The sequence below is a fragment of the Sorghum bicolor genome, chromosome 5 (genome assembly GCF_000003195.3).
Source record: "Sorghum bicolor cultivar BTx623 chromosome 5, Sorghum_bicolor_NCBIv3, whole genome shotgun sequence".
Classification (NCBI taxonomy): domain Eukaryota; kingdom Viridiplantae; phylum Streptophyta; class Magnoliopsida; order Poales; family Poaceae; genus Sorghum; species Sorghum bicolor.
In genome coordinates this window covers 33,172,583-33,244,671 of record NC_012874.2, presented here as the reverse complement: position 1 = coordinate 33,244,671, position 72,089 = coordinate 33,172,583, and the positions used below count along the sequence as shown (strand labels likewise).

The window sequence follows — 72,089 nt, the reverse complement described above, 5'->3', positions numbered from 1 at the left end:
ATAAACGAGTAGGGATAACAAGGAGTACATATGCAGCAACGGTATCAGGCAACTCCTACCACTTAAATGCAGTAGTAGAACAAGTATAGTGCATCACATAAGTTAGCGAGAATAGGGAGACTTAGAATGCTCCGGGGCTTGCCTTTCTCAAACGTGCTGGGTCGGTGATCCGGACACTCCTGCAGTTCCTCTCCGGGTTCCTTTGCTTCCGGAGGTTCCTGCTCCTGAAGCTCCTCGGGTTCCTCGGTTCCCACCTCGTTCTCCTGCGAGCCTGTATGATGCATATATGCTCATGAGTGGAGTGCGAGATGCCCGAGTGGATGCTTATATGAGAGAGTACCAAAGGAGTCATGTTATGATGCATAGGTAATGCACTTGGTCATGCTTATTACAAGGTAGTCAACATCATCCAAGAATAAACAATTGAATCAAACATCTATTACATTCTCTTCTATAATTATTTTTCAAATGCAACCAGAAACCTCCATGATGCTTCAAAGATACACCAAACCCAACTTATTCCATTCAACCTATATATACAACCATTCATAGTTTTCTTTATTCATTTCTAAGCCCATTAAAAATGACATGCAATTCTGTTCATCAATAAATTCCACAAAAATTACAGGAGACTTCCAGCTAAGCATAAAGTTTACTGAAAATTTTTCATAATTTTTGGTTACTTATTTTGAGCCACAAAAATCACAAGATTAAGTAATAAAGTAAGTATAATCACCCTACTGTGATATAAGTGTCAAACAACAGATTTCATATTTTTACAATTTGTCTAATATCATAAGAAACACCCACAAAATTTTCCAGATTTATTGCATGACCCAATTAATTATTAAAAATCATAAAGTACTGCCATGCAAGCATTTAAATTACCAAAAATTCATTTATACACCAAATAATATGTAACAATATTTTCTCAGTGATTAAACACACATGCAGAGCCAGCAAAACAAATTTTACATTTTTCAGAGCCCTATTTCGTTTACTATGCATTTTCCAAGTTTGACAAAAACATGGATTAAATATACTTACACAGAAAAGTTACTTAGTCACGACATGCAAACATACTAGGCTATAGATCTGGAAATAAGGAATACACCAAAATTTATTTCACAATTTTTGGAGCTGTATTCATCAAGATATGGATTTTTGAACATTTAAATCATTTCCTGGAAATTATTTTTCTGAAAACAAATCAAATCCACCCCGAGACCTGCTAGGTGCACCCGGTGCAGTGCACCCGCGGCCGCTGACGAGCGGACCCGCCTGCCAGCCAGGCCCGCTGGCCAGGACACCGAGAGGGGAGAGGATCCCCGACGACGGCTCGCCGCCGGTGATGCCTCTCGGCCGGAACCAACGGCACCAACATGTTCGCCTCCCTCTTGCGACTCGATCCCACCCCTTTACTCGCCCTGAAACCCCGCACAGCGAGTTGGCCACCGGCAATGGCGGACCGGCGGCGCTGCCGCAGCGGTGCCGGCCACCACGCTCCGGTAGAGCGCTCGAGTGCGGCTTCTCGCGACTCAGGGAGCCACGACGACCATAATGCGCGCGCTAGCGAGGCAAGAGAGGTTCGGGAGGGGGAAAACCAGCGATGCCGACGCCGCGGAGAGCTCCGGCGAGGCCGCGGACTCTCCGGCGAGCGATTCGGCTCGCTAGAACCGCTTACCTGCGCGAAGAAACTACGTCCGAGCACGCGGAGACGAATGCGGAGCTCAGAGAGGTGGAAGGAGGCGCTGAGAGGCGACGGAGTGCCGGGAACACGGCGAGCGGAGCTCGGGGAGCTCCAATGGCGAGCGGCGGCACGGTGCGCGCGGAGAGGAGGCAGGAGAGCGCGCGAGAGAGCGAGGGGGCGCGCACCGGGTGGAGGAGAGAATGGCGAGGGAGGTGGCGCTGTCCGCAGCGGAGGGGGGGGTCGTGGCGCCGGCGAGCAGCGCATGCCGTCCACGCGGCGCCGTCGGCCTGACGCGGTCGGGCGCGCGCGGCGCGGCCGTGTCCGAGCGCGCGCGGGGAGGGGGTGGACGCGGCGCGGTCGGCCTGGGCTGGGTTCGCTGGCTGGGCCGGTTGGTTGGCGCCGGCCCGCTAGTGAACAGCTCCCCCTTTCTTTTTTTTTGAAATTCTTTTTTTTCCAAATTCCTTTCTAAAATTATTTGGACCAGCCAAAAAGCATTTTCACCTCTTGCTCCCAAAAACAAAATTGTTCCAAAATAAAAACTCTACAACTTTGCTTTAATAAGCCAAATCAAATTCCCAATAGAATTTGAATTGCAAAACAAAACTAGTTCTAGGTTTTCAAATAAATTCTTTTTGGATATTTTTTTATAAATTCCATTTCTCAATTTCCCTGGCTCCAAAAATTGCACAAAAATGTTCTCAATTCTTCTTACACATAAACCAACCTAGTTTGAATATTTCCCAATTTTTAAAGCAAGCATCACATTTTTAACATGTTTAAAACTCATGAAATGATGCACATAAAATCATACTTGAAGAGAATGACATGCTCGTGATGCTTATGATTGATGAGGATGCTTATGCATGTTGTGAGGGGACTAAATGCATGCTTAACACCTAGGGTGTTACAGATTTCCTCTTGCATCAAGTGCTCCAGTCTTTGCAACGCTATAGTAGTAATTAATAGATTAGACGTGATGTTTAGTCTTGCAATTACATGGAATAACACCCAATCCTGCGGATTGTTGTGGTAGCCCTAGGGTAGTGAAAGCCCTAACGGTCGACGTATTCCACCTCGTTCGGATCGGTGTTTGTAGGACCGTAGTCAGAGCTTCGTAGCCCCCTTCTCATCTCTTTCTGTGGTTAGTGTTTTGATGTCCCGAAATAAATAATCTATGAAGTAATTCTTGATTCTTAGATAAACCAGGGAACTCTCAGAAAACTTCCTCTCTTCCCACCAAAAAATAATTATATAGTTATCCTTGGGCGATCTTGAATCTTAATTAGTACACTCACGTTCCCTGTGGAAAATCAATACTCTGGAATACTGCCGAGTGAAAGCTACATCGGTATCCGTGCGCTTGCGGATTTCTCTATTTGCGTTTAAAATACCCAACAAGCTTTCTGGCGCCGTTGCCGGGAAACGGTAGTTGTGATAGTTTCGAACCAAGTCGTCCGTGTATCCTTTATCTTTTCCTTTTTTACCATACCACATGGATTTCACTCATATCTATAAATTATTTGCTCCAAAGGGTGAGTTATTAGAGCCACCACCATCATCACATCCAATTCTTACAGATGGCTATGACATCGGCCCTGATCTAATAGCCATGATTCACGAGCAACCCTTCTCTGGGTAAGTAGATGAAGATCCATACACCCACCTTAGAGAATTCGAGCAGTTGTGCTCTTGCCGATCTATTTCCGGCATGACACAAGAAACCCTTAAATGGAAATTATTTCTGTTCTCCCTTTTGGGAAGAGCAAAAAAGTGGTATGCTCATTCTGTAGGAGGCGTTAATGGAAATTGGGATGAACTTTGGGACAACTTCTGTCTCGCTTTCTTCCCACTTTTTTGAATTGTTGACCATAGAATCGAAATTCTTACATTCAAACAAATAGAGAAGGAAACTTTAGGAGCAGCTTGGGCTAGGTTCACAAGCCTTGCCAATTCCGGTCCAAACCTTTCCCTGCCTGACCATGTACTGTACTACCACTTTTATCGTGGTCTAAACAAGGAAGCTGCTCTTCACCTCGACATTGCTTCAGGAGGCTCATTCGCACACAAACTCATAGATGAGGGGAGAGCTATCCTAGAGAGAATCCTTGAAAATACCCCTTACACAAGCATTTATGATGAGTTTCCTGAAGAAGAAAAACAAGTCGAGGCTGATCCTAAACCAAAAGATGAGGAACTTGCAACTGAGTTAGAAATTCCACCTGACCCATCTATTAATTTGGTTGTAGAGAAACCTCCTGATAAGGGAATGCAAAACCAACTAAGGGATGATGAACCACCACCTTTAGAGCATCCCTTTGAATTTGAGGACAATCTTTTTGAAGATTATGGAAACACCTCGAATTTTCCTATCCAAACACGACCTCTAGTAGGGGTCACTCAATCCGTTCTAAGAGTAGAATCTGCTGACATAGAACACATCAAAAGCCTTTTCGGCTATCCTGAGTTATGAATGGCTAACAGAAGCAGAGCGCTCTCCTGAGGTAGCTCGGATCATCACTCCTTCAACCATTCTTCTGTGCCAAATTAGAGGGTCTGCTAGGAAGGTCCACTACAATCCATTTGTTGGGATAAATGTTATTTCCAAGGAGTTAGCTGACACTCTTTATCCCAACGAGTCCATAACCCCATCTCAAAAACTTTTACAAAGTCCATGTGGATTAATTCTAGAAAGCCATGGGGTATTAAGGGTAGTTGCTGTTAGAATCAAGGACTCTAGAATATGTCTAGATTTTCACATTTTTGACATACCGGAGATTCCTCTCTTGATTGGCAGATCAATCATGAAACTTCTACAAGAACAACCACAACGAGGTCATTTAGACTTCAAGGTTGGGAATTCCACTATTGTTGTTCCTCTTGCTAGATCAATTAACACGATAGTGGAACCCAAACTTGAATCAGATCCTATTGAGGAGATCTTAATGCTAACTCAAGAGGAGATGGCCCAACCATTCTTTAATCATGAACACTTTGTTCAAGAAGAAGAAGAGTTGGTAGAACCCGTTGAGCTAGACAAAAATGAACAACCTTCACCTCCTTCGATAGAGTTAAAACCTCTTCCTTCTGGCCTTAGATATGTCTTTTTGCACAACAACCCAAAAACTCCAGTAATTATTTGTGACAAGCTTTCCGACTATGAAACACAACAACTTGTCACTGTTTTACAAAGGCATAGATCAGCATTTGGCTACTCTCTCGAAGATCTCACGGGCATTAGTCCCATTCTCTGCACTCATCGTATCCCTATTGATCCCAATTTTACAGCTTCAAGGGAACCACAACGGAGACTTAACAATGCTATGCAAGAGGTTGTTAAGAAAGAGGTCCTCAAACTCTATCATGCTAGGATTATTTATCCTGGGCCACATAGTGAGTGGTTAGCCCTATCCAAGTAGTGCCAAAGAAAGGAGGAATGACGATCGTTAGGAATGAGAAGAATGAACTCATCCCTCAACGAATTGTCACTAGGTGGCGTATGTGTATTGACTATCGAAAACTCAACAAGGGTACAAAGAAAGATCACTTTCCATTACCCTTCATTGATGAAATGTTGGAACGGCTTGCAAACCACTCTTTCTTCTGTTTCCATGATGGTTATTCTGGATATCACCAAATCCTAATCCACCCAGATGAACAAGAAAGGACTACCTTTACATGCCCATATGGAACTTATGCATACCGACGAATGTCGTTCGGATTGTGCAATGCTCCAGCTTCTTTCCAACGGTGCATGATGTCTATTTTCTCGGAAATGATTGAGAAGATCATGGAGGTTTTCATGGATGATTTTACCGTCTATGGCAAAACCTTCGATCATTATTTGGAGAATTTAGATAGAGTCTTGCAGCGATGTGAAGAAAAGCACTTAATCCTGAACTGGGAGAAATGCCATTTTATGGTTCAGGAAGGAATAGTGCTAGGACATAAAGTGTCCGAACATGGTATAGAGGTGGACAAAGCAAAGATTGAAGTTATTGAAAAACTTCCACCTCCCATAAATGTGAAAGGAATCCGTAGCTTTTTGGGACATGCAGGGTTCTATAGACGCTTTATCAAGAACTTCTCTCAAATTGCTAAACCCCTAACTAGTCTCCTAGATAAGGATGCACCTTTCATCTTTAGTGATGAGTGTCATGAATCTTTTCAAACTCTTAAGAAAGCACTCATCTCAGCCCCGATTATCCAGCCACCTGATTGGAATCTTCCTTTTGAGATCATGTGTGATGCTAGCAATTTTGCGGTTGGTGCCATTTTAGGACAAACCAAGGATAAAAAGCATTATGCCATATCCTACGCTAGCAAAACCTTGTCTGGACTACACCTCAATTACACTACAACTGAAAAAGAGATTTTGGCTGTTGTCTTTGCTATAGAAAAGTTTAGATCTTACTTAGTGGGGGCTGTTGACGGTCCTTAAGTACTAAATTTAACCATCAACTAAACATGGAAAAGGATCAATATGCACCAAACACCTAGAATTAGGCTTTTATCTGACAGAATTCCATGAGCTTTGGTATTTGTCTATTTCTGCAGGGGGTTATCAGAAAATATGGAGAGAAGGCCCACATGTCAGGTTTACAACGAGATAATTACGTGCCACACAATTTTCCTCAATCAAGAAGAGTCCAGAAGCCACGGGAACGAACTGGAGGCCGATCGGGCTCGGGGGCAGGGCGCCCGCCGTCCCCCTTGGGCGCCCGCCCTGCCCTGGTGGCCAATCAGGGCAGGTCTCGCGGATCGTGCTCCACCGCCTCTAATCTTCAACAATAACCGTGCGATTAAGGTCAGTTTGATCCGACGGCCCACATTCATTTGAGGGGGCTATATAAGCAAGGCCTTTCCACCCTAAGTGAAGAGGAGAAATCATTATCAGAGGAAGCCATCAAGTTAGGGTTTAGGAATTTCTCTCCCACAGAGAATTAGAACTAGCTACTCCCAATTCCTTCAAGTTCTATGGGATTGATTAGATAGAATTAGAGAAGTAGAGCCTAGCGCTCTTGATCTCGGATCTTCATCAATAAAGATTGGTATTATTTCATATCTTTCTCTACTACTTTATTCTAATTGCATTATGTCTCTATTTATTATGTTCTTAGTTTGCTCTAGTTCTATATTTGATATAGTTATGATTGATAATGAGTTTATGTATAAGTTTGCAAAGCGCTTAGCTCTTGATTCGAGGGAGTTAAGTGTAGATCATATGTGGGTGTGGTGCTTAGATATTATTTACCTGCAAATGTATTCTATTGGTTGGGTCGTGTGGTAGTCCGCGATGGAGACAGCTGTTGGCCATTCTTAACATCATTACCAAAAGTAGACTTAGTTTTCTAGTTCTGATAACGGCGCCAAAAATGCCGAACCTGTCTCTCATGCCACTTAAGCCAATTTGTCATCCCCAGCATGACATGAGAGACGCTGTATTGAAATATGCAATTGCTCTTCTGAATGAATAATAAATGAGATCTGCAAGCGCACAGATTAATACCGATGTAGCATTTTAACCAGGAAGTATTCCAGGTATCGTTATTTATATTTTTACCACTGGGAAGGGATCTCTAATCATCAATGTTGATTATGGAATGGAATATAGAATTGAGTATCTATCATTGCATGTATATAATAGAGAGCATTATCTATCTCTTTCATACAGGGATAAATGTCACATAAAATATATATAAAGTATGAATGGTTACAAATTAATCTGATCAGCATAACTAGCCACATATAATAATGATAAGCACCTCAACAGATATTCTAGCAAGTCATTAGCATGGAATTAGGATGAACTACAAGAATATTTCCTAAGTTATTCTTAACTATAAAGTCTAGCATATCATAGTTAGTGCAATTATACTTGGCAATCATTGCAAGACAGGACTACGCCCATGCATAGTGATATTATCAAGAAAGATGAGAAACATAGCAATCACTCCCCGGTAATAATGTTGTTCTGTATGCCCTATACACGAGAGGGGGACTATATAAGAATCAATGGAGCTGTCACCACCACGAACTACCCTGCGATCCGGCATATACGGTACAATCGCAGATAAATACGGTATAGGCACCACGCCTACACAATACTTATCATTTACCCACTGTACACTTGGATAAACGCTATACGATCCTAAACATGTATATAATTCCAATCTAACTAAGCCAAGCATATAACTATGATAAACTAAGAACAATATAATTGCAAATATAAGCAAGTAGAGCAAAGTCATAATCAATATATTGAAGTAGAACAAAGTCATATTCATAATATTGAAGAACAATGATGAACAATTAAAGAACAGTAGAGGAATTACCAAGAATCCTCTTGACAGATCCAAAAACCAATCGAAGATTGACTCCTTCTAGTTCTATTCCTATGTATCTATGCTAAACAAGAGATCTATTGATGTGGTGGCTCTAGGGCTTGATCAGAGGCTTCTTCTCCCGATATGAATAAATGAATTAGGGCATCAGAGGTCCTCTCCTCCAGGGGCCAGGGGGTCTGCTTATATAGTCCCTCCAAATGAATGTGGGCCGTCTCATCAAACCGACATTAATCGCACGATTTTTCTTAATCCTTTAGGTCGGTGGAGCATGATTCGCGAAGTAGAATGTGATTGGCTCTTAGGCCAGAGCGAGCGCCCAAGTGGGGAGGGCGGGCGCCCTACCCCCAGGCCCGATCGGCCTCCCGCTCGTTCCCGTGGCTTCTAGGATCTTCTAGATGTTGGATAATTGTGGTGCACGTTAATATCTCTATGTAAACCCGACATGTGGGCCTTTCCTCCATAATTCTTGATAACCCCCTACAGAAATAGAAAACACCAAAACTCGTGGAATTCTGTAAGATAAAATCCTAAGTCTGGGTGTCAGTTGCATTTGGGTCCTTTTCTCTATTTATTTGATGATTAAATTTGATACTTAAGGACCGTCAATAATAGCTTCGTTGATTCTTATATAGTCCACCCTCCGTTGATAGGACAAGTAGAATTTGTATTGCGGAGTAAGTCTTGCTATGTTCTGATTTACTTTAGCAATGTTCCTTATACATGAATAAAGAGTCTTTTGTGCTATATATGATCTTGTAGATAACTAGAGTAGATTGTGACTTAGTAGGTAGTAGATATTCAGAATCCATTCTCTAGCTAATCCAACGTCACCTTACATTTATGTGGAGTAGTCTATTTCTAATCGCTGTGTTATTTACCCATGAGCTTATATTTCATTATATTTATTATTATGGCTTACCCCTGCTAAGGCAAGTGACTGTGTGACGAGTTCCTCATTAGTAATCATGTTATTTCAAGTTTATCTCTAGTCTAAGCCTTGATAGATTTTACCCCCGTTTTCACTTTCGTCGTTCTCTTAAGTAAAATATACATAACGGTACCCGAAATACTTTTCCTGGAGAAATGCTACAATGAGGTATTTTACCTGTGCGCTTGCAGATAGAATAGATTATTTTCTAGAGAGTCTTCATATTCATAAATACCTTATTACATTCTAGTGCCATGCTGGGGATGACAACCTAGTATTCAAGTGGTGTTAGCAAGTGTCAACAAGCATTTCTGGCGCCGTTGCTAGGGACCGGTAAGGAAAGTCAGGAAGTCGGTCAAGGTTATTCACATAAAAATATTAGACTAGACTATGGAGAAATAATTGCATAAACAACTACTAAATGAGAAATCATAACAAGGCACCTCTTCTATGGTAGGTTCATCCTGTTGTTTTTCTATGTGTCGGCGTCTAGACTCGTGTTCTAGACAAAAACGAGTATAAGTATGCGTGACTACCTAAGCCCAGATGGTGATGCAAGTGGAACACAGAGAATTTATACTGGTTCGGGCCAAGGATGCCCTACGTCCAGTGAGATCGGGGGTCTGTATTGCCTTGCACCCAAAGGTGGTTGTAGTATGGGGGTACAAGCAGGTTGCGAGAGAGGGCTCAGTCCCAAGTCTCGGCTTTGTGGTGGACAGAGTGCTGGTTGCTACTCTGTGAGTGAGCTAGCTGTGAAGTGTGGTGATCGTGTGTTGTGTGTATGGATGAACCTGTCTTGGTTGTGAGCCCTGGCTCCCCTTTTATAGCCTCAAGGGGAGGCAGGTATTTACATGAGTTATTGGGGATTTCCTCTATCGAATGGTGAAGCCACAGTCCCGACCCTGTAGAAGCTTGCTCGTCTTGTCCTTGAGGCATGGCTGACAGCATGGCTGCTCCTGTGGAGGGTTACCGAGCCCTGTTGGAGTCGTGGGGGTCGGATCGGCGATACTGCTGCTTGTTCTGTTAACAGTGGGAGAAGACAGCAAACAGTGACGCTGATTAATCTCCCCCATTCCTCTTTCACTGTGAGGCAGTACACCACAATAAAAGAGGTAAGGTTGCATAGTGAAAGAGGTAAGGCTACAGTGACCAGGGTGGTTGGAATAGTCGCCACCATGCCCTACTGCGATATGGGAGTCACTGTGCCTGTCACGTCGCGAGTACGTGCGCCGTGCGTCGAAAGCCTTGTACTGTGATGGGGATCGGGCGAAACGGCGTCGGCGCCCGAGGCCTAGAAGGGTCGGGCGAGGCGGAGCTTGCGTCCGAGGTCCAGGGGGTCGGGCGAGACGGAGCTTGCGTCCGAGGCCAAGGGGGTCGGGCGAGGCGGATCTTGCGTCCTAGGCCAAGGGGGTCCGGCGAGCCGTGGTTTGGACCTAAGGCCAAGGAGTCAGATGAGCTGGGGGCCGCGCCCTGGTGAATGTGGATGATTTGCTTTGTCCTTTGCGTCTTTTATTGCTCTGATTTGGGTATCCCTTTTCATGGTACCCAACAGTAGCCCCCGAGCCTTTGAATGGGTGAGGTCACCTCTTCAAAGGTTCTCTTCTATGGGACCATTGTTGACCGGGAACTTTTTTACTTTTCTCCGGAGGGTGCGCACGAGCGCACCCGCCGGGTGTAGCCCCCGAGCCTTTTGGAGGAATGGTGTTATTCCTTCAAAGGCTTTTACCCCTGAGTGATACAGTCGGGAGTATTTGAGGGATAGGTTGCGTGTTCTTTACACGTAGTGCCTGTTCCCATGGTGTGAGGAAGCCCCCGAGCCCTTTCCCCACAAGGGTCGATCAGGTTCCTTCTCGTCTTAGTAATTACGTCCCTCATTCATCCTTTCGCTCGGAGGAGGGGTAGGTCGCGCCGTACTACCCTCGATGGGCGAGTATCGGCGTTCCTCGGGAGCTGCAAGCGGGTAAATCCAAGTGGATGTCCGAGGCCTATTCGATAAGGGTCGGCTAGTGGCCTTATGGGCACATCTCAAAATACCCAAGGGCAGTCACGGTGGATGTCGGAACCGTTCGCTAGGTCCCGAGGGCTCGGTGCCTCCCTCGATGGGATCCCACTCGCGTGACACCCGCATGGGTCTCGGATATGGCTGGTAAAGATGCGCCGACCCCCTATGGGGCTCGGTCCTTGGCCTCTATTGTGCACATCTTCCATCATCCCTCGCTTAGTAATCCTGAGGCGACTGTTCGAACCTGTTTTGTAGGTCAGTCTCGCAACCTCTGGAACGTAGGTGGCCATGGCCTGGGGATTTTTGGCCTTGAAAGGTTTTTCCGACTTGTTTGTAGTATCGGGGTCGGGCGAGACGGAATCTGCGCCCGACGAGAACCGCCTTGCGATTTTCGCTCGGGGTTAGCAGGGGGTCGAGCGAGACGGAATCTGTGCCCGACGGAGACCGCCCTGCGACCTTGGTCAGCGGGGGGTCGAGCGCCGCTTGCCCTAGAAGGAACCGCCCTGACATAACTTTTCAGAGCGCTCCTTTTGTGGCGCGGCGCGTGGGGAGTCGAAACGGCCGTGCCGTTGACGGGACGTTTCACGTGCTAAATTAATGCGCGCGTGCGGCGGGCGTGAGAATCGGAGGGAGTTGGCGCTTCGAATTTTTCACCTAGTGGGAAGTGGGCGATGGTTGCTCTTTTTTCCCCCTTGGTCTTTTGTGCGGGCGGTGTGGCCGTGGTGCGCTCCCTCTATAAAAGCAGCCGCGGGGGACTTGGTTTCTTTCCTACTGCTCCTGCGCAAAAAAGTTCCTGCCCCCTGCCTTTTCTCCTGCCGCCATCTTCTCCACTTCTGCCACGCAGACGCCCTACTTCACCAAAAGCCATGGCTGGCGACGATGTGTGGTCGCCCACCAATGTGACCAGGTCTGCGCTGGATGCCCACGTGAAGGCCGGGATTCTTCGTCCCCTCACGGACATCGAGCTGCCGGAGTGGATCGTCCCCTCGGTGAACGACAGGGAGCCAAACCCGCCCCCGGGCTATGTGGTTTGCTTCCTGTTATTCTTAGACCGGGGGTTCGGAACTCCGGCCGGCTGCCTGATCCGGGCGATCCTCCATTACTACGAGGTGGAGACGCACAACCTCAACACCAATTTGGTGATGCAGGCAGCCGTTTTCGCCACGGTATGCGAGGGGTTCCTAGGGGTCCCTCCCCATTGGAACCTCTAGCTCCACCTCTTCAAGGCGGATATGGCCGCACGCTATGAGGGAGGGGAGAAATTTCCTTTGCGGGTCAGCGGCTGCACGCTACAGCTCCTCCAGCAGCGATCTTCCCAGTACATCTGGAGCGCGATGCCCACGTCGAATCGGGGGTGGCAGAGCGGATGGTTCTACCTCCCGAATGACTGCGGGCTGCTCTCGACGTACACCGAGAAGATGGTGACAGAGTGCCCCCTGAAATGGGTGTGGGGCGCTCCTACGGAGGAGCAGAAGAGGCTCGCCCCACTTCTTGCGGGGCTCGGGAAGCTGCGTGACACCTAGGTCACTGCGGCCACGGTGGCAACGGCGTTCCACAAGAAGAGCTTGCTCCCGCTGGCGCAGTGGCGAGCATTCATGTTCGAGATGACCCGAGACGTCCCCTGGGTCAGGACGAGGATGTTGGCTGAGCCAGTATCGGCATCAGATATAGCTGCCCGGGTCGCGAAGACGACGCACCCGGACTTGAAGAATTCCCGGGTGGTGCCGATGCACCCTGACAAGGGCTATATTTCACTGGTAGTGTGTTGTCTTCTGCGCTTGTTTCCTTTTTCTCCCTGCCTTTTTCTTGACCGCTACTTGTTTGCAGAGGATGGGGATCGTTAGGGATTCCCTGCCTCCTGTCCCAGAGGACAAGGAGATCCGGGCCAAGAATCAGGCCCGGAACGAAGAGCAGAAGAAGGCCAAGGAGGGCAAGAAGGCGAAGGCTGCGAGGAAGGCGTAGCGGCGAGAGATCTCCGCCAAGAACCACCACAAGGCCGAGAAGGCAGGGGTTGCCCCACCCGACTCTCCTGAGACTTTGGTCTCGGAGATTGAGGGCGGGGGAAGCAACGCGGACTGGCTTGATGAGCTGGTGGAGGAGGACGACGTAATCCCCCCTGCCGGCGGGGGCATTGAGATCCCAAAGGGGTCGAAGGCCCGAGGGGGGTCGGAGGCCCTTGAGGGGTCCCAAGCATCGGGGGGCGGCCAATCCGTCCCCCACATTATTGTAGATGATGAGGACGGCGCCTCTCGAGAGGGCTCAGTCCCCGTGGGTCCCCAGGAGGGGGAGAAGGCATCAGGGGGTGGATCCAAAGTGCCCCCACAACCGGTAGCGCCAGAGGGCCTAGCCGAGCTCCACCCAGCGTCCGGTGCGGAGGCGGGTGACTCGGTGGAGGTGCCGCGGGGCGAGACCACCGTTGAGGCCCCCGCGCCATCCGTGGGCGAGATGGTGGTCCGGCCGACAGCCCCTGGCGTTTCAGGAGGCCCCCAAGGAGCTCCAAGCTCCTAGAAGAGAGCTGCCCCCCGAGCGAGGTGCGTATAGGATTCTTAATCTTTCAGTTGATTTTTTGTTTTTCTCTTTCTTCTGACTTGTGCTATTTTTTCAGCCGAAAGCAGAAGGCGGTGCTAGTGGTGCTGGCCCCCCTGAAGGCCGTGAAGAGGGGGTGCAGTCGACCCCTGGGTCGGCGAGGCCCAAATCGCCGCCCCCCTGAACCGGGAGGAGGGGGAGCTCCCCCACGATGAGGAGGTGAAGACGCTGGCGCCCTAGGAGACGGAGGGGACGGTCGTGGCCCCCGAGGTTATTCCCCCTGCGGGGGACGTCAGCCAAGGGGGTCATGACCATCAGGTCGAGGGGGGCATGACCGAGGGGACACTCAGTATGGTGGCCGCAGAGAGGCCTCACGGGAAGGCGCCGGCCCGGCCTGAGGCTCCAGCCAGGGAGGGAGGAGGGAGAATGGTCTGGGGCCAAGATCCCGTGATCTAGCCCAACCCTAACGACCCAGAGGTGAGGGCCAGGTTTGTGCTGGATGACCCGTCAGAGTCTTACCTCTGGCGGGGTCTTGAAGAATGTGGCCGCGCGAGCATCGAGGCGCTCAACTGAGCGTCTGAGCTCGTTATCCATGATATGTTTAAGTTCGCCCAGGTACAGTCTCTATCGCTTTGTTTGTAGGGTGCTTGCGTTTTTGGACTATCCCTTTGGTTGATGCTTGATTCTTGAACCTGCAGGCGCTCCAAGCCGCTTCCTTGGAGAAATTGACGTTCCTCCGAGGGGAGCGGGAGACCTGGGCGGCCTGCGATGACGAGAAGGCTGCGCGAGAGGCGACCGAGGGGGAACTCGCGAAGGAGTGCGAGATCTCTGCCGAGCTTCGGCAGAAATGCACGGCCCTCACGACTGAAGCTCGGGAGGCCCGGGAAAAAGTCGCTCCTCTGGAAAAGAGGATTAGCGACCTGACCCAGGAGTCCCAAGAGCAGAGGGCGGCGGCCGAGAGGTACATGGGCGAGGTTACTCGGCTTGGGGCTTTGCTCACCGAAAAAGGCCTTGCCCTGAACCAAACTCAGGCTGACCTTGCTACTGCTCAGAGTCAGGTGGTCCGCTGGCATCGTAGCTCGACGGAGAACGAGAAGCGAGCCGAGGGTAAAGAACTACGTCTTTTGCCTTGGCCCTCTTCGTACTTTGGGTTAACTTCCCTGACTTTTTTGGTTCTGTTTTTCAACAGAGTCGGAAAGGAAGATGGCTGAGGCGACCTCTACTACTGAGGCGTCGCAAAGGTCCCTTGACGCCGAGGTCACAAACCGCTCGACTATGGAAGCCGTGGTTACCTCGATGTGTGATGTCACAGAACCGACCAAATTATAAGAGTTCAAGTGCAGAAACGATCGTCAAACAATCAAGTTTCTAAACTTGAGCCCATATAATCCCGGTAGTCAATCGAAATCACGAAGGACTTCAAACCAACTCGCAACAAACCAAGATCGTAATAGTTCAACATAAATACAACGGATGTTACATAGTCATTCATTGCCGTCGAAGCGGCACCACATCGGAGTATTAAGTTATTACAACACTTGTTCGAAGTAGCGGAAGCAAAATAAGTACACACACTTGTTCAAAGTTCAGTTCACAAGTTTGTTACTGCCAGAGTCTAGGTCATCCTCTCAAAAGCATCATAGACGAGAAGATTAGAGAACCGGGCCCAACGGTTAGTCCTCATCCCCAGCGGGATGGAGACAGGTCTTGCAGAAACCGTCATAGAAGATATCATCTGCAACAGGTGGGAATAAACCCTGAGTACGAGGATGTACTCAGCTAGACTTACCCGTCTAGTAAAACATAAAAGACACCAAGGATCATGCAAGGCTGAATTTTAAGTGGAGCTGGTTGACTCACCTCTTTGCCAAAAGCTTAACTTACCACTAAGTCATTTTAAGAGCATCAGATTTATTTATCATCAGCCTACCACTAGATTAGCACCTGTACTACAACACATCACTTGATTATTCCAAACAATAATAACCATATCAATTTCATCATATGTTCTTCTTGCTATCATCATTATCATGAACCAAGTTTATTAGTGAATGCTACGTTTGCCGCTGCTCTGTCAAGTTCTCACTAACCGGGAGAGACGGCGATTCGAATCGAATTCCTATCCAGCTGGAGGTTTATTCCTAGCACTCACCCAAGCATCCCCTGCCGGAGAGCCAACGGGTCACCTTTGGTACAACTCAGGAATCGCGGCTCCGATCAGCGCCGCACTCCCAGGGCTACCACTCTGCCAGGGAGGTCAGGAATTTTAACTCACCTGCCTTTGGACTTACGCCAATGGTCCCCCGCACACCGCACTTCCTCCGGTAGTGCGCACTTTATACTTGCCGGTCTTCCGGCCTGAGTCATACTACTCGGCTTCGCGGTCGGAACGAGTTATCCGGCCAACTAAGTGTCAGGCATGCGTTCAACATGACAAGAGGACGTACAACGATCGGTCCTTAGCTGCCACAGACGGAGTCACTACAAACTTGCAAAACTCCGCCCGGCTTAAATCAATTTAATCAGGTTCCATCCATGATAGCACATATAGACCATCGCGACCCGACACAACCCTATATCGCGCGGATGACAGAATATCACCCGACTTCTACCGGTTAAAGCATAACTAAGCTGCTACTCGGACCTAACTCTACAACCGGAGAGGGTAAGTTATCTGGACAAGGATAGGGTAGAATGCAGCAACATTTTCATCACAACTCCTATACGTAATGCATCAATAGATATAACGTATTAAGTAAACTTTCGAAAATAGAGAAGGCTTAGAATGCTCCGGGGCTTGCCTTTCACGAACGATGCCGGCTCGTGATTCGGGCACTCAACTTCTTCTTCGGGCTCCTCGAGTCCGGCTTGCTGGACCTCCACCTCCTGGCTGCCTTCCTGGCCTCTGGGGTTCGCTTGGAGCTCGAAGGAAACTGTCACGTCCGGTGCACCTATTGCATGCTCGATGAATGAGAAGGTGCACATCCTACAGATGAATGCTTAATAACACAAGCAACTCATTGGGCACTCATTTACGGAGTAAGAGTTATACTAACTCACATGAATAAACAAGTTAACATAACCCAAAACCTATCATGGCACTAAAGCAGCAAACAACATAAAACAAGTATGCTCAGTAAATAAATCATAATTATAAATAGACAGGTCCAACAAACATGAGTAAGGACATTCTGGAAAGCTTAGGAAATTGTCTACAATTCATCTTTAAACATGACAGCAAGATTCAAACATTACACTAGTCATTTTAACAAAGTTCCAGGTTCTGTCCCAGAAAGACAGAGAGCCCCTATTTCTGGAACCCAACTTGGAACAGCTATAACTTTTAAACTACTTGGCCAAATGACCTCAAATTTAAACCACAGTTAGTTCAATAAGTTTAGAACAACTTTGTTTTATACAAGTTTCACAGAAAGTCAAGTTATCATTAAGCAAAGTTAAATTACTCACTTGCTGTCCAGAACAGCATTTAACCCTATAGTTAATTATTTAATGACATGATCAAAACACAAACTATGCCAACCATATGAATCATGAGCACAAACATAATACAAGGTCACCAGATCATCAGTTGAAAACCCCAAAACAATTACTTAACAAGGCATTTATTAATTAATTTTAGGTAAGGCATATTTACAAGATATTAGTTAAAGTGCTCAGAAAAATCTACAAAAATTACAGAGGCACAAGGATAACATCAGATCACCACCATAAAAATTTCAGGACCAATGCACCTGCCAAATTAAAGATATGCATTTAACATGTATCAAGGCATTTATTTCATAAATTCATAGACATGACTTATATAGTGTCAAACAACAGATTTCAGATTATTTATATCTTAGGAATACCATAAACAAGTTTACCACCAAAATAGAGCACCAGCCTAAGCACCAATTATTTTATGTGATTTAATTAAAGAAACAAGCCATATTTCAAACACAAATTACATATCACAACTGCAGTGCTCCAAAAATCATGAAATAATTATCAGAGCATTCTAATGCCATGCAAAGACCACCATAAAAATTTCAGAGCAAACTAATTAGTAAAACCAGAGATATGCATTTATCCATAAATAACAAGATTAAATCCTTAATAAATAATTTCTCAGAAAACATGATTCATTTTATATTTTTATTAAATACTAGCCATCTCAAGAAACAACACAAAATTTGTTTCACAATTTTTGGATCACTAGAACTAGAGATATGATTTTTACAAAATCAGCTCAAACTCTGATTTAAACAAAGGAGAAAGAGAGACTGACAGAGGGGACCCGCGCGTCAACGGACCCCACCTGCCAGTGACCCAGAAGCAGAGGCGCGGCTTGACCGCCGGAGATCTCGCCGACGGCGAGGTCTCGGCGCTGGCCAAGGGCACCATCGTGCTCCCCACTGCATTCCGCATCTAGCGGTACCCACAACCCTAACTCTACCGAGCTCTAGGTACCTCGCCCTCGCGAATGGCGGCACGGCGGTGGTGCGCGGCCGACTGCCGGCGTCTCTGGCCAGAGACAGGGCAGAAGAGAACGAGGACGAGCAATAGCAAGACCTAGCGAAGCTTTTGGGACAAGAATGAGAAGGAATGGTGGACTACAGAGCCCTGGCCACGACGCCGGTGGCCATGGCGGAACTCCGGCGAGGTAAGCTCGCGTCGGAGCAGGCAATGCGGGCTCACCGAGGCTCGGCAGTCGCAACCAGCTCGATGACGATGGAGAGGAGAGGCTTGCGGAGCGCTGGACCAAGCTGCTTGGCCGGAGACACGGAGATGCGCGCGCGCGAGCTCGCCGAAGCAACGGCGGCGACGCGGAAACGACGACGCGCGAGAGAGAGAGGACACTGGGAGCGGAAATGGCTCTGTCCACGCGACCGGGGCGCCGGGGCGAGATGAAGGACGCACGGAGGACTGACGGGCGGGGCCAACGGCGACGTACGGACGCCACGAGTCCAACACGCGGCACACCGGCGAGCTTCCCCTGACTGACGACGACGCGATTCAGTTTCCCCCGAGCCGACTGAAACTCGATTTTGCCCGACGATTTACTCCCTAATCACTCGATGATTTTGCTGGCTAATTGCTCCATGCTGGAGAGCTACACGAGTACTCCAACATTACTTACAAGATCAAGGCTTGATTCGCTCTAGAATTCAAACGGGAAGGTGAAGAACACCCCCTCGAGCAAACTGCAAAGCCCCCAGGACTTAGAAAATTTTCTAAGTGTGGAAAACAGCCCCAAATCTGCCTTGTGGGCCACTTTTGAGCTATTTGTGATCATTTTCATGAGATGGCCATAAAACAACTTTTGTTCCTTATAAAATTTGCTACAACTTTGCTGTAGGAAGTTTTGACATGCAAACATTTTATGAAACACTTTTTAAAAGCCTAAGCAAAAGAGGTTTCTAGGGTCTATTTGAATAAGTATGACTTAAGTGATTATTTTGGAGAAGTGATCAACATGAACATTGTTCCCAAGATTGAGTTAAGCATAGATAAGCTATTTACCAAGGCATTAAGCACAAACACAAGCATTGTTCACTCAAACATAAGCATAGGAAGCCTATTTAAGCCATTTAAAACACATTTTTGCAAAGGATGACATGTCTCAAGATAGATGATGATCATGGATGCTTTGAATAAAAGATGATGCTCATGCTATGCACATGTTTGATGCAACCATAACACTGGGGTGTTACATGTGAGGGGCTCGGGGTGCCGGCGTCGGGGTCGTCGCTGCGGAGCCAAGTTGAAGCTCTTTACTCCTGGGCCGGGGAGAGGATGAGGGAGGCGCTCCACGCTGGGGTGAAGAAAGCCCTGGCGGTGGTGAGCTCTCACTACGTCGGCGTTGATCTGCCGGCGGTCTGTGAGGGCTACGTCCTCCCTGACGATGAAGTGGAGGCCCAGGTGGAGCTGCAGAGACTTGAAGTCGCCGCGACCGCCCCGAGAGATGCCTTGGCCGCCTTCTTTGATGCCGAGGTGGAGCTTCCCCCTCGGCGCGAATGGGCCTACACAGGTAGGGCAACAAGGCCCTTTAAGTTATATTTCTTTTTCTTTTTGTAAATGTTAAGGCCAGTGGGCCTTGTATTGTGTATATACAACATTAATGCTAAGTATGAATGCTTATATGATTGTTCCTTTTAAGCTTTTTCTTAATTATCTTGTTTTCTTTTCCCTTATGCCGAACCGACCTCGGCAGCGCGGGGTCGGGTGATCTACTTAGGGTCTGCACTTAGTTAGAGTTCCCGAGCCTAAGTCCTTTTCCTTAGTAGTTTTCAGAAGTCTGGATCCGTCCCCCGATCCTAGGGGGTGAGTAGAGGTCGTCCTTGCCTGTGGGCACGGATGTTTCCTCGGGCTCATGCCTTAAGGTTTTAGGGGATGGATCTGCAGTTTCTTAAATCCTTTTTAGGAAAGGGAAGAAAGACCCTGGGTCGGGGTTCTCTTAACTTGTGCGAAAAAAGTAAAGATTCGGAGTTGCCACAGGGGGTTCCCCCATGTAGCCCCCGAGGAAGGCTCGGACTCTGCAAGGCAGGTCCGAGGCTTACTCAAAAGAAACGGTCATATAATTTAAACTTTCATTTATTCTTTCAAGGTGATGAACAAATGGAAATTTTTACAAAATTCTAAGGGTAAAAGCGACGTAGCTGTTCTATGTTCCACGCGTTTTTGAAGACCTCCCCTGCTTCATTGGCGAGCTTGTAGGTGCCGGGTCGGAGGATTTCGGTGACGACGAAACGTCCTTCCCAGGGGGGTGTGAACTTGTGACGACCCTTGTTGCTCTGCCTGAGCCTCAGCACCAAGTCGCCGACTTGAAAGGCTCGGCCTCGGACTCGTCGTGCATGGTATCGGTGGAGGGCCTGCTGGTACTTGGCAGAGTGTAGGAGGGCTACGTCACTGGCCTCATCCAGCTGATCCAACGCGTCTTCTTGGAACGTCTTACAGCTATTTCGTCGTAGGCTTGTACCCTTGGAGACCCATACTCAAGATCCATGGGGAGGACGGCTTCCGACCCATAGACCATGAAGAACGGGGTGAAGCCTGTGGCTCGGCTTCGGGAAGTCCTTAGACTCTAGACCACGGCCGGTAGCTCTTTGAGCCACCTTTTTCTGAACTTGTTCAACCGGTTGAAAATCCTGGGCTTCAGACCCTAGAGGATCATGCCATTGGCACGCTCCACCTGACCGTTGGTCTTTGGGTGAGCCACTGCTGCCCAGTCCACATGTATGTGGTGTCTGTCGCAGAACTCCAGGAACTTTTGCCTGGTGAACTGTGTGTCGTTATCGGTGATTATGGAGTTTGGCACTCCAAATCGGTGGATGATATCTATGAAGAACAACACCGCTTGTTCGGCCTTGATCCTTGTGATGGGTCGGACCTCAATCCACTTGGAGAACTTGTCGATTGCGATAAGCAAGTGGGTGAAGCCCCCGGGCGCCTTTTGTAGAGGCCCGACGAGGTCCAGACCCCAGACAGCAAAAGGCTAGGTGATGGGGATCGTCTGCAGAGCCTTAGCGGGGAGATCAATCTGCCGAGCGTAAAACTAACATCCCTCACAGGTCTGTACGATCTCCGTGGCGTCAGCCACGGCGGTGGGCCAGTAGAAGCCTTGCCAGAAGGCATTTCCTACCAGCATTCGAGGCGGGGCGTGGTGGCCACAAGCCTCTGAGTGTATGTCCTACAGGAGCTTGATTCCCTCCCGACATGGGATGCAACGCATAAGAATGCCCGAGGGGCTGCGCTTATACATTTCTCTGTCGAGGAGGACAAAGGTCTTAGCGCGACGAGCCACACGCCTGGCCTCAGCCTGGTCTGAGGGTAGAGTGCCATCGACGAGGCATTGCAGCAAGGGGTATCTCCAGTCTGGTGAGTCGTCAGGTGCAGTGGGCTCGGGCTCGATGTCCATGGCCTCCTGCTCCTGAGTAGTGGAGTCCTTGGGGTCGGGGCCTGGTTCGCTTGGCGGTTTATCCGACCCCTCGTCGTCCTTGTAGTCGACAGAAGGCTTGTAGAGGTCACTGACCTTGCTACTATCCGGGGGAACCGTGGCCCGCTCGGATGCCATCTTGCCGAGCGCATTGGCAGCCTCATTGTATTTCCTTAACACGTGGTTAAGCTCGAGGCCGTCGAACTTTTCCTCTAGACGCCACATTGCCTTGCAGTATGCATCCATCTTGGGATCATGACAGCTAGACTCTTTCATGACTTGGTCGATGATGAGTCTAGAGTCACCTCGGACGTCAAGCCATTTGATCCCAAGTTCGATCACGATGTGGAGACCATTGACGAGGGCCTCGTACTCCGCCGCGTTATTTGAAGCGGGGAAGTGGAGTTGGATCGCGTATCGCATCCTTACCCCGAGGGGTGAGATGAAGACGAGGCCAGCGCCGGCCCCGGTTTTCATTAAAGACCCGTCGAAGTACAAGGTCCAGCACTCGTGCTGGATCTATGGTGGGGGGAGCTGAGTCCCAGTCCACTCCGCCACAAAATCCGCTAGGACTTGGGATTTTATGGCTTTCCGAGGCTCATAGGTGATCCCATCACCCATAAGCTCTATAGCCCACTTAGCAATTCTACCATTAGCTTCTCGGTTGTGTATCACTTCCCCCAGGGGGAGAGACGATACTACTGAGACAGGATGGGACTCAAAGTAATGGCCGAGTTTGTGTCGGGCCAAGACTACTGCGTAGAGTAGTTTTTGGATTTGGGGGTATCAGGTCTTTGTGTCGGACAGTACTTCACTGATGAAGTACACCGGTCTTTGGACCGGCAGGGCGTGCCCTTCTTCCTTCCTTTCGACCACGATAGCTGCGTTGGCCACCTGATCAGTGGCTGCGACATAGAGAAGCAAGTGGTTCCTCCTCGGCGGGGGGCACCAAAATGGGAGGGTTGGTGAGCAGAGCCTGGAGCTTGTCAAGGGATTCCTGGGCCTCGGGGGTCTTGGAAAAATGCTCAGATTTCCTAAGTAACATATACAGAGGTAGTCCTTTCTCCCCAAGATGAGAGATGAAACGGCTTAGGGAGGCTAGACATCCCATGACTCTCTGTACTCCCTGTTGATATTTGGTAACGCAATTAGAAAATGATCCGCAAGCGCAAGGATATCGGTGAGCATTTCACCCGGGAGGTTTTCCAGAGTATCGTATTTATATTTTTACCACTGGGAGAAAGGGTGCATCTGACTAACCAAATCTATTGCTACTATCCCTTTAGGCTACAAAGAATGTTTCTCGATGTGAGTGATGTATAGAGAAGACTGCAACCGTAGTCTCGTTCTAACCTTGGTAAGGATGATCTACTATTCTATTGGGGAGGCTCACGGAATCTAGACAACACAAAGGATGTTCGACCCACACCTATAAACCTACCCGTCCTGCTAACGAGATGTGATCTGCAAAGGTAACTCGGAATTGTCACGTTCCTCGCTACTACCACGGTCCAGCTAGTCAGGGGATATCTATGAGTACCCTAGCCTAAACACCACGTTTACGCTAACAAGTGATTACTCTAATACTCAACCAGAAGAGGATTAAAGTAAACTCATAAACCAAAGAACAATAAAACAAGAACTTACTAGAATTAGAAGTCGAATTACTGAAGAATCTTAGAAGCAAGCCTCGGGTTAGGAGACTTGATCCCGTAGGTACAACTCGGAGTAGACACCGACAGGCCGGCCTTCCTCCGATCTACACCTCCACTCTATCTCTCTCAATCTAGTAGAAACTAGAAGATCTATTTCTACTTTACATTGGTTGCTAAGCCTAAAAAGAAATACTATTTAGAGAAGAGGTTTTCCTTCGAGGGAACCCCTCAATCTCTATGATAATTTCTTCATGTCTTCTCTAGGGGCCAGGGGGGCCTTGCTTATATAGTCCTCCCCTTCTATGCATTTTTGGGTCGATAGGCGAGGTGGTACTATGTTATTCTGGATCCAATAGGTCGGTGGAACATCGTGTGCGAAGAGAGTCCGGAACGGGGTCCAGAGGTGGGCGGGCGCCCAGGTCCTCAGGGCGGGCGCCCTGGGCCTGGCCCCTTTCGGGCTCCGCTTTTGTGTTCTTTCTCTTCCCACTCTTTAATAGGTAAACAAGGGTCGATCTATGTTGTGGAGAAGAACCAAGCTAAGGAATCTTCAACAACATCCTCTCCTACATCTAGGAAAGTGGGGTAACACTCAGATCTGAAATCTAAGCTCATTACACTCTGATTTCGTAGCTGTTTTAGGGAGTCGGTAGTACTAGCAGTTTGTGTCGGTAGTACTGGCTGTCTTACACCAGTAGTACCGGCCCAAACTGTCAGTGGTACCGACAGGCATTTAACTTCCACAACTTGAGTTTTGAGTTTTAGGTTTTTAGATACGCCTATTCACCCCCCTCTAGGCCAATTAGATCCTTTCACTTGTCTATAGCAAACACTACAGCTAAAAGCTCCTTTTCTGTTGTTGCATAGTTTAGCTGTGGACCTGTTAGTGTTTTGCTAGCATAAGAGATAGTGTGATGCTTTTTATCTATGGTCTGTCCTAAGACAGCACCTATAGTATAATCACTAGCATCACACATTATCTCAAAAGGAAACGACCAATCAGGGGCCGGGGTTGTATGATTGGCGCAGAGATAAGTGCTTTCTTGAGGTAGTAAAAAGCATCTAAGCACTCAACGTCAAAGTTAAAGGGTGCATCTTTAGCTAACACGTTTGTTAAAGGTCTACCGATTTGTGAAAAATCTTGTATAAACCTCCTATAAAAACCTGCGTGACCAAGAAAACTGCGTACACCTCTAACGTTCGTGGGAGGTGGGAGCTGTTCTATGACCTCTATTTTAGCTCTATCCACCTCTATCCCACGCTCGGACACTCTATGTCCTAGCACTATCCCCTCCCGAACCATGAAATGACAGTTCTCCCATTTTAGGATCAAGTGCTTCTCTTGGCATCTTTGTAAGACGTGGTCTAGGTTCTCCAGACAGTCGTCAAAAGTCTTCCCATAGACAGAAAAGTTGTCCATGAAGACTTCCATGATTTCTTCAATCATGTCTAAGAAGATGGACATCATGCACCTTTGGAAGGAAGTGGGAGCATTGCATAGGCCAAAAGACATGCGCCTATATGCATATGTCCCGTATGGGCATGTGAATGTCGTCTTACTCTGATCATCGGGATGGATCGGGATTTGATGATAACCCGAATAACCATCAAGGAAACAAAAGAAGGAATGCTTTGCTAACCGTTCTAGCATCTCATCGATGAAGGGTAATGGGAAGTGATCTTTCTTTGTAGCCTTGTTGAGTTTTCGGTAATTTATGCACATCCTCCATCTTGTGACGGTTCGTTGTGGGATAAGCTCGTTGTTATCGTTTTTAACTACCGTCATTCCTCCCTTCTTAGGTACTACTTGTATTGGCCTGACCCACTCACTGTTTGGAACAGGGTAGATTATGCCCGCGTGCAAGAGCTTCAAGACCTCTTTCTTCACTACTTCCCTCATCGCATTATTTAGCCTTCTTTGAGGCTCTCTAGAAGGTGTAGCATCGGGTTCTATGGGTATGCGATGAGTGCAGAGAGCGGGACTAATTCCCTTAAGGTCTTGGAGGGAGTATCCTAAGACAAAGCGGTGTTTCTCTAATACGGTGATAAGTTTAGCGGCCTCTTCCTCAGAGAGCTGATCGCTAATGATGACAAGGCTATCCCTATCGCCATTAAGGAAGACATACTTAAGCCAGTGGCTTAAGTTCTATGGAGGGCTTAGGTGGTGGCTCGGATTCACCTAGCTCTAGTGGTTCATCTATTTTTGTTTCTAGCCCTTTGATGTAATCCTTAGCTTCCTCCTCTAGATTAGGCTGTGATGCCTCTAGGTGAGTGGCTGCCATCACCTCCTCTATTGGATCAGTTTCGGTGTTCAACTCAATTTTGGCATTAATCGAGCTGACATAGGGGATGGACAGGTTTAGGTTCTTCCCTATCTGACCCTTGAGGTGCCCACTATGAAATCCATCAATGAATCTCATAAGCAGGTACCCAATTAATAGTTTGATGTCCTCTACATCAAAGATGTAGAAATTCAAGAGGACATGGACATTGTTAATGACAACAGACACGTTCTGTGCAAGGCCGTAGCTCTCGACCAATTCTCCAGATGGTAACTTAAGAAACTTTTTGGTTGGAACTAACAGTTCCTCACCTAGGAGTGCTAATGCTAAATTCTTAGACATTACAGATGCTCCTACGGCGGGGTCATAAAGAGAATCCACAGGAGTCCTGCTTATGAGACAACGAATAGTTGTGAAACAGGAGAGAAGTCTGATAACATCAGATGACGCTTATAACTCCTTTAGCCATTCGCTGCTCATAACGGTCATGAGCTCCTGAGCAGTTGCTTTGAGGTAACAAGCCTCTAAGTGAGAAGATACTTGCTCTTTTAGAGCGTTGTGGTTTCTCCTTTGCACAGGTTGTTTCGAGACGTTGCCATAATTGGCGAAAAGATCCGTCTCGATGTTAAGAGGATACTCCAAGGGATGAATCACTTATTCCCTTGGAGGTGTTTGGGATTGTGGTTCAGGCTCAACAGCTTGTGATGTGGCTACTATAGCGTCGGCTGATGAGGTTTCATGCCTAGGAGCTTGGTCTTCCTCAAGGGCATCACTATGGTCATCAGTGTAGGGGGTGTTGTCTAGTATGGTTGCTAGAACCACCCTACCTTCACTAATGGGTAAATGAAGGAATGCTCCCTTTGAGGCTAGATCCAGGAATTGTGCGAAACTTTGCCTAAGACCGAGATAGAAATGTTGCATTAGCGTTGGCTCAGTTATGGCTAAGTCTAGGCCTGAGGATGCTAAGTCTGTAATTCACGCCAAAGCCGCACCTAGAGATTCCTTCTCTTCTTGCTTGAAGTTTAGGATCTCTCTACGTAGACGAGCCACACGGGAAATGGGGAAGTAGGTATGGCAAAACTTGGCTTGCAGCTTCTCCCATTCTCCGTCTACACTACCTACATAGCGAGAGTACTGTTGACGGTCCTTAAGTATCAAATTTAATTATCAAATAAACAAAGAAAAGGATCCAAATGAAATCAACATCTAGACTTAGGGTTTTATCTGACAGAATTCCACGAGTTTTGGTGTTTGTCTATTTCTGCAGGGGGTTATCAGGAAATATGGAAGAAAGGCCCACATGTCGGGATTACGTAAAGATATTAACGTGCTGCGCAATTATCTTACATCTAGAAGACTCCAGAAGCCACGAGACCGAAGCGGAGGCGAAACGGGGCCAGAGACAGGGCGCCCGCCCTGTCCTACTGGGCGCCCGCCCACCTCCTGTAGCCAATCACGCTCAATCTCGCGGATTATGCTCCACCGACCTAAAGGATCAAGAATAACCGTTCAATCAATGTCGGTTTGATCCGACGGCCCAGGTTCACTTGAGGGGACTATAAAACTAGACCCCCTGGCCCCTGGAGGAGGCAACCCCCTTGATCATTATTCATTATTCATAGACAGAGCAAAAGCTAGGGTTTAGTGATGAGAGCTCTCCTCTCTTCTCTAAACTAGAGTAGATCTAGATAGTAGCGAGATGGAGAGCGAAGGAGGATTAGAGGAGAGGCCGGCCTGTCGGTTCTTCCTCCGGTTGTACTTCGCCATGATCAAGCTCTAATCAAGCTTGCTCATGGGATGACTCTGGTAATCTACTTCTAATTTATTATGCAATTACTAATCATGTATGTTCTGGTTCACAACTCTTTTGAGTACTTCTAATCTATAGGACCCTATAGGTTAGAGTTGTAGTATAGGTGTAAGCGTGGTGCTTAGACCTAGATTACTTGTGGATATCCCCTGACTAGCTGGATCGTGTGGTAGGCCGCGTAGGTGACAGTTACGTTGGTCCCCTGTAGTCCACCTCTCGTTAGCAGGACGGGTAGGGTTTATCGGCCTAAGGATAAGCATCCTTTGTGGTGTACTCTTATCACGTGGTTCGTCCCAGACATAGACATACCCCTTTGAAGTAGAGAAACCATAGTTATCCTCTCTATTCTGCTACCATCGCCCATATACTAGAATTGCTCTATTCTCTATTCCCATATTATCACTCATTGTTATCTTACCTTTAATATTGTTCTTATTCGATTCTATCATCTTTTCTATTTACACCTATCTATCTATCTTGGTTAAGTTAGAGCGTAGTTGGTTCTCCCGTTTCCCTGTGGATACGATAAAACCTTTAACCGGGTAAAAGCTTCAACGGTATCCGTGCGCTTGCGGATTATCTGTGTGCGTATAAATACCATAGTACACTCTAGTGCCATGCTGGGGATGACAACCTAGTATTCAAGTGGTGTTAGCAAGTGTCAACAAGTACCACCGTCTGGCTTTTCCCGTCAAAGAGAACGGGAAGAGCTTCCACTTAAGGGTAACTCGCCTCATCCCTTGGATGTGAATGCATGAGCAAAGCTACTCGAAATCACATAGGTGGGTATAGGGATTTTCATCTCCTTCTCCTAAAAAGGGATTCTCCTAAACCATCGCTATGAGACTTGGGCGAAGCTCATAACGAACGGCCAAAATAGCCTGAGAAGAACTAGGCGGCTCCAGCTCAGCGCCCGATGGAGCAGTGTAGTCAAAGAGGGTTGTTTAATCCATGGGATAGGTAAAGGTTCTAATCAAACAAGGATAACTTGATGACTTTGAGACTAGTTGACCAGCTATCGTTCCCCGACAACAGCGCCAGAAATGCTTGTTGACTCTTCTTAGCGTCACTACCTAGGATTGTCAGTTCTTGGCACAGCACTAGAAATGCTTGTGTGACACCAGAAGTGGCAAACGGTTTTACCGCAAGCGGACGGTGGTCAATGTAGCACTTCACCAAGAGTATTCTAGGTATCGTATTTTCCACGAGGAACAAGAAGTGGAATAACTAGACCAATTGAGTCGTCGGATGATGATCAAAGGGCTTAGGATTGGGTAGAGAGGTATTTCTAGTATTTGACTTCTGGCTAAGCTATTCTAAGTATAGTTGAGAGTTAACTCCCTTCCTACTGTGGCCGATCGGTGAAAACGGTGTGGCAAAACACTTCCCTAGGTAGCTACCATGCAGGCCAACTATTATTTGCATCTTGCCTAACAACACACTGAAGAGAACTCCTAATGTCCAGCAGAGGCCTGTCACGCTTCGCTGCTGACGTTCTTCAGGTGTGACAAGATGTCCACAAGGGCAGACTTAGTCTAGACACCACATCTACACCAATGCTACTACTCCAGACCCAGCTAAGGTTTCGAGTGTTGATATTTGGGAACGCAATAAGGAATTGATCCGCAAGCGCATGGATATCGGTGAGCACTTCACCCGGGAGGTTATCCAGAGTATCGTATTTTTTTACCACTAGGAGAAAGAGTGCATCTGACTAACCCAATCTATTACTACTAACCTTTAGGCTACAAAGAATGTTTCTCGATGTGAGTGATAAATAGAGAAGACTACAACCGTAATCTCATTCTAACCTTGGTAAGGATGATCTACTGTTCTATTGGAGAGGCTAACGGAATCTAGACACCACAAAGGATGTTCAACCCGCACCTATAAACTCTATCCTTCCTGCTAACGAGATATGGTTTGCAAAGGTAAGTCGGAAATGTCACGTTCCTCACTACAACCACGGTCTAGCTAGTCAGGGAATATCTATGAGTATCCTAGCCCAAACACCACATCTACGCTAGAGATGATTACTCTAAACTCTACGCGAAGAGATTAAAGTAAACTCATAAACCAAAGAACAATAAAACAAGAACTTACTAGAATTTAGAAGTCGAAATACTAAAGAATCCTAGGAGCAAGCTTCGGGTTAGGAGAACTTGATCCTGCAGGTACAACCACGGAGTAGACACCGACAGGCCGGGCTTCCTCCGATCTACACCTCCACTCTATCTCTCTCAATCTAGTAGAAACTAGAAGATCTATTTCTACTCACATTGGATGCTAATCCTAAAAGAAATTTTATTTAGAGGAGAGGTATTCCTTCGAGGGCTCCTCTCAACTCTATGATGAACTTGTCTCCTCCAGGGGCCAGGGGGTCTGGTTTTATAGTCCCCTCAAGTGAACGTGAGTCATTGGATCAAACCAACATTGATTGGACGGTTATCCTTGATCCTTTAGGTCGGTGGAGCATCGTCCGCGAAAAGAGTTCCGATTGGAATCCAGGAGGGGGCGACCGCCCTGGTCCCAGGCCCATTTCGGCCTCCGCTTTGTTCCCGTGGCTTCTCGAGTCTTCTAGATGGTAGAAAATTGCGCAGTGCGTTGATATCTCTATGTAATCCCGACATGTGAGCCTTTCTTCCTTATTTCCTGATAACCCCGTGCAGAAATAGATAAACAACAAAACTCATGGAATTCTGTCAGATCAAACCCTAATTCTAGGTGTTGTTTGCATATTGGTCCTTTCTCTTGTTTATTTGATAATTAAAATTGATACTTAAGAACCGTCAACAAATACCCCCATACTTAGGCTTTTACTCGTCCTCGAGAAAAAGAATGGTTAAGAATAATATCTGGGGTAAAACATTTTAAAACATTCTCTTCATATTTGCAGGGTATTAAAATCCATTGTGTACTATAGTCAGGGAAGTATATGGTTAAGAGTAGAGATCCTTTCTTCCTTTCAATCCTGTCACTTGGAGTTTTTGTGTATTTTTCGGAAAGAAAGTTAACATACCTTTTATCCTCATAGGTTCTCTCAGATCACTCATTATCTTTTTTTATATATCTCACTGAGGTTGTTTTAATTTGCAAAAATTCTCAAGCATACTTACTTTGCATTTATTGCCTGATCAAAACGGGATCTGAGGAGAAGAATGTCATACTCTTAGATCAAAGACTTTGGAAATTAAAATCTTTGTCAACTCTTGCTGGCATATTGCTTATTAGAGGGACCATGGGCTATCATTTTCTTTCTTTTTCTCTTTTTTTAAGTGGATACCGAGGTACCCCTAATTCTACTGCCGGACACTTGTCCATTTTTTCTGCGAGGTTATCGAGCACTTGCTCCTTTTTATTTCCTCATAATATCCTTATTTTTGCATAGCCCATGCCTCTAATGCAATAATACTTCAGAAGAGTGAATCTTTCTGAATAGATGTCTTGATCTTAGGAGCATGATAAATCTCTCAACAAGGGTCTAACTCATTTTGAACAAACTCAATACAGAGTAGATAGCTTTTATAATCATAATTAATATTTTCAGTTTTATCAGGCATATAAAACACTAAGGATGGTAGCTAGAATTTTTGAATAAATTCTCCAAGCAACAATGATATCAAGAATAAGAAACTCATACTCTACCATCTCATGTTTCACAATGACTTAAGTAACACAGGGTTTTAAAATGATTTTTTCAATAATTGCAAGTTTTTAGGAAATATCACAGAGTGAGTTTAATCATGATTAGAAACATTTTAATCTTTTTAGTTTATCATGTCAGAAACAGTATTCTGCATAATCCAAGATATGTGTATGTGTAAAGTGTGCAAAGTGTGTACCTGAATCGTGGAGTGGTGTAATCGAAGTGTGTTTGGCATGTCGAGGGATCTCCCCCATACTTGTTTTCTGCTTTCTTGCACAAAAAATAAAGTTGAGACACACAAGACATAATAATAATAATAATATACTTTATTAATCTTGAGGCATTTATTACAAGTAACTAGTAGCAAACTGACGATAATAGTAGCAAACTAATGATAATAGTAAACCTAAACCAAATTTAAAGATAGATAACTAAGATGCATTGCCTCAAAATCTAATCTAGATAACTTAGCGGCGCTCTAACTCCTTAATCTTCTTATTGGCACTAGCAAGATCATGCCTAAGGCCTAATATAACAGTGTTGTGGTTAGAGAGCTGCCTAGTGATGGAGTTAACTGAGGACTGGAGGTCTATGATAACTCTGTCTAGTCTGCGAACGTCCTCATCAATATCTACTATAGTCTTGCGACGCTTGGGAGGTGTCTCAAAAGCATTGAGAGCATGCTTCGGGGCTGCCTTTGGAGGGAAACGGACTTTGGCTGCTCTAATCCCTTCAAAGTAAGGTCTCTCCTCCTCTGTAGTGTAGCGGATGTTGCTGATCTCACCGCTTCGGTTGGTCTTGACTCCAACGACCCTCTCATTGGGTCTAGGTGGAAGGATCCTCGTGCCGGTTGGCACCTTGATGGTGGTCTTTGTCTTGGATGATGATCCCTTGAGAAGTAGGAGTTGTGGCGGTGCGGTGAGAACTGGTTGAGCATGGTAGGATTGGGTGGAGCTGCGCTGGCGTAAAGGCATGGCTTCTAGCTGTCGCTCTGTGTTGGCCGGGACGAGAGCACGAGCGTCAGGGTCTTCCTCAGGCTTCGTGTTGAGGTTAAAGGAGACGACTTCCCAATCATCGTGGAACTTCTTGGCCATTGGAGCAGCGAGGGACTAAACAAGCTCTAATTGAAGAAGAAGAGAAGGCTTGGGTGGATTGGTGTTTGAAAACTGATGTCAGGGGTCTATTTATATAGAGGTCCCAAGTGCCTCTAGGGGTTGTTCGGGTTGCTCCCATCGATGTGCGTGCGAAACTTTCCATCTGAGGGATTATTTGAATTACCATAAGTATGTTTTCCATAATAGAGAAAATCGGGACCGAGAGGGGTCAGGAGCTGGGCGCCCGCCCACCTGACCAGGGCGCCCGCCCTCTCTCTGGCTCCTCTATGGGCCTGCGTCCTCGAGCGTGTTTCTAGATGCAAAACTAATTAGGAAAATATATGTATGACCCAAAAACGTCAGATTAAAAGTGTCGGGCTCTAATTCTCCATGGGAAGGTAAAAATGGACTACGTCTATTTCTTCTAATTCTTTATTGGGCTCTAAAAATAGTTTAAGACGTTGACCATTTACCTTGAATAATGTACCATCATCATTTTGAAGTGTGATAGCTCCGTGGGATGATGAATTGATCACCTTGAATGGTCCTTCCCATTTACTCTGGAGTTTTCCATGCCCGAAAAGCTTCACCCTAGAATTAAAAAGTAATACCTTATCTCTGGGTGCGAACTCCTTCTTCTTGATTCTCTTGTCATGCCACCGTCTCACTCTTTCTTTGTAGATCTTCGAGTTGTGATATGCTTTCTCTCGCCATTCTTCCAATTCTAATAGTTGCATTCTTCTATGATCCCCAGCGACATCTAGGTCCATATTCCATCTCCTTATGGCCCAGTGTGCTTTGAACTCTAGTTCAACAGGTAGGTGGCAAGTCTTCCCGTACACCAATTGGTATGGGGACATTCCAATTGGGGTCTTGTACGCTGTCCGGTATGCCCAGAGTGCATCGGGTAACTTGTCTTTCCATGCCGTTCCCATTTCATTTACTGTCTTCTGAAGAATATTCTTGATTTGCTTGTTGGAAGTCTATGCTTGGCCACTTGTCTGAGGATGATAGGGGGTCGCGACATTGTGACGGATTCCATGTTTTGATAGATATTGCTTGAAGCGTTTGTCAACGAAGTGTGCTCCTCCAACACTTATCACTACTCTGGGAACTCCAAATCTTGGAAATATAATTTCTTCAAACATCCTCTTTGAACTGATGTTGTCGGCATGCTTGCAAGGTAGTGCCTCTACCCACTTGGAGACATAGTCAACTGCCACCAAGATGTACTCACACTTCTTTGATGGAGGAAATGGACCCATATAGTCTATTCCCCAAACATCAAAGAGCTCAATCTGAAGGTTGTTGGTGAGTAGCATGGCATCTCTTGTGTTTATGTTTCCGTGCCTTTGTGAAAGGTCCTAATATGGCTAGAGGGGGGTGAATAGCCTATTTAAAAATTCTACAAACTCACTAGAGCAAAAGGTTAGTAAATAACAAAGCGAAGCTTTTTGCTCTAGCCCTAAAGGGGTGTTTGCAAGCCACTTACCCAACAATTCTAGTTGCTATGATCTCTATGAACACAAGAACTAAGTCTCTACAAGTTACACTAGAGAACTAAGCTACACAAGGCAAAGTAAGCAACTAAACTAATTACACTAGTTTGTGGTAAGTAAAGATAAGATGAGATATTTATACCGCCGTGTAGGGGATGAACCAATCACCAATATAAACAATCAAGCACTGGGAGAATGCCAATCAAACACAATTGACACACAAATTTTTCTCCCGAGGTTCACGTGCTTGCCAGCACGCTACGTCCCCGTTGTGTCGACCAACACTTGGTGGTTCGGTGGCTAAGAGGTGTAGCACAAACCTCGTCCTCAATAGGACACCACAAGAACCTACCCACAAGTGAGGTAGCTCAATGACACGAGCAATCCACTAATGTTGCCTTTGGCTCTCCGCCGAGGTAGGCACAAACCTCTCACAATCACCGAGAGATGGCCACGAACAATCACCAACTCATGCCAATGTTCCTCCGCTGGTCCAAGCCATCTAGATGGCGGCAACCACCAAGAGTAACAAGAAAACCGCAGCTAGAACGATCCCCAAGTGCCACTAGATGCGATCACTCAAGCAAATGCACTTGGAATCACTCCCAATCTCACAAAGATGTATAATCTATGAAGGAGATAAGTGGTGTAATACCCGATTTTAAGAACAAAACCAGATATGCACCATATGTGAGTCTTAGAAGCCAAATCTCACATATAGCTACAAATAAGGGGTAATATCAAAAGACAATGCAAAAATTATATAACGTACATAATATAAAAGAGATAACCTTTGATAGCAAACAACGGATAGACAACTCCAAACTCCGGGTATTAACTTCTCTCTACAGGATCCAACTGACTGGTTGATCACAAGCCTAAACTTCTCCTGAGGTTTGGGGGAAATAGCAAGAGTGAGTCCATGTCGAACTCCACAAGTATAGCAACTAGATTGTATAGATCCCACAATCTCATGATCAATGTGACATAAATAATGTAAAGCATTAAACAATAAACAATGAGCATATTTAACACACAAGATTCATCACCCTTAATGTAGATGTCCCCAAGGCCGCTCCTGACCGTGAGCTCGGCTAGTATACTAGTTTTAACACTCTGCAGAGGTTGTACATCTTTACCCATGAGTCATGATTTACCCTTTCGCCCGAGGTGATCAACCTCTTAACCCACTTCCAAGGAAGGTCGGCAGGGATCACTATGAAGCCTTTCAAAAGTTCGTCTAACATGTTAGGGCCGCAAGGTTTCCTTTGCGCGCAGATATAGATACCCCCCTTCCAAATGGCACAATGACGCGCAGCCTATACACATAAGGACAGGGGCTCGCACTATACCCAAAACGATTCAGCCCCTCCGCCCTTTCGGGTAACCTCTAACAAGCTAGAAAAGGTCTTCATACTGAGCTAAAGCCAGAGCCATTATAGCCCTCATGGTTGCACTGTTGTCCCGGGTGATCACGTACAGACAAATCATCAAGTTGCTAAAAAGTCATTTTTATCATTTATTACTTAACATTAATCTAGTCACAAGATCATGGTCACAGAATTAAAATCCAAATGCTATACTTGCCTTAATCCAATTGCTCTTGCTGATCTTGCTAGTTGTCCAAGGCTCTGATCTTGATCACTGGAGCACTCTTGATCACCACGAATTGCTCATCGACTAAACTCGATCATCGATCACACAACAAACGGAGATAACATATACGAAGCAAACAAGGCTACAATTAGAACAGTACACCAATCATATAAAAACAGTATGAAAAGTTTATAAAAAGATTCTACGCATCGCTACGATTTCATAGACGTAAAGATCGCGAAAATCGGAGCTAAAACGGAGAAGTTATGAATTTTCTAAGATTTTATATAGAAAAGTAATTAATTAAATAGGATCACGAAATTAAAAAGTTTCAAAACAGTGAAATAATACTTCTAACATGTAGAGCTCGTAAATACAGATCTAACGAAATTTGAATGGACAAAAACGGAGTTAAAACGAGTATCTTATGACACAGTTTTAGTGGCAAACTTGGTGAGGAGTAGATTGGTATAGAAATTCAGCATGTATATCACGTACACGGATAGTACCTGATCGGTTTCTTACAAGAGCATGCATGGCGATGATGAACTCAGAAACAATTGCGGCGATCATGAACTGAAGGCCGGTCAGCGTAGATGCCATATGTAGACGACAGCCTTGGACGATGCTAAGGCCTAGCAACGTCAACTGCACGAAAGCATGCACGACGATTCTCTGGTGGCACCGTTGATCTTTTTGCTCTGTTTGCAGCAACGATGGAGCAGGGGCTGCGGTTGAGAGTCACATGGTCTTCTCCGATTGATTCACATTTGATTATTGTGTTGTGCAGATAGAAACATCTTCGAGGAAGACAATCTAGGGCATGGACTTCTGGAGGCTTTGTGGAATTTCTCAAGCGAGAATCGATGATAGATGAAGGGCTAATCGTTAAAGTGATTTGATTGTATTTTGCCTAAAGGGTTAGTACGTATATATAGGGAGAAGAACTTCCCACCTCAACGTCAATTAGCAATATGGTACTAATTGATGTTGCACCCTTCATCTTTACTAGTAGGCCTAATTAATTATTAAAGCCCACTAACAAATAAATACATGGTCTTTAGAACTTATTATGGGCTTTGACGTTGGAAACAAATAGGAAAAGGTTTATTATTTTCGGAATTAATTATTTTTGTGATAAAATAATTCTAGAAAAGTCCAGAATTAGTAGTTAAGTCACGAAAAATACTCCAAAAGCTCTGAAAATTCGGGAAAAATTCTTAGAGACAATATGGAATATGAGGAACTCAAATAAAGTATTTGGACCTCATGATAAGGTAATTTGGAGCATCTAAAAATTAGATTATGTTCCACGGAAAAGGCCAGAAAAATTTCCGAGAAGTTATAGAGATTGTTTGACGGATGAGGAACTGAAAGGAGTGATTTGGGTGACACAAGAAATATTTTAGGAAGCTTCAAATAAAAACTTGAGCTGAAAAACAAAGAAATTTTGTTGTAGATAAAGATAAAGATGTACCGATCAAGGAAGACCGTTCTACTAAACACAATTTAAAGATTTTGCTCACTCTCAACACAAATGAGCAACAAGCAAACATTACATCAAATCGAATGCACCAGCATGTATGCACAACAATATTGCTAAATCCTTATGATAAATTTTAAATTAATAAAAATATTATTTTTCCTATATTTTCATGAGCACAAAAATACAAAACTAAATCAATTTTCATCCATTTTAAAAGGAGCAAATTTTAGGGTGTTACAATTCTACCCCCTTAAGATGAATCTCGTCCTCGAGATTCGGAAGATAGTGATCAAAGAGATATAGATTTTGAATCTTGTTCACTTCCTTGAGTAGTTATATCTTCATAGCAATGATTCCACTGCCTTACTCCAAGCTCAAGTATTTCTAAAACTTTGACGAGACTTCCACTCGTGATATCAAGGTACTTCCCCCTTATGACGAGGTTGGTTGGGGGACATTAGGGACTAATTCTCCTATCCTTTTTAGACGCTACACATCATATAGTCTTTTAAATTCGCTGTACCGAGTCTCTTGATCCAAGGTTAATTTCATCACTAAGTTTAAATTATTGGTACCTTTATCACAGTTAAGTTGCTTCACTCTCACACTATACATACAACTCTGTAGATTTTGGTGTCATCTGATCCTCATACACAATTCTTAATCTATGAGTATCAGCAATGACATATATCTTCATTAATATTCTGTTAATGGGATGATATCTTGAATCAAAACCAATTCACCAAGCACTTGTGATCCTCACATATGATCCAACACTAGCCAATCCGTCTCATTGTAACTCCCTTAATTGGGCTACCCCCCTTAAAAGGGTCAACTAGGGGACACAAGAAAGGTAGCTTGCTTGTTTCTAGACAAGTTAACTATCATTGAGAACTTCTGACATACCAAAGAACTTATGTGCAAGCGAACAAACATGTATCCTGAAATTTTCTCATGATATGAAAACACCAGCGTAGTAAAATGGACATAACTCTTATTCTGTGAATCCAATAGAGTTGTAGCTTATAGCGTTAGAAAACTTACGAAATTCCCTACAACTTTCACGTAGAATAGCTCTTTAGATTCTGTCTTTAAGCTTAGGTAAAACAACCAAACTTAATATCCATCCTGACAATGTCTCAGCAAAGGTACAGTAGCTTCCAGGAGTTATATCTCGAGCTACTTAACTCATTTGGGGATTATCCTTAAAATTTTGAAAATCTTAGGAAATCCTCTACAACTTTCGTATACCACGTTTTCCCAGATTCTGTCTTTAACTTAGCTGAAATTAGGAAAATGCCAGATCTGTCCAGATTTTGAAAACAGAACAGAGACATCCAATTGTACATATTATACCTTGGGTTCTACTTATCCAAATTAGTTCCAGCTTATACTGTTGGAAAGCATAGTAAATTGTCTACATCTTTTCTATAGAACACTTTTCCAAATTCTATAGCTATATTTGTCTCAAACAGTAAGCAACCAAAACTGGTCCAGGTTCTTGACAGCACAGTTGTATCATCTTGCGATTTTTGTAACTTCCAAACCATAAAAGCTATGAGGGTGATTCTTGTGGTCAGAGAAAGATCTTGAAGTCTATTTGTTCCCAGAAAAATTTGATAAACCTTGCACGATCAGAACTTGAGATACACCAGCTTTATTGCAGACTGCTCCAGAAATCAGCAAGGGATAGAAACAAGAGATAGCCAAACCCAACTACTTATTTCATTAATCCTTATGCCTTAGGTCCATAAACTAATGAAATTGTGGAGAAATCCCACAAGATCATTGCAATCATTACAAAGATCCAAATCAAGCATAAGCATAATAACAAACCAACTAAGCACACTTCACTCAACATGCGATACTATCGTTCTCTTCATAGTAAGGGTAGAGATCTTAAAATTCTTTTTCAACTACGTAAGCAGGTGGTAAGAGAAGATTCTAAAAGCTATTCAAATCAAGGAGTGAAGATGAGAACAAGTATACTTTTAAAATAAGCAACAAGGTAGAGATGAATAGCAAGGGTAGAGATATAGTATAGAGGAAAATACCAAGGTTTATAGAGCAAGGATTTTACGAAAATTCCAAAACCTTAAGACGGCCAATTACCAACTAGGCTTGCGTCCTACAGTCAGCATTGCTCTGATACCACTTTGTAATACCCGATTTTAAGAACAAAACCAGATATGCACCATATGTGAGTCTTAGAAGTCAAATCTCACATATAGCTACAAATAAGGGGTAATATCAAAAGACAATGCAAAAATTATATAACGTACATAATATAAAAGAGATAACCTTTGATAGCAAACAACGGATAGACAACTCCAAACTCCGGGTATTAACTTCTCTCTACAGGATCCAACTGACTGGTTGATCACAAGCCTAAACTTCTCCTGAGGTTTGGGGGAAATAGCAAGAGTGAGTCCATGTCGAACTCCACAAGTATAGCAACTAGATTGTATAGATCCCACAATCTCATGATCAATGTGACATAAATAATGTAAAGCATTAAACAATAAACAATGAGCATATTTAACACACAAGATTCATCACCCTTAATGTAGATGTCCCCAAGGCCGCTCCTGACCGTGAGCTCGGCTAGTATACTAGTTTTAACACTCTGCAGAGGTTGTACATCTTTACCCATGAGTCATGATTTACCCTTTCGCCCGAGGTAATCAGCCTCTTAACCCACTTCCAAGGAAGGTCGGCAGGGATCACTATGAAGCCTTTCAAAAGTTCGTCTAACATGTTAGGGCCACAAGGTTTCCTTTGCGCGCAGATATAGATACCCCCCTTCCAAATGGCACAATGACGCGCAGCCTATACACATAAGGACAGGGGCTCGCACTATACCCAAAACGGTTCAGCCCCTCCGCCCTTTCGGGTAACCTCTAACAAGCTAGAAAAGGTCTTCATACTGAGCTAAAGCCAGAGCCATTATAGCCCTCATGGTTGCACTGTTGTCCCGGGTGATCACGTACAGACAAATCATCAAGTTGCTAAAAAGTCATTTTATCATTTATTACTTAACATTAATCTAGTCACAGGATCATGGTCATAGAATTAAAATCCAAATGCTATACTTGCCTTAATCCAATTGCTCTTGCTGATCTTGCTAGTTGTCCAAGGCTCTGATCTTGATCACTGGAGCACTCTTGATCACCACGAATTGCTCATCGACTAAACTCGATCATCGATCACACAACAAACGGAGATAACATACACGAAGCAAAAAAGGCTACAATTAGAACAGTACACCAATCATATAAAAACAGTATGAAAAGTTTATAAAAAGATTCTACGCATCGCTACGATTTCATAGACGTAAAGATCGCGAAAATCGGAGCTAAAACGGAGAAGTTATGAATTTTCTAAGATTTTATATAGAAAAGTAATTAATTAAATAGGATCACGAAATTAAAAAGTTTCAAAACAGTGAAATAATACTTCTAACATGTAGAGCTCGTAAATACAGATCTAACAAAATTTGAATGGACAAAAACGGAGTTAAAACGAGTATCTTATGACACAGTTTTAGTGGCAAACTTGGTGAGGAGTAGATTGGTATAGAAATTCAGCATGTATATCACGTACACGGATAGTACCTGATCGGTTTCTTACAAGAGCATGCATGGCGATGATGAACTCAGAAACAATTGCGGCGATCATGAACTGAAGGCCGGTCAGCGTAGATGCCATATGTAGACGACAGCCTTGGACGATGCAAAGGCCTAGCAACGTCAGCTGCACGAAAGCATGCACGACGATTCTCTGGTGGCACCGTTGATCTTTTTGCTCTGTTTGTAGCAACGATGGAGCAGGGGCTGCGGTTGAGAGTCACATGGTCTTCTCCGATTGATTCACATTTGATTATTGTGTTGTGCAGATAGAAACATCTTCGAGGAAGACAATCTAGGGCATGGACTTCTGGAGGCTTTGTGGAATTTCTCAAGCGAGAATCGATGATAGATGAAGGGCTAATCGTTAAAGTGATTTGATTGTATTTTGCCTAAAGGGTTAGTACGTATATATAGGGAGAAGAACTTCCCACCTCAACGTCAATTAGCAATATAGTACTAATTGATGTTGCACCCTTCATCTTTACTAGTAGGCCTAATTAATTATTAAAGCCCACTAACAAATAAATACATGGTCTTTAGAACTTATTATGGGCTTTGACGTTGGAAACAAATAGGAAAAGGTTTATTATTTTCGGAATTAATTATTTTTGTGATAAAATAATTCTAGAAAAGTCCAGAATTAGTAGTTAAGTCACGAAAAATACTCCAAAAGCTCTGAAAATTCGGGAAAAATTCTTAGAGACAATATGGAATATGAGGAACTCAAATAAAGTATTTGGACCTCATGATAAGGTAATTTGGAGCATCTAAAAATTAGATTATGTTCCACGGAAAAGGCCAGAAAAATTTCCGAGAAGTTATAGAGATTGTTTGACGGATGAGGAACTGAAAGGAGTGATTTGGGTGACACAAGAAATATTTTAGGAAGCTTCAAATAAAAACTTGAGCTGAAAAACAAAGAAATTTTATTGTAGATAAAGATAAAGACGTACCGATCAAGGAAGACCGTTCTACTAAACACAATTTAAAGATTTTGCTCACTCTCAACACAAATGAGCAACAAGCAAACATTACATCAAATCGAATGCACCAGCATGTATGCACAACAATATTGCTAAATCCTTATGATAAATTTTAAATTAATAAAAATATTATTTTTCCTATATTTTCATGAGCACAAAAATACAAAACTAAATCAATTTTCATCCATTTTGAAAGGAGCAAATTTTAGGGTGTTACAAGTGGGAGGAGTTTGCTTAGCCTCACAAGGATGTCAAGTATGTTAGAATGCCAAGAGAGTGAGCCCCAAGTCGGCCAAACACGTATATATAGCCCCTCAAACAAATAGAGCCGTTGGCTCTACTGGGCGAAATACGGGGTCACCGGACGCTCTCAAGTTGGCACCAGACGCTCAACCCCTGCGTCCGGTGCTCCAAAGTCAGCCACGTGTCAGAGTCTAACGGTAACCTGCAGAGCACCGGACGCTGAGCAAGTTGGCACCTGACGCGTCCGGTGCACACCGGACCCGTGCGGAGAGAGCTCCGCAAACTCGCAGGGTTACCGTACGCTAAGCACCGGTAGCGTCCGGTGCTCACCGGACCCATGCGCAGAGAGGGTCGCAAAACGCCCGCACACCGGACGCGCACCACCGGACGCTCAAGCCAGCGTCCGGTGCCTATCATCCGGTGCCTTACCCTAGCTAGGCCAGTATCTGCACCGGACACTCAGACTCAGCGTCTGGTGCTCCAGAAGCCAGCGTCCGATGAGTGTTCCTCAGCGAGAAACACTCCTGCGACTTCTCCAAAATTTCACCGGCGCAATAGAAAATATGCACTTCATTTTCTCGAAAAGCGCCGAATCACTTGGCATGTACCAACCTCATTAAGTCTACACACACTTAGCATAGAGGTTAGTACTAGGGTTTCATCAATTATCCAAAACCAAACTAGTGCTTTCACTTTGACATGGCCCACATCTTCTGATATATTGCTTCGTGTCTTCATACATTGTAGGCCAGTAGAATCCACACTACTAGATCTTTGAATGTGTACGGAATGCTCCATAATGACCTCCATATGGTGATGAATGGCATCTGTCGATAATCTTCCATCCTTCCTCAGTGGTCACACATCTCCTGAGTAAGCCATTAGAGCATACTCGGAAGAGGTATGGCTCATCCCATATATGTGAACGACTTTCTTGAATAAACTTCTTGTTTGCTCCTGGTGGTGCATACCCTGAAACCATAAAATTAATAATATCTGCATACCAGGGGTCAGACCTGTTAATCCCGTAGAGCATGTCATCCCGGAGTGAATCATTGATGGGGGTTTCTTGTGGACTCTTAAAATACATTCTAGACAAGTGATCAGCAACAGAATTTTCTACTCCCTTTTTATCTTTTATTTCTAAGTCAAATTCTTGAAGTTATAAGATCCATCTAATTAGGCGAGGTTTAGCATCTTTTTTAGTGAGCAGATATTTTAGTGCAGCATGATCAGTGTAAACAATTATTTTAGCTCCAACTAAATAAGATCTAAATTTATCAATGGCAAAGACAACAGCCAGAAGCTCTTTTTCAGTGGTTGCATAATTAAGTTGAGCTCCTGTCAAAGTTTTACTGGCATAAGCAATTGCATGATGCTTCTTATTTTTAGTTTGTCCCAATACTGCCCCCACAGCATAATCACTAGCATCACACATAATTTCAAAAGGCAACGACCAATCAGGGGGTTGAATGATTGGTGCAGACATGGGTGCTTTCTTTAATAAATTGAAAGATGTTAGACATGCATCATCAAATTCGAAAGGAGCATCTTTGGCTAGCAAAAGAGCAAGTGGTCTAGCAATAAATGAAAAATCTTTTATGAATCTGCGATAAAAACCAGCATGGCCAAGAAAGCTTCAAATTCCTTTTATACTCACAGGTGGAGGTACTTGTTCAATTACTTCAATTTTAGCTTTGTCTACCTCAATACCTCTTTCAGACACTAGGTGTCCCAGCACTATTCCTTCCCTAACCATAAAATGACATTTTTCCCAATTAAGGACTAAGTGCTTTTCTTCACATCTTTGCAAAACCTTGTCTAAGTTTTCAAGATAACTATTAAAAGTTTTTCCATAAACAGAGAAATCATCCATGAAAACTTCCATAATCTCTTCAATCATATCAGAAAATATAGACATCATGCATCTTTGAAAAGAAGCTAGTGCATTACATAACCCAAAAGACATTCTACGGTAAGCATAAGTTCCATATGGGCATGTAAAAGTGGTTTTGCTTTGATCATCGGGATGGATCGGGATCTGGTGATACCTTGAATATCCATCTAAGAAACAAAAGAACGAATGGTTTGCTAATCGCTCTAGCATCTCATCTATGAAAGGTAAAGGAAAGTGATCCTTTCTCGTGGCTTTATTTAGTTTTCTATAGTCTATGCACATCCGCCACCCTGTGACGGTGCGTTACGGAATTAGCTCATTCTTTTCATTCATAATGACAGTCATGCCTCCCTTTTTAGGCACAACTTGAACTGGGCTCACCCACTCACTGTGCGGCACAGGATATATCATCCCTGCATGTAGCAACTTTATAACTTCCTTTTTAACTACCTCTCTCATCGTGTTTTTAAGTCTACGTTGGGGCTCTCGAGAAGGTGAAACAGAAGGATCTATCGGAATACGATGGGTACAAATCATAGGACTGATTCCTGTAAGATCTTGGAGTGAGTAGCTGAAAACTGAGTGATGTTTCTCAAGAATGGTCATTAATCGCAGAGTTTGATCCTGAGTGAGTTTATCACTAATGATGACAGGAAACTCTGGATTATTGTTTAGGAAAGCATAGATAAGACCGGGTGGTAAAGTTTTAAGCTCTATGGGAGGTCTAGGTGCTTCTGCAAACTCATCTAAGGGTTCAGGTTCAGAAGGTTCAGGTTCTTCTTCTGTGAAGGAGTTTCGTCTTCTAAGTCTGGTTCATCTAAAAGCTCTAGAGATGCAGCTTTTACCTCCTCCATAGGATCAGGCAAAAGATATGACTCGGCCTTATTATTCAAGGAGTGTGAAATTGTTATGGGAAATTTAAAAGTTTTTCCAAAAGAAATGTGTAGCTTTCAAGTATGACCTTCATAAAGGAGTCTTCTAAAAGGTTGTCCTATCAACAGGTCGAAGTCCCATGTATCAAAGATATAGAAGTTCAAATGAACCATGGAGCCGTCTACCGTAAGAGGTAGGACATTTATAATTCCAAGACTGGGGACTAATCGTCCCAAAGATTCCTTTATGACCTTTGTTGTGGGGGTTAAGACACGATTTTTAAATAGTTTAAGTGCAAAAGATTCAAACATGATGTTGATCCCCACAATAGGATTATAGAGAGCATGAAATTGATCAGAATCATAAGCACAATGTATAGTTATAGAGGGTGTGTCCAATCAGATCACATCAGAGGAAAGCTCTGATTCCTCCAACCACTCGCTACTCATGACTGAGATAAGCTCTCTCAATTGATGTTCACTTGGTAAACAAATGCTAAACTGGCCGTTTTGGGGTTTGTTAGTAGAATGGTAGTTTGAAATGTTTCCAAAATCAGCAAAAAGATCAGATTCTATATCCAACATGAAGTCCGGTGGTGGAATTTCTTCCTTTTGTGGCTCAGAACTTGGGATAGCTAAAGTAGATGAAGAATTTGGCAAAGTGTCTACTTCGGCTTCGTGGGTTTCATCATGAAGGGTATTATCCATCTCAGCTTCTAGGATTCTATCTAGGATCACTCTAGCTTCATCAGTAGGGATGCGAAAGAAAGAACCTCTAGACATTGTATGTAGCATTTGTTTATGATCTTTCTGAAGACCTCGAAAAAAGTGAAATAAAAGAACAGGTTCTTCAAGATTAAGGTTTGGACCAAATTCTAAAAGATCAGAAAAACATTTCCAGGATTTTCCCAAAGTTTCATTATCTTTTTGTTTAAAAGATAGGACTTCGAGTCTAAGGTCGCCAATACGGTCGAGGGAATAAAAATCTAGACAAAAGTTGGCTCGTAAAACTCCCCATTCACCTCGTTGTTGACTTACCTTCTGACTGTACCATTGTCTAGCTTCTCCCCTTAAGGAAAAAGGAAAAAGCTTCCAATATAAAGTTTTATCAAAAATGCCTTCAATGCGAAGACAATCACATGTTTGCTCAAAATATCTAATATGAAGGTAAGGGTTTTCGTCTTCCTTTCCCAAAAAATATAGGTTTTGAATCATGGCAATCAACCTAGAACTTAACTTATACTGGGATGTTTGGATAGGCTGTGATGACTCCCATGGTAAAAGGTCAGTTACTGAAGGGATTGCAGATTCATGGATCGATTGAGAATTTTGGTTTTCCATAAGGTAAGAGTAAAGAAAATAAATAAAGAATATAAAAGATAAGAAAAGATAAAAGTATAGATACAAGCTAGTAGTAAGACTCAAGGTTATCTCAGCAAACCATCTTTCTCCCCGGCAACGGCGCCAGAAATGCTTGTTGATATTTGTGAACGCAATAAGGAATTGATCCGCAAATGCACGGATATCGGTGAGCACTTCACCCGGGAGGTTATCCAGAGTATCGTATTTATTTTTTACCACTAGGAGAAAGAGTGCATCTAACTAACCCAATCTATTACTACTAACCTTTAGGCTACAAAGAATGTTTCTCGATGTGAGTGATAAATAGAGAAGACCACAACCGTAATCTCTTTCTAACCTTGGTAAGGATGATCTACTATTCTATTGGGGAGGCTAACAGAATCTATACACCACAAAGGATGTTCAACCCGCACCTATAAACCCTATCCTTCCTGCTAACGAGATATGGTTTGCAAAGGTAACTCGGAAATGTCACGTTCCTCACTACAACCACGGTCTAGCTAGTCAAGGAATATCTATGAGTATCCTAGCCCAAACACCACGTCTACGCTAGAGATGATTACTCTAAGCTCTACGCGAAGAGATTAAAGTAAACTCATAAACCAAAGAACAATAAAACAAGAACTTACTAGAATTTAGAAGTCGAAATACTGAAGAATCCTAGGAGCAAGCTTCGGGTTAGGAGAACTTGATCCTGCATGTACAACCTCGGAGTAGACACTGACAGGCCAGGCTTCCTCCGATCTACACCTCCACTCTATCTCTCTCAATCTAGTAGAAACTAGAAGATCTATTTCTACTCACATTGGATGCTAAGCCTAAAAGAAATTTTATTTAGAGGAGAGGTATTCCTTCGAGGGCTCCTCTCAACTCTATGATGAACTTGTCTCCTCCAGGGGCTAGGAGGTCTGGTTTTATAGTCCCCTCAAGTGAACGTGAGCCATTGGATCAAGCCGACATTGATTGGACGGTTATCCTTGATCCTTTCGGTCGGTGGAGTGTCGTCCGTGAAAAGAGTTCTGATTGGAATCCAGGAGGTGGCGGGCGCCCTAGTCCTCAGGGCAGGCACCCTAGGCAAGGCCCCTTTCGGCCTCCGCTTTGTTCCCGTGGCTTCTAGAGCATTCTAGATGGTAGAAAATTGTGCGGTGCGTTGATATCTCTATGTAATCTCGACATGTGGGCTTTTCTTCCTTATTTCCTGATAACCCCCTTGCAGAAATAGATAAACAACAAAACATGTGGAATTCTGTCAGATCAAACCCTAATTCTAGGTGTTGTTTGCATATTGGTCCTTTCTCTTTTTTATTTGATAATTAAAATTGATACTTAAGAACCGTCAACAACGAGCACTTCACACAAGGCAAAGCAATGTGCTAGATAGGCCGGTTGTATACTTAAAATAAACTAAGACAGAAAGTAAATATTGGAAGTACTCAGATGAAAGGCAACTAGAAGGAAGACTTACTAGAAGACAAGCATCTGTTGAGGCGCTCCTGGAAGAAGAGTCCCGACAAGCCGGGACTCCTCCTCGGGGAACTCCTCACTCTCTTCCCTCTATTCTCACACTTAGCTAAGAGTAGCTCTTCCTAAGATACACCATGCCTAACTAGGCTCTCTAAGGAGGTATTTATAGGGGGAGATGGAGTAGGGGCTACTCCAACGCCACGTCAGCGATCCGTGTGCTCCTTCTTCTCCACCGTTGGATCAAACTGACCTTGGAACCGCCATATGATCAATGGTTGGGAATTTCCATCACATGTTCATCATGGGGATGTCAGTGGGAGTGAACCGACTCAAGATGGGCCCACTTCCCAAGTCGGTCGGCCGACCTATTGCTGCCATGTGGGCCCCACCAATCTTCGAGAAGATGCTTATGTCGATGGGAATGTGGGCCACATGGGGGCGCACCAAATGTAGGTTGGCCAACCTACACTTTGGGGGGTTGGCCCACCACCTTGCTCCACATGTTGTCCCCACTTGTCATCTTCAATGATTTGTTGATATATGGTGGTTTTGGTTCTTGATCATCTTTGCTTCATTTGAGCATGATCAGGCTTGATTAGTGGCTGTTTGCACCTGCATCCAAATATTGACATGTACATGTGGAACCAAGTGAATTGTACCTATGTCACTACTTAGTTGCTTGGTGTTATCCCCAAAACTTAACCTTTGTTGACGGTTTTAGTGGTAAAAAATCATAGTGAAAGTACCGTCAACAGGCTCGAAACAATCTCCAATCATGAGCTCAACACCTCCGCTGCTCCAAGGCGTCTAGGGTGTCGGGAAACACCCAAGAGTAACAAGAAATCCGCAGTAAACTCAAAAAACAAGTGCCACTAGATGTAACTCTCAATGCAATGCACTTGAATCTCACTCAATCTCACTAAGATTAGCAATCAAGCAAGGAGATGAGTGGAGGGAGTGTTCTCTAGCTCAATGTATGCCTCAAGTAATCAAATGTCCGACCAAAGCCGGCCACCTTCTATTTATAAGCCCCTCAAAGAGATAGAGCCGTTGGCTCTGTCACTAGGCTGAAATGAGGGCACCAGACGCTCAGCACGGAGCCACTAGATGCTCGACCCCCTGCGTCTGGTGCTCTGGAGTTAGCCACGTGTCAAACTTTGAATCTCGCGTGTTGAACTCTAACGGTCACCTGCGGACTACCGGACGCGACCAAGTGAGCACCGGACGCGTCCCGTACTTACCGGTCTCGTACGCAAATAGTTTGTCAAACTCACGATCTCACCGGACTCGCGGCACCGGACGCGTCCGGTGCTCACTGGACTCGTGCGCAGATAGGGTCGCAAAACACCCGCACATCAAACGCTGAGCACCGGACCCACTCCGTTGCGTTCGGTGCTTTGTCAGAACCCTCGTAAAAATTAAGGCTGACCCTAACAACCACCGGACAAGCACACAGCCGACCCCCTGTGTCCGGTGTAGAGCGTCTGGTGCGCTCTACTGCTCAGGCCAGAAACTGATAGCACATCCGACGCTAAAGGCCAATGTCTGGTGCCTCCACGCAGTGCGTCCGGTGCACTCCCGCGACTTCCCCAAGTTTCCCACCAGTGCAATAGAAAATATAACTCAATTTTCTCAAAAGCGCCGAATCCCGTCGAGCAAGCTCAGTGGGAGAGAGAGGAACCCAAACTCCTCTCAACCCTAGGAACTTTACCTCCTTTGCAAATGTGCTAACACCACCAAGTGTCCACCACTAATGTGCATGTGTGTTAACGTGTCACAAATATTTTCCCAAAGGAGTTAGGTTAGCACTTTACTAGATCCTAATGCATATGCTCAAGATATGGACCTAGTAGCACTTGATTCGAGAGATGACCGTGATTTCCCATCTTGATAGTCGGCTATCTATCCTAAATCTGATCAATCACTTCTCTACTCAACTTGACCGGCAAAAGTAAAACCCTATGTTTATACCTTTGCCTTGATCACTTCACTCCTCGTCTATCACCATGATCTCCACTTCGTGCTTCATCCCTTTGTGATCATGTGGCCACCTTTCCATGCCATTATGCACTTTCATCACATGTGTTGCTATGCCTAACTCAAATCACTTAAACACAAGGTATTAGCAACTTGGTGTCATTAATTAACAAAACCAAATTTGGGCTTTCAATAGCATGCATGTGCGAACTTGGACCAAGTTGACATTGTATTCTATAGATCTCGTGTGAGCCATGGCTCATGCAGCCATCGTGACAGTGGCCTAGGGTTGCCAACCACCCCCACCATGTCGGAGGTAGGGCTTATTTGCCTGCCTGCTACGGCGTAGAAGACTGGACCTCACTGGTTATTAGTAGGACGTTGTCATCATCCTTAGCTAACTCTTCTTCTTCCCCAACCACATCCATTCGCTCGTCCTCGATCGCCTGTCCTCTGAGGCGTAGCTCACTCATGGCCGGTCCCACCTCGCCTCTCATTGGTGTCGCACCTCCCCATCATGAATCGTGCATCCTTGCCCCTTGCACACCTCGCGTTGGTGCAATAGCTCTTGTCATCGCTATGACTCCCACCAGCATTGCATCTCCCTGCCATCGTAGAGGCTCCTATCGGCGCCTAGCCTCCATGTCCGCTATGACCCTAGGGTCGCTAGTGTTGTGGCTACCCACTGGTTTTGACCCCGTCGGAGCTGTGGCTCTCCGGCCTTGAAGATGTAGCTACCAGTCACCTATGGTTGCACTAAAGAGGAAGCACATGTCGTCGACTAGGGATGACTCTGTCCCCTCAATTTGGAGGGACGGAAGTCATCCAAATTCATTTTTTGAGAGCTTTTTTCTATTCAATGCCACATCCATATTCGATAATATCCAACAGTATCCATATCGAAAAAAGAGGTATCGTGAACCTACTTAAAAGTTTTCTCTCCATAATGACTGACGAATTATAATTACTAATAATGCACTGAACCCATTTAATAGTACATATTATTTTAATATTAGGGATATATAAATTAAATTATTTTAGTTTTTCTGACTTAGTTTAATCCTAATATGTTTGTTCTTTTTGAATTATTTAAATAGTTTTATTTATTTATTTATTGATGTAAATTATTTATAATTTATAGTTTCATCATAAATATTTGTATAAATATAATATTGATGGATTAATTGATATATTTAATTATTATTAAATTTTATTGATAACTATATTATTTTTATGTGCTATCCTTATTTATGTTATCTATACCTAATTTTAAAACGTGAAAATTTGTGTCTGCCTTGTATTCTATCCGCCACTGAGCACACTAATCTGCGTAGTAGGTGCGGTGCCGATTGTGTGAACCCAGCAAGTCCAGGGTGCAGAGTCTCCCCTCTCCCTCACGGACGGGCGGACCTGTATGACTGCCAGTTGGAGGCTGCGACAGAGGCAAGATGGGGCTGTGGCTGTGGGGACGCACGATCGATCGCTGAGACTGGGAGGCAGTGAAGGATCGCGATGAGCCCCGCCTCACGTTTGAGGTTCCACTAGTATCACATGTTCAAAAATTAGAAGACCATGGATCGGAAGGCACTATGTCGCTGCTGCATCCTGTCTGTATGATTTCGAGCTCCCCCACACATAAGCGAGGGACAAACACAGCAACGCATTGACGAAGCGATCAAATAACACCCACCTGGCTAAGTGAGCATGCACGTCAAAGGCAGCTGTAGGCCTATATACATACTGGGCTCTCGGCCCATCTGCCTATATAACAAAAATCACTCTAAAAATGAGAGCGAGTATCTTTCTCTGATATATAATTCTGAAAATTTCATTTCATCATATCATTATTTGTCCACCAGTCTAAAATTAATTAAATGATGCTCCTCTCGTTCCGATCTGGTTTCCTATTATTTTTAGCTTATTTTCTGTTTATGGCACGAGGACTCCTGGTCCAATTGGGTTAGGGGAAAAAATTCTAGGCTGAATCTAACTCGGAAGTCTAACACGAGTTTAAACCAATTTTAGATCGAAACAAGCGAATAGTTGGGCTCGACCAAAATCCAAAACAGGGCTCGACCAAAATGCAAAATGACCAGAAATTTTGCCTTTTATTATTAGAGAAAAAGGAACTATAGGACTTTGATTTTTCTTTTGCCTCCGATTGACATCTAATTAAATAAAGGAAGTGGAGCAAAATAAAGAATGTAATTCTTGTCCTTTTCTATTTAACTATTAAGAGTTCTATTTAGAATACTTAGGATGTGAGGAATCTATTTATATTAGGAGTCCTATTCCATATTGGTTTAGACGCAAGTTATTCTAACTCGTATGCGCATGAGTTATATATAAGTTCAGATAAAAAACTCTCCATTATTCGGTAGTTAGAGGAACACAAATAAAAACAATGAATGAACGAAAAAAGAGCCTAAAATATTATCTCTTTATCATATATATATATAATTAGGTAATAGATATATATATATAGATTTCATAGTTTTTTTTCTCCAGTTACAAAGCACGGACATTTTTGCTAGTATTCACGAATACTTTAATATCTACTTGTATGATAATTTAGTAATTTTAGTACTATTGATAAAATAAAATGGCTATTTGTTCTCTACCATTTTTATTTTAGTTTCTTCACTTGTCTATTATTTTTTTAATATTTTGCATCATAATTTAGTTTACTTCGATATTGGAGATTATTAGAAGTGCACTTTCACTGTTCTCTTTCGTAAACGATGTGCTTAGTAGTAAATTTATTCATGTATGATAAATTTAACACTATACATTTTTGAGTTGACTTGAGTAAATATGCAAATAGAAATTTGAATTCAAAATATCTGTTTTGTATTTATATTAAAATATATCCGAATCTGTATTCATATTCAAATTAAAATATGGTAAAAGGTGATATTCAAATCTGATTCCCTAGTCCGAACCAAACACTTGCAAAAACAGACTCACCGTATGGCCATTGCCCTTTCCAATCAAATCAAAAAGAAAAAAAAGAACACATAGGCGCACACTGAAGAGGCACCGGGCGAACGAGAACGACGAAGCCAACGCCACACACCACCGCACGCACGCGCAGAGTCCAGGGGGCACCAGCGCCTCTTCCCTCCTGTCCCGATCCGCCCGCCCCGCCGCTCGCCGAACCCGATGTCGGCCGCCGACCCCTCCGCGGCTCCGGTCGCGGCCGCGGTCGCCGACCCGGATGGCCCTGACGCCGTGCGGCTTACCTGGAACACCTGGCCACGGTCAAAGGTCGAGGCCAGCCGCTGCGTCGTGCCGCTCGCCGCCACCATCTCGCCCGCTCGCGTCCCGGACCCCTCCGCGGCGTCCCCGCCGCCGCTCCCTTACCCTCCGCTCCGCTGCAAGCCTCCCTGCTCCGCGCTCCTCAACCCCTTCGCGCGCGTCGACTTCGCCGCCAAGATCTGGATCTGCCCGCTCTGCTTCTCCCGGAACCACTTCCCCCCGCACTACGCTGCCATATCTGAGTCCAACGTCCCCGCCGAGCTCTTCCCGCAGTGCTCCACCGTCGAGTACATCGTTGGCGGAGCCGGCGTCCCCGGGGTAGGCAGCGCGCCGGCGCCCCCACCACCCGTATTTCTCTTCGTCATCGACACCTGCGTCATCGAGGAGGAGCTGGAGTACGTCAAGATGGCCATGCGGAAGGCCGTCGCGCTTCTGCCAGAGCACGCACTCGTGGGCCTCGTCACCTTCGGCACGCAGGTGCATCTGCACGAGCTCGGATTCTCCGATCTCAGCAAGATCTACGTCTTCCGGGGGACCAAGGAGATCTCCAAGGACCAGATTTTGGATCAGCTTGGGCTGGCGGGGGCTGGGCGCCCGGGGTTCCCCAAGATGCCACAGCAACCAGGCGGGCCGCAGGTGAATGGGATGCATTCGCTGTCCACGGCCGGGGTCAACAGGTTCCTGCTCCCGGTGTCAGAGTGCGAGTGTGCACTAAGCACGGTGAGGGATTTTTGGGTTTTGATCTCGTTGGACTTCGGTTTACTGGAAGCTGATATAGTTCCATGTCCCATGCAGTTGCTGGACGAGTTGCAGCCTGACCAATGGCCAGTGGAGGCCGGGAACCGGGCAATCCGGTGCACCGGTGTTGCGCTCAGTGTGGCTGCTGGTTTGCTTGGTGCTTGCATGCCTGGGACAGGTGCAAGGATCATTGCATTGCTAGGTGGTCCATGTACCGAGGGCCCTGGAATGGTAAAGATCACTCCTGTTTTACTCCTTATATTAATCTACGTAATATTCACAATTCTTGTGAAATCTTCAAGTACATGAATGTTGCCTTGTTTAAGATGTGTTAAAAATTGAAAAATATTGCTGCTGTGTGGGTTTAAGAAGTGCACTTAGCCTAGCTTCTGTAGGCAAATACAGGACTTATCATGCTCCCCCATTCATAGCAGATTCTTCTCTACTTAATGTTCATATTTCCTTTAAAATCTTTCTAATACTGTATTCGCGAGTGCAGATTGTTTCAAAAGAATTGTCAGAACCAGTTAGATCACATAAGGATCTTGACAAGGACGCAGCTCCTCACTTCCAGAAAGCCATTAAATTTTATGATGGTCTTGCTAAGCAGTTAGTCAGTCAAGGCCACGTGTTAGATGTTTTTGCATCCGCTCTCGATCAGGTTTGTATAGCACATTGTTTAGCATGGTTTATGCTTGCATTTGCATCAAGATTTCTATTTTCATTATTTCATAAACAGAAGAGAAAATCCTGAATTGATTTTCCAGTGATTTTTTATTATATTTGATGGAATATTGGGTATTTGGGTTCTGGCCACGAACTGAATTGATGGATAACTAGACAATGTTTGATTGGTGTTAATCTCGATGAATATATGTTCTTGTTCAACAAATTTTTATTCCCTAAAGATTCTACTCCCTCCATCCCAAATTATAAGAAAGTTTTGGCTTCTCTAGATACATCTAGGTACCTTGATTTTACTATGTATCTAGACATAGTATATATATAAGTGCATAGCAAGGGCTATGTATCTAAAAAAGCAAAACGTCTTATAATTAGCGTAGAGGAAGTATTAAATAAGTTTTGTGTTGGGAGTCAACTGAAGCTAGTTTAATTCCTGGCATATGAAAAATCCTTGCAAATGGTAAAAAATCCTTACAATTTCTTCTATCGTCACAAGACTTTAAGACTTAAAACATGACTTCTTTTCCATCATGGTTGAAACCAAACTTCATTACTAGAAACAATGACATTACAAAAATTTGACTGAATGCAGAACAGACAGTACTAAAACGAGGAAAGTGCCAACTCCCCTGGACAGGATAGGGAGAGGCAACCTTAAACATGACTTATGAGAGATTAAAAAGGAAAAGTGTCATTAGGGAGAGATATTTTACAAACATCATCTGAAAAACAGAAGTGGATTTTTTTTTCAGTTGTTATAGTATACATGGTTATCTTAACGAAGCAACAATGCATTAGGCTATAGCACTGACATTAGATATGGTTCTCTTGTTTTCTTTTCATGTATGTCCATATGTTCAATTGTTCATTGACATCCAACTGTTAGTGCTTGTTTAATTTTGATGTGAATCCAACTAAACAAGACAGTATGAGTCATCAAAACTCCATGTGATGGTTATACTATGGATTCCTCTGTTCTACACCTGTTTTTTTATTCCTGCTAGACATGTTGCTTGAACTCTTTTTTTTTTTTTTAAAAAAAAACTTTGCCATTGTTTGCAATGCCACCAGGTTGGGCTAGCTGAGATGAAGGTTGCTATTGAGAGAACAGGTGGCCTTGTTGTCTTGTCTGAAAGTTTTGGGCATTCTGTATTCAAGGATTCTTTCAAACGCATTTTTGAGGGAGGTGAACAGTCTCTAGGCCTTTCATTCAAGTACGTTTTCTTCATGTCCCTTGTTTTCTCTTTTGTGTTTACATATCCTTCTTAAGTTGATAGGTGTCATATATCTGTATCATGATTTATCAATATTTACTTTTATCTCCTGGAAAATTATAGTAGATCCCATAGCTGACAACCGAAAAGATAGTGGTAAGGCAGCAGCCTTTGGCACGCATGGTTGGTTTGGGCCCTCTTACCAGGGGGTAGCTGCAATGGTTGCTAGCCCAGAAGGTTGTGGTCGGCCCAGGTTACATTATGTGACCCTGTAGGGTGAAGCCAGCTTCGGGGGTTCTGTTTGTTGGTTTGACTAAGAACTTCTTCTTAGTGCAATACTGTGGGCCCACTGGCCAAGTTGTTTCATTTATTTGAGTTAATTTGGGTTCGTTGTTTGAGATCTAAATTATTTTGAACTGTTGAATTCAGAAAATTGCTTTAATAGAAATTAATATTTGCCTATTTGGAATGTGGGACAAACAAAACCGTGTCTTTAGGAGTGCAAATGTTGCTGAAATAATGCAAACTATATAAAAGAAGAGCAGCAATGAGATTTCTAGCCAACTTGATTATACTTGAGTACTGGATAGTGTGTAACTGTATATGTTCCGGGTTTATTATAACCAAAGATAACGTCCAGTTGCTCTATTTTTGGTTCATTGTCCATGCCAAAGAGAAACAGCTGGTTCAGTGAACTGCATAAATTGTTTGAGCCTGGTATTTTCTTGAATTAATTAGGTACATGGGTTAATTGATTGATTGACAGTTTTCCTAACATAAATGAGCTGTGCATATTACATATTGGTATTGGAGTATAGGGGTGGAACTGAATCATCTGTTCTGTGCACTTGACGTAAACCCTTACAGCATGTTGGGTAATGTTTTGGAGCTTTTCCCGAAGCATTTCCTTGGAGAATTTGAAGTGGCCACAAATATGTTTACACACACAAATTGCTTCTCAAAAGCCACCAAATCCATAATTGTAGAGAACCATAAGATCCCATAAACTGGATGTTGTTTCTACTAGTCTTATAAGCTCGCATACTACTTTAAATACAGAATTCAGAACACTTCCTTTGTCATTTTGTGTTTGTGATACCATTCTAATAATTCCTAAAATGCAATTATTCATGGCTTGTCTTGTTCTGCAGTGGTACAATTGAAATAAACTGTTCAAAAGATATTAAAGTCCAAGGTATTATTGGACCATGCACATCTTTGGAGAAGGTACACCTATTTGTATTGTGTTATCAGTGTTCTATAAATTGGATGTATCGATATTGAAATTTAGCTTGATGTTTGCACCTCTCTCACAGAAAGGAGCTGTGTGCGCTGACACTGTTGTTGGTCAAGGAAATACAGCAGCATGGAAAATGTGTGGTCTCGATAGAAATACTTCTCTGACAGTATTTTTTGATGTCTCACCGAGTGAACGATCGAGCCAGCCAGGACACCAAAATCCCCATTTGTATATACAATTTGTAACAAGGTATTTACCCTTTTGCCACCTTTGGTGTAAGAATGGCTCAATATAATAAATGTTCTTATTCTTTTGTAGTTACCAACACCCGGAAGGTCAAATGAGGATAAGAGTTACTACAATATGCAGGAAATGGGTAGACGGATCCACTAATACCGAGGTTAGCTTTAAAATTTGTTATCTCCTTTGTTTGTGATGGTATACTCTCTTCTAGATCAAATTGTTACTAGGGAAAAATTGCAAAACCCTCCACATATATCACTCTGGTTTTGAGGTTCCGATTCCATCTGTTTTCAGCAACGAGGACTTGATAATGTAGTCTTTAACTCTTTATCAGAGTTCAGTATTTTAAAAGTTTAAACCCAATAATTTTAGAGCTTCCACCAAAGCAATCACCAATGACAAGCTTTATACACGGTCAATATTTGTTCATAGCACATGGTGAGTATCAGAGTATGCATAATCCAAGTGCCGGAACAAACTTGCATCAACTAGCTTTAACCTGGAGTGTTCACGTTGAATATTTAGTTTTGTGGTATATTATTTTCTATAAATACAGCTCAATATTTCATGCAACATATTTGGTGAATAATGTTTTAGTTGTTTGAACATGAGTAGTATTTTTATGAAATGCACGCTGGAACTGCAAATAAAAAGACTTTGGCTCTTGGCATTTCTTTAATGCAAGGCCTCACTAGCATTTGTGCTAGGGCCCAAATTATCCCATGCGAGGTGTATTTTGTTGCAATTTTCCTTTGTTATAATTATAATATCCTAGTCTGTACTCATTAAGTGGTATGCTCATGCTGGGTAGATAGTACTTTACTTTTACATTTTACATTTACATTTATATCTTTTTTTTTGGGGTGGGGAAGCATGTGATATAAGGTCGGGTATGAAGTTTCTACTTATGCTAATATACAATGATTTCATTGTTTATTTTTTTTCTTTTGATATGATATCCTATGCAAACAAATCTGCACCTGCTTATTCATGTTGAATATTGATTCAGTTTGTGGGAATATATTGGATTTCCTTGGATGATATGCCAAGAAGTGGTTAGTGCCAGCATTGTGCATTTGACTTAACAGATTTTTCTTTTCAAATAGGAATTAGTTGAAGGTTTTGACCAGGAAACTGCAGCTGTTGTGTTGGCTAGATACATCTCTTTGAAAATGGAGATGGAGGTAAGCTTTTGGTGCACTTGAATTGAGCAATGTGTTCTTGTCACTTGAACTGTCAACATTTAATGCTGTTATGAAACAGGAACAGTCATGTATTGGTCCTTTTGTTATCTATAATTGTCATTCTACTATGCACATATTAGTCTTCTTATTTTGTTCTATGTTATTTTTGGTTTAAATGTATATTGACATGTTTCTATGAGTTACAGACTAGTGCAGTCTAGCAGTGGCGGAGGGTGAACCAAGATTGAGGGGCAAATCGAAAAAACCATTGCTGCTCCTAGCTATGAAAGCTTTTTAGATATCACTATTGCTGCAGTCTGAGCATTCATGAGATTACAGTCTACCAAAGCTAGGATTACTAGGCACCAAAGGCCCAAAGCACAGAGGAAGAGGGGGGGGGGGGGGGGGGGAGTTTCGCCTCCATAAGCCTCCACCCCTGCAGTCTAGGAATGTTGACTACAATCTTCTCTTTAAACAGTGCACATGGTTCCACTCCACTCTATTTGCTATATATTACTTATTATTCAAGGAGGTAGCTTTTAGAGCACTCTATAGGGCCTCTGAATTAAGACCAGAGGTCCAGATTTCCATTTATCAAACACTGTTAGACCATAGCTGACACCTGTTCAGAGCAACTCCAACAGTTTGCCATCTCTCCTCCCCATCTTTATTTTTTTGGCAAATTGAGAAAAAACACTCTCCAATAGTTTCCCATCCCTCCTCCCCATCTTTGCCAAGTTGGCAAAAAACCTTCACCAGCGCGCATATATGCGCGCACCTCGCGACTGCGCATCCACGCGCCGCGCGCGTTGCCGCCCTTCTTCCCGCGCGCGAAGGCTTTTGGACCACAGCTGCTGCTCTGCCTTGTCTCCTTGCTAGTCTGTTGGACTGCACGCTTTGTCTCCTTGCTGGTCTGTTGAACCACAGCTACTGGTCTGCTTGATTGTAAATTTCTTGTGCTAGCTGCTGGTTTGTTGGCGACGTGGATGGCTGTCTACGGACGTTGCCTGGGAGCTCTTGTGGGCGGCTGAAAGAGGACAACCCCATTCGACGATCCTGCCACCGAGAATGAACCGTCGACGACAGATGCGTGATGGCAGCGGTGTTTCGCGTGCTTAGGTGAAGGAGTTCGCGAGCGCAAGAAAGTTTTCCATGGCAAACAACAACATTGTGGGCCTAGCTTTTCATTTGGCAAGTCAATTATGGGATACTATTGGAGATTGACCTTTTTTTTCTTTGCTAAAACATTTGGGGAGTTGCCAAACACCAAGATTTGGGAAATAAAAAATCCCAAACTGTTGGAGTTGCTCTCACAGTATTTAACCAGTGGGAATGATTCTTACTCAAGCTGGTTTGATTTGGTGAATTTGTTTGATAAATTTGAACATACCAATTCTTAACCTTGTTATCATCATGATTTCAATTCGAACTGTATTTATTTGTTCCATGGCTGGGGAATGTTCTGTTGTGCATTGGGAAATTGGTTATCACTTATCATCAATATCTGACTGATTGCCACTTGGGACTCTGGTTAAGACATTTCAAATCTGTTTGTTGTAAAGATTTTTTTTGCCCTTTTCCTTTTGTGATTGATAAAAAAATGTATGTTTAAAAATTGAGACATGGCATTAACCTTTTATTTTTATATTTGTAGGAAGAGTTCGATGCAACACGGTGGCTTGATAGATCTCTCATACGTCTTTGTTCAAGATTTGGGGATTATCGGAAGGATGATCCCTCTTCATTTAGCCTGCATTCAAATTTCTCATTGTTCCCTCAGTTTATGTTTAATCTGCGGCGTTCACAATTTGTTCAGGTGAGCTGACATGCATTTTCACCCTTATCTACTGGAAATGTTTTTGCCTCATTAATTCAGATTTTATGTTACAGGTTTTCAATAACAGTCCAGATGAGACAGCTTATTTCAGGATGCTACTCAATCGCGAGAGTATCACTAACTCGGTTGCCATGATCCAGCCTTCCTTGATATCATTTTCTTTTGATTCACCTCCATCCCCAGTATTTCTAGATGTGGCATCAATAGCAGCAGATCGTATACTGCTACTTGATGCGTACTTTAGTGTTGTTATTTTCCATGGTATGACAATTGCTCAGTGGAGAAACATGGGTTATCAGAACCAACCTGAGCATGAGGTAACTAGAATAATCCATCTTATTTTGTTGCAGAAAGCTATGTTGTTCCTCTTTTTTTTTGTTATGGAGTATTTTTGCTAGAAGTTGGTAGCCACTGTCGTGCTACTTTCACGCTAATGGCCTTACATGGTGTCTTTTATGAGAACTCATTGTGGTTGCATGTATTGGTTTACATTCTTTTTGATGGCCGATGTGCACACAATCTAAGTGTTTCTACATTCTGATGCTTTCTGTTCATTTTTCAGCAATTTGCACAACTATTACAAGCACCACATGAGGATGCACAGATGATAATAAAAGGTCGATTTCCAGTTCCAAGACTAGTTGTCTGCGATCAACATGGCTCGCAGGTTTGTGATCTTTACACGTTTTATATTGAATTCTCTTTCTGCCACCTTCATGTTGCAACATTCAACAAATGCTTTGAAAATTAATACCTTTTCTTAGCTGCAAATTACTTGGATTCTTCCCACGTGATAGTATTTTGTGCAAAATTCCTTGACATCATACCACATTGTGAAGAAAGTGCCTTCAACTTATTAACATCGCATACTATACAAATCTTTGCAGGCAAGGTTTTTGTTGGCTAAGCTGAATCCATCAGCCACATATAATTCAGCTCATGATGTTGCTCCAGGTTCTGACATCATTTTCACGGATGATGTTAGCTTCCAGGTCTTCTGTGAGCACCTACAAAGGCTGGCTGTTCAGTCTTAAGGAAATTTATGCAAAAGTTGTACACCTTATATTTGATAGTTGCTGATAATTCACTGGGTTCTTAGGTTGGAGTTGTGAGAAATTTCCTCTATCTGTTTCTTTGGCCACAATTTTCTGAGATCAGACATTTTTTTCCCGGGAAATAATCCTAAAGGAATGTGTAAGTTGCCCCCAGAGGTCTATTATCTACATATAGTCTATACTTGTTTATGTTGACATTACCCAGCTTCTGTAGGGTGGTTGCATGAATTGAGGTTTGTGTCAAGTTCAGTTCACAGAAATGTAAGATGGTATTTGCAAGGCATTATAGTACAGTGTGCATACAATTGAGCAGCTTAGGCACTTGTCCCTTGAAGCACATGAGTTTGTAAATGTGACATCTGGACACTTGACATGCTCTCTAAGATTTGATTTTACAGCCAACTTATACATAAAAATGTCAGATTTCTAAAATTTATGTATTATATTATGTCTAGACACCATTTTAAGATATATGGCTTTTATACTCTAGACATGTGGGGTCATTCCTAGCCTTGGACCCTTGCTCAAACGCCTGGGAGAGGCCGAGGGTTTCCACTGTTTTTCTAGCGTGGTGCTAGCAAAGGAGAGCTAGCGAAGGCATTTGGGGATTGTCATCGCGTTTCTTACAGGCACTGTCTGGGTATTAAATTGCATAAGGGTCCATTTACAAATGCCGTGGCTGATGGGAAGGGGCACTACAGTAATCTCTCTGCATTATTTGCCAACCCCCCGTGTCAGATGAGGTTCCTCCTGTCAGCACGGCGTCTTTGCTACTAAGCCTCGAACCCTCGCATTGCCCGGCTTGGGTGAAGGTCCGCAATTTCTCTTGGCTCGGAGGACGGACTCTCGAGCATCATTGGTACCTGTGCAAATCATAAGAGTCACCCTCGCGCAGTGGGGGTTTGGTTAGCATTAGGGATGAAAACGGATCATATTTGTTTTCATATTTATGGTCGGATTCGGATTCGAATACGGATAATATCAATCATGTCGGATAAGATATGATTGGATGTCGACATCATAAATATACAATTTAAATATTCGGATACGGATACGGTATCGGATGTTGAATATTCGGACTCAGATACGGACAGATCTAAATCTCTCTAAACGAATTCGGTCTCGAATACGATCGGAAAATATCCGCACCGTTTTCATCCCTAGTTAGCATAGAGCGGAGGTCAGGGGAGGAGCTAGGTCAGGGTCCCCCTCCCAACAACAGCCCCTTGAGCTCCTAGCGTGATGGGTCGGAAGAACGTTATTTTTGGGGAAGGGATGGCAAGGCGAAGCTTGGCACGCGCGGCTCGTGGCTTGACCTAGTGATGCCCCTGGTGCTTCGATCTACTAGGTTGTTTGATTTTTTTGTTGCTGTGTCGCGAGGTATGCGGGACTGTCTATGTTTTTCTCAGGATCTATTTGGTTTGCACTGTTCCTCGATTTTTGGGATTTGGACTGGTTGCCTTATCCTGGTGCCGATATCGGGTGCCTATAAATACTTGAGGTAGTGCCGTTGTTTTCGTTGAGTTGCTATCACTTGGATCCATGGCCTGAAGGTTTTATTTGGTGTCAGGGGTTCATTTTATTTTCGGAGCTCGTTGTTTTTTGGCGAAGGTATGGTTTGCTCTTGCTGTTTTCATTTGTTGTTTGCTGATTTTTGCTTTGTCTGAAGGGGTTTATGGTTGTTTTTTGCAGTGAGGTTTTGTTTGCTGCATAGGTTTGGTCTTTGTGTTGTGTTTTCATGATTCAAGGCTTTCTTGTGCTTGCAAAGGTATGATCTTGTTTTGATTTGGTTCTTTTCTAGTGTAGTCGCTCTCATGTTTTTTATAGGATGATGGCTCGTACGAAATAGACGGCGATGCGTGTTGATGAAGGTGTCTCGGAGGGGGACTAGTGCTATAATTTTGGGTTGTCGAGGGTTACCCGTAGGGATCTGGAGGGGTTCAAAAAGTGGACTAGTTTCCGGCGCGTGCCGCTAGGCACTACGGGGGAGAGATTGAGTGTTAGCCCGGCGCGGACGAAGTTGTTGTATTCAAGGAGTTTTTTGAAGTCGAATTGAGGTTCCTTCGCATCCTATCGTGTTAGAATTCTGAAGAAGTTTAATTTAAAATTCACCAGCTTAACCGCTCAAGCTTTGTGAAGATGAGCATATATGTTTGGGGGGAGGTGTAAACCTTAGGGTGTGGAGCTTGATCTGGAAGGTTATGTTCGTCTGCACCGGGTTCATCCTCAGCCTCACAAGGTTGAGGCCATGGTAAGAAGTTGCAATGCTAATTTGGTGTTTGTACATTCGTTTATTGTTCCGGTGTGGAGGTCCTAGTTCATGCTCAGAAGAATAAGTGTGCTTCACTATGGGCAGAGAACTGGTTCTACCTTTCACTGAAGGATGAGCATGAGTTGTGCGGGATCGCGCAAAGATCGATATTGCCACAGCTGAGTATGTGGTTACTGATGGCTGTGCTGCTATGGTTGATGCTCTCATGGTGTTGTCGCGCTAGCAGCGTGCATGTGATCTAGTTGAAGAGTATGTTTGCGCCAAGTTTGTTCCCCTTTGGGCGAAGCAGACTTGGTTTGAGGTTCAAGATGTTGAGAAGTATTGACAACAGGGTTTGAAGAGTCTCAGACTTAATCTGTAGGAGGCTTGGAAGAATGTAATTCAGAAGAAGGCCACTACAACCGAGGGGATCAAGGTTGTATATGAGGTTGCTCAGGCAGAGGTTGAAAATCTTGTTGGGACTTTTATGACCCCTAAGCTTAAGTTAATTAAAAAGGTGCTTGCTTTTTATATTCTTGGTTTGAGGTATCCACATTGGCCCATGTTGGACTCGGTGGCTGGTGATGTTGTGGGAAGAGGAAACAAGGGTCGAGTGGTGGGAAGGAGGTTGGCGTATTGAAGCATGGCTGGGGGGCTATGGCCGAGGGTTGAGCACTAAGAGGCCTATTGTGGTGAAGGTTTCTTCTTCATGGACTGTTGTTTCGACATCATGGGTGGTTGCACCGTTTGTGTCTTGGCCTATGCTATTGTTCGCCGTCTCCCTCCCCGTAAGATGCTTGGTCTTGTGTATACCCGTACTGGATATTACTTCTGACGATGATGAGGAGGACGATGAGATTGAGAAGGCTGGTAGTGATGGTGTTGAGGAAGACAAGGTTGGGAGTGAATACGAAGAGGGGGCATAGTTGATTTGTCAGGTTCTGATAGTAGTAGTAGTAGTAGTGGCAAGGGTGACGGTGACGATGATGAGGATTAGAGTGGTTAGGAGGAGACAGTCAGCCGTCTATGTGGGAGGGTCTATTAAGCTTGGACTAGAAGGTGAGGGTCTTGGCGGAGGTTGTAAGATTGTGTCTTGCCTGACCACTTTTGGGTTGGTGTTTAAGTGTTGTCAAGTTCATATCATTCACAAAGGTAAGAAGGTTGCCGTAGAGGAAAATGAGGCCAAGCGTGGTGTCGGGATGCATGCACTCTGCGATGCTAGTCATAGCGGACTACGTCATTATTCTATGAAGTGCGGGGTGGACGAGCTGAAGATTGATCTTTATACTAGGCTAGACCTTCACGGAGGCAACATTGTTGGAACTAAGGTGGAGCATCAGTTTCTGGTTGGTACTTTCTGTTGGTCTGCATTCTAGAGGCTGAATTTGCCTTGTCCAATGATCAATGGACAGTTTGACAAGGGATGTTGAGGTTGTTGGCATCAAGGGTTTGTTGCTTGCTCAGGCTACGTGGCTCCGTCATGGGCACATTGAGACTTGCAGTAGAAGGTTGCCACCTTGGATACGGGCAAAGCAAATTTGAAGACTGCCATCAAGGGTCTTTGGAAAATAGGTTGAGTCGCTTAAGGCGATGATTGAATGGAACAAGAAAACTATCAAAGATGTGGGAAAATGTTTGCACCGCAACATTGACGTCCACAATGGTCTAAGGAAGGCGAAGGAGGATTAGGAGAAGGTAGAAAAATCTCATCAGAGGGTAGAGGCTTAGTGAAGGCGAGGGTGAAGGAGCTGGAGGATTCAAGGGCAACCCTGCTAGATTGTATGAAAGAAGTTAAGACTTTGATTGATAGTGCATTCAACAAGGGCGGTGCTGCTCTGAGCGAAGCTTTGCCTGATGCTAATCCTATTGTGTTCTTCGAGTGTCTTTGTATGGAGGTCAGGCAGTTTGAAAGGCTTCTGAGTGGTGTCACTGATCTTAGTGCTTTTGGAGCTACCCTCGCCCTCACTCATGCTTTCCAATCTATGGGCTAGGATCATTTGAGGGTGTTGGGTAGGCCGCCTCATAAATTTTTTATGATTGACAGTGCACGTGAGGCCATCAAGGACCCTTTCTTTAAGAATGTCATCTCTCGCTTGGACAAAGGGCAGTTTTGCTCTTCCTAGGATGTTGGTGTTACTGGTACTCAAGAGGTAAACCTTGATTTTTTACGGATGTGTTTTTGTTTTGGCAGATGTTGCAACGATGGGATGGGGTGGCCTTCGTGACTGGGACTATGTCCTCCAACAAAGGGAGGACTGACATGCTCATGCTTAATAGCGAGGCGTCTGCAAGTGTTGCACCTACATCTATCATCGGTGGAGATTCAGGGGGCTAAGCGGGCTACCTCCATAGGTCCCTATGCCAGAGCGACGCTTGAGACTAAGGCCATGGATGTTGACGACATGGAGCAGGTGTGACACGTGTGTGTTGACGGTAGATAAGTCCTCTTTTTAACCATCAAAATAATATGAGAAAGGACTTAAATCAGAATATCATCTAGCTATAGGGGTTTACACTAACATAATTCTATGAGTTTTGGTGATTATTTATTTCTATAGGGGGTTATCGGAATAAGAACAAAAGGAGGTCCACATGTTAGAATTACATAGAGAAAAGACCACATTGTTAACTGAAGAATACTCTTGAAGACTCGAGAAGGCAACCCTACAAAGTGGGGCCCACCTGGCAGCTGGCCAGGGGTGGGCGCCCAAGGGCTAGGGGCGGCCACCCGACTATCTCAGCCAATGATGATTAACATCGTGGATGCTGCTTCCACCGTCTTTGAGGAGTAATCTTGGCCATCTATCAAGGTTAGTTTGATTTGAGAGCTGTGGTGCTTCCTAGAGATCTATATATACAAGGCTTGGCCCCCTTGGGAGGAAGGAATTCATTATTCTCTCATATCATCAGGAGAATTTAGAGAAGCCTTAGAGCCACCATCCTAATTAGAGCTCCGTAGTTCTTTAGCATAGCTACATAGGAATAGATCTAGAAGTAGTCCAGTCTACCTTGGAGTCTGGATCTATCTTCGTTCTTGGTAATTTCTTATTCTTCATTATAGTATTAATTAGTTCTTGCTATTATGAATATGACTTTGATCTATTTGATTATATCAGAATTGACTTTATTCTATTTGCTTATGTTCTCCATTATATTGTTCTTAGTTTACTTTGATTATATGCTTAGTGTAGTTAGATTAGAATTATGTTTATGCATAGGATCATATAGCGCTTACTCATTGGGCCAATGGGTGAGTGGTAGATATTGTGTAGGAAAGGTGCCTAGACCGTATTTATCTACGATTACCCCTTATAGTCCAGATCGTGAGGTAGATCGCAGGAGTGACAGTCCTATTGAGTCCTTTGTAGTCCTCCTCCCGAGTATAAGGACCGTAGAACACCACTATTACAGGGAAGTGATTGCTCTGTTCATGATCTTCCTTGGTAATGTCACTATGCATAAGTATAACCTTTTCCTACAATGATGTAGGTGTAATTGCACTAATCATTGTATGCTTTGACATTATAGTTAGAATACTTAAGATTTATTCTTGTATGTCATCCTAATCCATGCTAGTGTTATAGACTTAGAGTACTCTATTGAGATGATTATCATATTTATATGTGGCAATGTGCTCTCATTTATCTATTGTCACTTATCATTCATATTCATATTATTTATCTTATATGACACTTACCCTGTGTCAGAGTCTGGACTCAGGGTCTAGGCACAGACGAGTGATAAATCTACGTGTCCCCTTTACCCGAATGGTGATGCAAGAAAACACAGGGGGTTTATACTGGTTCGGGCCTAAGGCGCCCTACGTCTAGTGAGAGGGTCGGAACCTGTATTGCCTTACACCCAAGAGTTCTTGTGGTAGGGGGATACAAGCTAGTTGCGAGAGAGGGATGAGTCCCAAGTCTCGGCTTAGTGTGCTTTGTGTCCTGCGGAGTCTAACTCTATGAGTGTATGTGGCAGCTGAAATGTTCATGTGTCTCCGTGTCTGTGTGTCCCCTAAGGGATGCCCTGCCTCCCCTTTTATAGCCACAAGGGGTGGCTGTTGACGGTCCTTAAGTATCAAATTTAATTATCAAATAAACAAAGAAAAGGATCCAAATGAAATCAACATCCAGACTTAGGGTTTTATCTGACAGAATTCCACGAGTTTTGGTGTTTGTCTATTTCTGCAGGAGGTTATCAGGAAATACGGAAGAAAGGCCCACACGTCGGGATTACATAGAGATATTAACGTGCCGCGCAATTATCTTACATCTAGAAGACTCCAGAAGCCACGGGAAGGAAGCGGAGGCCGAATGGAGCCTGGCCCTGGGCACCTCCCCTCCTGGAGTCCAAACAGGACTCTCTTTTGGGATCAATCTCCACCGACCTAACGGATCAAGGATAACCGTTCAATCAATGTCGGTTTGATCCAATGGCCCATATTCACTTGAAGGGACTTAAAACCAGACCCCCTGGCCCCTGGAGGAGAGAGCCTCTCAACCCTAATTCATTATTCTCAAGGGAGAAGAAGCCTCTGATCAAGCCTAGAGCCACCACATCAATTAGACATCTAGATTAGCATAGCTACATAGGATTAGAACTAGAAGGAGTCAATCTTCGATTGGTTTCCGGATCTGTCAAGAGGATTCTTGGTAATTCTCTAATTGTTCTTCTAATTGTTCATCTTTGTTTTTCAATATTATGAATATGACTTTGTTCTACTTCAATATACTGCTTATGACTTTGCTCTACTTGTTTATATTCAAGATTATATTGTTCTTAGTTTATCATAGTTATATACTTGGCTTAGTTAGATTGGATCTATATACATGTTTAGGATCGTATAGCGTTTATCCATCGGATCCATGGGTAAATGATAGATATTGTGTAGGCGTGGCGCTTATACCGTATTTATCTGCGATTGTACCCAATATGCCAGATCGCGGGGTAGTTCGTGATAGTGACAGCTTCATTGATTCTTATATTGTCCCCCTCTCGTGTATTGGGCTGGCAGAGCAACATTATTACAGGGGAGTGATTGCTATGTTTCTCATATTCCTTGCTAATATCACTATGCATGGGCGTAGTCTTGTCTGACAATGATTGCTAAGTATGCTTGCACTAACTATGATAATGCTAAACTATATAGTTGAGAATAACTTAGAAAATATTCTTGTAGTTCGTTCTAATTCCATGCTAATGACTTGCTAGAATATCTAATTGAGGTGCTTATCATATTTATTATATGGCTAAGTTATGCTGATCAGATTAATTATCTTTATCACTATTCATTACTTTATATTCCTTATGTGACACTTACCCCTGTATGAAAGAGTTAGATAAATGTTCTCAATTATACATGCAATGATAGATACTCAATCTCATATTCCATTCTATAATCAATATTGATGGTTGCTAATCCCTTCCCAGTGGTAAAAATATAAATAACGATACCTGGAATACTTCCCGGTTAAAATGCTACATCGGTTTAATCTGTGCGCTTGCAGATCCCATTCATTATTTATTTAGAAGAGCAATTGCATATTTCAATACCGCGTCTCTTATATCATGCTGGGGATGACAACTTGGCTTAAGTGGTATGAGGGATAGGTTTGGCATTTTTGGCACCGTTATCAAAATTAGAGAAATAAGTCTACTTTTGGTAATGACGTTAAGAATACCCAACAGTGGCAGGGTTTTTACATGTGTAAATCTGGTAGTTTATCTTCAGTGTGGAGGGGGGTTATAGTACCGACACTGTGGAGATTGGCCGCCTCATCCTTGTGATATGGCAGAGGTGTGCTCATCCTTGTTGGAGGCGTTGTCGAGCCCTGTTTGAGCCATGGCCATCAGATCTGAGGCCCTATTGTCTGTCCTGCAGCAGTAGAACAGTAATCGCCACAGTGGCGTGGGTTAACTCCTCCCATTTCTCCTACTGTCGCGCAATGCTCACAGTGACAGAGGTGAGGCGTCATAGTGATTGGAGTTGGTGAAATAGTGGGCGACGTGCCCTGCCGTGGTGTGGGAGGCATGGCCCATGTCACGTCAGGGGTATGACCATCATGCGGGAGAAGCCTGGCACCAGGGCTGAGGCTCGGGCGAGCCGTTGATTGCACTCGAGGCTGGGGCTCGGGCGAGGTGGAGATTGGGCTCGAGGTCGGGGCTTGGGCGAGGCGGAGATTGCAGTCGAGGCCAAGGGCTCGGGCGAGACTGAGATTGCGCTCGAGGCCAAGGGCTCGGTCGAGGCGTCGGCTGCGCTCGAGGCCAGGGGCTCAGTCGAGGCGTTGGTTGCGCTCGAGGCTAGGGTCTCGGTCGAGGCGTCGGTTGTCCTATGGGACGAGGCTTGTCCTTGTTCCTTTTTACCGCTTTTTCTCTATTGGTTCGGGTATCCTGGTTTATGGTACCCAACAGTAGCCCTCGAGCCTGTGGAGGAGTTGGGATACTCCTTCAGAGGCTCTTTTGAGGGCAACTTGTTTATCTGAGGTACTTATCTCTTCTAGAGGGTGCGCGCGAGCGCACCCGCCGGGTGTAGCCCCTAAGCCCTTGGAGGAATGATGTCATTCCTTCAAGGGCTTTTACTCCTTATTACTTTAGGGAGGTTTTGAGGAACAAGGTACATGTTCTTTACATGCAGTGCCCTGTTTCCCCAGCGCCGGTGAAGCCCCCGAACCCTGGCCCATAGGCAAGGGTCGATCAGGGACTTTCCTGTAACACCCTAGGTGTTAAGCATGCACTTAGTCTCATAAACTCTCTCATAAGCATTCTCATCTAGCATCGCATAAGCATAACATCACATGAGCATAGTAGTAATTCAAGTGTGATTTTATGTGCTTATTTTACATGACTTAAATATGATAAAATTAGTATACTTGTTTCCAAAATTCTTGTGATGACCAAAATTGATTGAAATATGTTTTAGAAGAATTAAGAATAATTTTGTGAAATTTTTGGGAGCTATAGAAATTGAGAAATGGATTTTACACAAAAAGCCCCAAAATGAATTTATTTAAAAACCTAGAACAAGTTTTAAGTTGTATTTCAAATCCTAATTGGAATTTGGAATTTCAACCTAAACCAAAGTTGTAGAGCTTTTTATTTGTGACAACTTTTGTTTTGTGGGCAAAAGCTGAAAAAGGTTTTGAAATAGCATAAATGAATTTAGAAAAAGATTGGAGAAAAGAAATTCAAAAAAAAGAAAAAGGAAAGGGGGGCGCTAGCAGGCCGCGACCTCACTTTTGGCCCACTGGCCGAAGCCGGCCCAGCCTGCCCGCGCTCGCCCCCTTCCCCGCGCCCACACCGCATCCACGCGCGTGGACAGCCACGCCGTGCCGCCGTGGCGAGCCGGCAGAGCTCGGCCGCCTCGTGGCGCGCATGCGGTAACCTGGACGCGCCCTGGTTGGCCACCAGGTGCGCCCGGCCGCGTCCGCCTCCGTCCCCACTGCCATTTGCACCCGCCAGCTTCTCGTCTATCGCTCTCTCTCGCTCTCGCTCTGCGCGCGTAGAGCGCCGCCGTCGCCATTGGAGCTCCGAGCTCGGCCTCGGCCGTTCGCCGCCAACGCGTGAGCCATTCTTCGATTCATCCCTCCCCAAGCTCCGCCCTTGCTTCGCCATTGCGGAACACGACACAGCCGCGCGCGTAGTCCGCACGCCACAGTGCCTTCCGGCGCCGCCTAGTTAGCGCATCGTGTTCGCCTCTGCACCGCGACGCCCGCGAGCCACTCCAATCGCGCTCTACCGGGCTAGCGCCTCGGGTCGACGGTGAGCAGCGCCACCGTTCCGCCATGGCCGGTGGCGAGCTGGCTCTGGTCCGTTGCAGGTCGCGCAAAGGGGTTCATCGCGTTGGCCTTGAGCCGTAGAACGCGCAGGGGTGCTTGGTTCGCCGAAAGAGGTCACCGGCGGTGAGCTCTGGCTCGCCGGAGTTCTCCCCCTCCTCGGTGTGGCTGACGCGTGGGACCCATGGCCCACCTGTCGGTCACTCGCGCTGAGGGCGGGTGCACTGCACCGGGTGCACCTAGCCGGATCCCGGGGTGGATTTGAAAAGAAATTCAGAAAATGAATTTTCAGAAATGTTTTAAACCTTGTAAAATTTGTATCTTGAGATTTATGGCTCCAAAAATGATGAAATAAATTTTGGTGTGTTCTATAATTCTAGAGCTCCAATTTGGTGTAATTGCATGTTATGTTTGGACAACTTTTCTGTGCAACTATAATTAATTCATATTTTTGCTGATAATTAGAAAATGCATAGTAATTATAATGTAACTCAAAAATATGAAACTTGTTTTGTTAGCTCTGCATGGATGTTTAGTTTTTGGGAAAAATATGTCACATATTAATTGCTGTATAGATTAATTTATGATGATTTAAATGCTTGCATGGCAATGGTTTATGATTTTTAGTAAATAATTAGATCATGCAATTAATCTGGAAATTTTTGTGAGTGTCTCTTATGTTAGTAAGTAATTTATAAAAATATGAAATCTATTGTTTGACACATTATCACCAGTAGGGTAATTATACTTACTATATAGAATAAACTTGTGTTTTTGTGTGGGCTAAACTATCTGTCCAAATATTACGAAAAATTTGTGGTAGACTTTATATTTGACTAGTGCTCCACTGTAATTTTTGTGGAATTTATTGATGACTATAAGTCCATGCTAATGTTATAGGTCGAATAATAATTAAATAAATTATACCCTGTTGTGCATGAGATAAATGGATTAAATAGTGTTTGGTGTATCTTTGAAGCATCATGATAGATTGCTGGTTAACCATGAAAACCACTTATCGAAGAGAATGCAATAGATGCTTATTTTGTTTGCAAGTCCTTGGATGATGTTGACTACCTTGAAGAAATAATCACCTGGGTCATCTATGCACCATGTCATGGTCATCTGTTATCCACTTGCATAAGCATTGTACCCCGGGCATCTCGTACTCCACTCAAGAGCACACATGCATCATACAGGCTCGCAGGAGAACGAGGTGGGACCCGAGGACCAGGAGGAGACCCAGGAATAGGAACTTCCGGGAGGACCAGAGCTGGAAGGAGAGCTGCAGGAGTGCCCGGGCCACAGGCCTAGCACGTTCGAGAAAGGCAAGCCCCGGAGCATTCTAAGTCTCCCTATTCTTGCTAACTTTAATTGTTATATTAAGTGATAGGAATTGCTTGATACCGTTGATCGTAGTGCCCCTGTTTATCTACCTTGTCCTATGTAGATAGGCTCAGAGTCTATGCTTAGCTTGCTTAGTACGGTAGAAGTCGGTTGATTTCCTGTCACCTGCAAGATATAGGTGGACACCTGAATGATTAGCTGTCAATGCTATGATGAAAAGTAACTAAGTGTGGGAATGAACTTGAGACCGGGCAGGGTCTTATGGTGGTGTTGAACGTAGTGCCCCTGCCCGTGTCGATTAAGGACCGATCGTTGACTGCCCTCTTGTCATGTTGAACGCATGCCCCA

At 44.3% G+C, this 72,089-nt stretch overlaps 2 protein-coding genes across 2 annotated transcripts; both read left to right on the top strand.

Moving 5' to 3' along the window:
- On the top strand, positions 13,821 to 14,819 carry LOC110435919. Its single transcript, XM_021462025.1, has 3 exons — positions 13,821 to 13,919; positions 14,189 to 14,597; positions 14,680 to 14,819. The coding sequence occupies exons 1-3, from the start codon at positions 13,821 to 13,823 to the stop codon at positions 14,817 to 14,819; spliced, it is 648 nt and encodes a 215-aa protein (XP_021317700.1).
- On the top strand, positions 51,952 to 60,773 carry LOC8155678 (protein transport protein SEC23). The gene is made up of 12 exons (XM_002489295.2): positions 51,952 to 52,896; positions 52,972 to 53,145; positions 53,414 to 53,575; positions 54,670 to 54,812; positions 55,964 to 56,039; positions 56,129 to 56,301; positions 56,371 to 56,452; positions 57,402 to 57,479; positions 59,134 to 59,295; positions 59,370 to 59,633; positions 59,879 to 59,983; positions 60,204 to 60,773. Exons 1-12 carry the CDS (start codon positions 52,081 to 52,083, stop codon positions 60,348 to 60,350), a joined length of 2,382 nt encoding a protein of 793 aa, XP_002489340.1. The 5' UTR covers positions 51,952 to 52,080; the 3' UTR covers positions 60,351 to 60,773.

Excerpts from the sequence above, each read along its gene's own strand:
- LOC110435919 (XM_021462025.1), top strand. The coding sequence starts at position 13,821 with ATGACCGAGGGGACACTCAGTATGGTGGCCGCAGAGAGGCCTCACGGG. Across the intron at positions 13,920-14,188 it reads GGGAGGGAGGAGGGAGAATG|GCGCTCCAAGCCGCTTCCTT; the intron begins GTCTGGGGCCAA and ends TTGAACCTGCAG. Across the intron at positions 14,598-14,679 it reads GAACGAGAAGCGAGCCGAGG|AGTCGGAAAGGAAGATGGCT; the intron begins GTAAAGAACTAC and ends GTTTTTCAACAG.
- LOC8155678 (XM_002489295.2), top strand. The coding sequence starts at position 52,081 with ATGTCGGCCGCCGACCCCTCCGCGGCTCCGGTCGCGGCCGCGGTCGCC. Across the intron at positions 53,146-53,413 it reads GTACCGAGGGCCCTGGAATG|ATTGTTTCAAAAGAATTGTC; the intron begins GTAAAGATCACT and ends TCGCGAGTGCAG. Across the intron at positions 56,040-56,128 it reads CATGCACATCTTTGGAGAAG|AAAGGAGCTGTGTGCGCTGA; the intron begins GTACACCTATTT and ends CCTCTCTCACAG.